The 56,080-nt window shown below is 38.1% G+C and overlaps 1 pseudogene; it reads right to left on the reverse strand.

The window, feature by feature from the left end:
* Window positions 1–17,099: 17,099 nt before the first annotated feature.
* On the reverse strand, window positions 17,100–18,419 carry LOC148049638 (ubiquitin-like FUBI-ribosomal protein eS30 fusion protein pseudogene; annotated as a pseudogene).
* Between the last annotated feature and the right edge of the window lie 37,661 nt (window positions 18,420–56,080).

Below are 56,080 nucleotides of genomic sequence, written 5' to 3' on the forward strand. Positions count from 1 at the left end.
ATATATGAAGACTTTTCTAGTTTATACAAGTAGCCAAAACTGGGCTATGTTTTGGACAGCAATAGAAAAGAATCATTAAAAGTTTCGAGTCTGATGATGAATTCAGTCCTAAATAAGAGGATGCTGTTTTTTCAACAGCCCAAACACAATTGCAGCAGGGGTAGCTAGAATAGCTTTTAAGAATTATGCAATCCACCTTCTATTTAGCTGGGGTTGGATTTAATGAATCAAATATGCCTTTTTTCATTTTTCTTCAGATGGAACATGCCTGCATGGAATGCAAGTGACACATAAACAAGATTAATAAAGCCTCTGGAGGTCTTCCCCTTTGCTTCTTCAGCAGTGGTTAATGCAGCCTGGGGCAGAAACTCTTTTCTCATGTCTCCAGTCCCTTGCTTCTAGCCATTCCCGATGCCAAATACAACCTTTTGTTCTGTAGCTCTCTGTAAACAACATCCTGTCTGGTCTCTTGTTGTTTAATGGCATAATAGCTCATCTGTAATATGCTTGCCAAGCCAATTATCTTAAAACTCCAGCCAGCCAGCTTCTCTATTGGCAACTGGAGCTAATTCAATCTCTTTTCTCCTCCTACAGTACCTCATTCCCAGCCTATGGCTTTTACCTAGAATTATAGACGGCACCCATGAACTTCCATGAATAGCATTCAATGTGTCTGTCTTCAGTTCTATAGATTTTAGTGCAGTCACTTGAGGTCACTTTATCTTTCCAAATTACCAGTGCTGTTACTCTACCTATATTTCCCATAATTCTTGTATAGGTATTCAAAGTAGAATTGAAGTGAACAAAGCCAAGGAAACTGTGTGTAGATTTTGTACAGAAAAAATTGCTATAAGTCAGTGGTGGGATTCAATTTTTTTTAATACCAGTTAGTGGGCATGGCTTTGTGGGTGTGGTGTGGATTTATGGGCATGGCAGAGGAAGGATACTGCAAAATCTCCACTCCATCCCCCCTAACCTGCTTTCCGGCTGTGTTCTCCTGTTGAGGGCAACAAAAGAAGATCAGCTGGGAGGCTGGGAGGCAGCTGGGGTGGGGCCAGCCTATTTGCCGGTTTTCCAAACGACTCAACATTTCTGCTACCGGTTCTCCAGAACCTGTAACAATTGGCTGAATACCACCTTTGCTATAGGTGTAACAAACTCATTTATATTGCTCCCCCACTGTGTTTGAATGTATGCACAGGCAATTTTATGATTTTGGAACATGTAGCATCTCAGAGCATGTATCTAACTTGTACATGAAACTGTAGAGAGGGTTTGTCCATGAATGGTAGCAATAAGATGATGTTCTCAGATTTTTACTTCTGGTGAAGCAGGTGGTTTTCAGGTATTTCTTACGGGTAGATTGGACATAAATGGGTGTCTAGGTCACAATGGTAATTCTGCCTCCTGACCTATGTGCTTCCCTGGAAAAAATGTACCCCTTTGCAGGTAGCATCACTAGTCAAACTAGTGTGGGACAGAGAATATTCCTTGTATTTTCCCTCTACCAGTTGTCATTGATGATATAATGTTTAGTGGTGTCATTGATGATATAATGTTTAGTGGTGAAGAAAATTTCAAATAAATTTTCATGGGCAGACTGTGGTGTTACTGTATGGATTTTCATTCTTGTTCTCATAAGTTAAAACTAGAGCATGAGTGTAAATGCTAGACTTTTATTTTATACTCATTAATGTATCCATAAATCTGCAATTTTCTTTGCTTCCTACAATTTACGTAAATCCCAATGAAAGACATCAGTGGCAGAAGTCTTTCTATTAAAGACCCATGTTGGCGCAGTGATTAGAATGCAGTACTGCAGCCTAACTCATTGCTCATTCCAGGAGTTTGATTCTGAGTGGCTCATGGTTGATTCAGCTTCCATCCTTCTCAGGTTGGTAAAATGAAGACCCAGATTGTTGGAGGGCAATATGCTGGCTCTGTAAACCACTTAGAGAGAGCTGTAAAGCACTGCAAAGTAATATATAAGTCTAAGGGCTACTGTTATTACTATTGCTATTGGACCTTTTCAGTAATGGTGCTAATTGTTTACACTGCCATTGAAAAATGATTAGAGAAACTTATTAATTAATTAATTAATTAATTAGGCTGCCCCTCTCACTATCCACAGTCTTTTTCTTTTTTATGAAAAACTTGAAAAAAAGAATAGCCAGGTTTTTTTGGTTGCACGTGTGGTGCAGAATTCCCAAGGGCTATCTGTGTATAGATTTTGTTCTGCCACTCTGCAGTTATACATGAAGATCAAAAGTAGACCTGTAGACACAGGGATATGAAAAGACCTGGTAGTTATCCGAAAAGTTGGCCAAGCCAAGCTCCTTAGTGCCAAGGAAGAGACATCCTGGATTACCAAACTCTTGTGTCCTTTTCCAGACCTGCTGTTGGGCTTAGAAAAATACAAGAATACACACAACCAACAAGTACTTCTATATTATATTCCAGAGAATTCACATAAGATAATTGACAGTTTTAGAATAGGCAGCCATGATAGTTCAAAATTCGTATCCATCAGATATCAAGTCTTTTATGCTTTGGTGCAGTGCCATACTTTCAAAAGAGGAGGTGTGGATTCCTTTTATCTTTAAATCTCCTAGTGTCTATTGCTGAAGATGGGTGCTTATTTACATTCTCTGTGTTCTTCTCCATTTAGATAAGTCCATCAATTTGACTGGAATCTACCAGCCATTATCTGACCTAGGTTGTCAGTGGAATGTCAGTGAAGACCATATATGGCAGTATCCAGAGTTCACAAGAATAATAGATTTCATACAAATAACAGACAATACATTTCCCTACAGATGTAGATGCAGCCTTAAGTGCTCATAAAAGCAGCTGGAGCTTCATGGGTCCTCCTGAACCTATTGCCAGGTATTTTTGGAACAAGACAAATGGTCCCCAGTGATGAGGTCAGCAGTTTCTATTAAAGAGTCAAAATAAGCTCATATTAAGCAATCTTACATTCAAGGGACATTTTCATCCCAACTCAACAAAGAATGAAGGGAGACTGAGTCATGCCTTCTGCATTCTCACTTTAAAGCTTGGTGCTGTCATTAATTCTGATGCTTACCCATTTGTTCAGCCTAATAATTCTCAGCAAACTGAAGCTGGTAGATTTAAAACTATGTAGTGACTCAGATATGTTCATGCATTTATATTAACATAAGCTACCTCAGTTTATGAAAGAGGGTCTGGCATGGGAGAATTTAAATTATAAAGGTAGCTGGTGTGAAACAAAAATTGAAAGCATTCCAAAAGCACATCTATTTATAATACTGGTGACATAAATATGATTACATAGAAATCTCCTAATTCACAATGCATGTATATCTTTTGGATTCATAAAACCATTGTGTGTTTTGGCACTTTCAGAGTTGAGTTTCTAGATTGACTAAATTTGGAATGTTCAAACATGAGCAGGGGTTTAGTGAATTTTGCTTTTTTGTAAAGCAAACCAATTTGATGCTAGAAAAATCATCCCCATTTTAATCTTATATAAATCTGTTCATATGCCTTCCTTATTAGGCATATGTATGCAGCCCAATGGATACAGTGAATTGGTGCAAGATGGGAAAGGTTAATGTTTTTGCACTAAATAGCTGGATGTGAAGAAATAGGTCCTCAGAAATGGTCAGTGGTGGGAGTCAAATAATCTAACAACTGGTTCTCTGCCCTAATGACTGGTTGGGTAAGTGTGTCTAGGTGGTCATATGACTGGGTGGGCATGGCCAACTCAACATCACTCTCATTGAGGGGTCCAGCCTTTCCTCGCCATGCCCACTCATGCATCACCCCTCCCCTCCCAACCACTCCTTGTTATGCCCAGCTACTGGCCCTGCCACCCAGCCAGGTGAGCAGCCAAGTAGCTGGGTGAGCATCCGGGCAGTGAGGCAAGAAATGTCTGGAGGGGAAGGGCCAGGTGGGGCCAGGTGTGGGGAGGCATGGTATTCAGCCGATTTGCTGAACTGCACAAAAAGTTAGCTATCGGTTCTACCAAACCTGTGCAAACTGGCTCAATCCCACCACTGGAAATGGTAGATAAATAGGCATAACAGTTTTGGAAAAAAGATAATCAGTTCTTCCTAAACTTAGTAACTATAGATTATGGTTTAACTACTCTTGAGTGGGTCGGGTTGTAAAAGAGGGGAATAAGGTGGAAGTGTGTGGGGGGGAGTACTTCGGAGAAAGAAGTAGAAATTTTGCTCAGACACATAAGGTGAACCCCAGCTTGTGGTAAGGCATAAGAGACAAAGAAGAAAAGAAGGTTGTCAGGAACTTAGTGGGAGTATGGTAGGTTACTCAAAACTGGAGACAAGAAGACCCAGGGTACAAAGAATTCCAGAGTATCTATTGGCAGTTTGGACAGTTTGAGACTAGAAGTTGCTCACCCTGTCAACTCAGTAGGCATGAACTGAAGCTTGGAAGCCAAGAGGTCCATCTTTTGAAAGAGGGATCAAATTGCCAACTGGTGAATGATGACACAAGTCTTTATGCAGACATTTGCAAAGAGGAGAGAACTTTCCTTTGATGTAGTACTTACTGGTTATTAGAAATGTGCTTCTCCTCCAAAGAGACTGCTCAGTCTATTGTGTGAGTCAGCACAGCTAACACAGAGACTGCGTCCCTGCTTCATAGCCACTGAAATCAATAGTTTCATGTTGTTGAAAGCTCTTAATGATTGTGAATTGTATTGTTTATATGTACATAGGTTGTTCCCTAATGATACAGGTAAAGATCGAAAAAATGCACAGCTAGAGGCTGGATATTCTTTCTTTCTTTCTTATTGGATGTTCTAAGCAGGAGGGAATTCAACTTAGCCACCAGTGCAGGGGGAAATTTGGTAAATTAAATGCTATAAATGCTCTTGGAGCAGAATGAGAAATCTCTAAAGAGAATCAAATCCTATTCTCAGGGCCAATGTCTATACTAAAGTGGGAGTTGCTTTCTAAACAAACATCATTTATAGCAGTGTTTTCCAAACTTGGAGACTTTAAGATGAGTGGGCTTCAACTCCCAGAAATCCTATCCTATGAAGAATTTTGGGAGTTGAAATCCACATATTTTTAAGCTGCCAAGCTAAAACACAGATTTATAATAAACTGCCATTTTTTTTTATTTTGCCATTTTCCTTTTTTAAAAAAATGCACTTTTTGGCTGTTTGATCTACAAGGAGTTACTGGAAATTTATCCTTCACTAGAGGATGGTAAGGAAATGTTAGTCTTTTGCTTTTCACCATGCCTATTGGATGTTAGCTTATCTTAAGAGAGCAAAGCAGAATCAAACTGGATAGCTAAATGGATGGGACACCCCAAGGAAATCTTCATTAGCCTAGATTGGGAAGTCAAAAAAAATATATAAGGCAGCAATTACAAATCACCAGTGTTGCTTCTGAGAAAACAGTGTGGGTGTCAGACTTGGAAACCATCTTTTACATTGGGCCTTCAGGCCTGCCACATTTTCTACTGTGGGAAAATAGGAGGGGGGATTATACAGAGTGCTATGCTGTATAGCCATAATAACATTCTTTCTCAGAGAATCAAGGACACCTTTCCCTGCAGCTGCAATGGTGTGACTGTGGTGCTTGATTAGACAATATGATGAAAATGTGGGTGCTGGGCAGGGGCTTGAACTTTCTTGTGGGTGGGGAAAACCTGGAAACTTTCAGATTTGGGTTTTCCCAGTTGTGCCAATATGACATCTCTAATAAAATGGAACTTTGAGGAAACGCAAACCTTGGAGTCTTCTCTCATTGGAGGTGTTACTTGGAACCCTGACAGTGGGTGTGTCTACATAGCACCTAGAAGAGCTTGAGAGAGACTTTACCCTTAATTCTGCAAACTGTTTTAGGCACTGCTTTATGCATGATGCTCAAATATAGGTCAATCAGAGAATGGGAACTTTTCATTCTGCTCAGGGCTACATTGTAGGCAGTGGGTGGGACTGGAGATGCAATGGCATTTGTCATTGTCACAATGTTTTCTTGCCTTCCCTCATGTATAATTTGACTAATTTGTTGTCTCATCTTATGATTTAAAGCCAATCATGGCATAGGTTTTTCATAAAGTCAATGCCTGCTGGGCATCATCTTTAATTGTACTTTGTGACTCCTGCTAGAAATAAACTGACCACAATAGACAAACAGGCTGTCAGTCAATAAAGATCCAATCTCAGGCACCATCTTGCTGGGTTACGTCTCCGGCATACAGTTACAGACATCAGGTTTTTACCCAGAGGGTAAGCAGTAGCTTGTCTTAAGCATAAACTACCAATTTTGACAGAAGCATTTGGGTTGCATTTAGCATGTTTACACACTCACACTCATGATGAATCGTCCAGGCATATTATTTCCCAGTCATTGTGCAACAAAGACCTTTCAACATCCACACAGCCATATGCAAAAAGCTTGTGATTAATCTGTTGTGACTCAAATACTATATATTGGATTCACAGCACCCTAATTCAAGCATGAAGCTCTAAACAGAGATGTGTAGATCTCAAAAGAAATCCAGGCCACTTTTTTGCAGTGCATGCCATATCCTGGCTAAGAGGTTCTTTTTATGGATTTAAAAATACGTAGAATATCTTATGATCCTTTATGTCCTCTGCATCTCTATAAATGCAGAAACATGGGGTATATTTATATAGCTGTTACGGTAATTGCCACAAAAACCTATTTCAATCCATAGGAACTTCATTTGGTGTGGGGTATATAAACATGCATATTTCTGCTTGACAGGCTTTTTAAATATAAATGTATAAATTGTTTATGCTTGTTGTTTTGAAGGGACAAATTGTCTCTTCATATATTTCTGTTTATTTTACTACCTTCTTACTTTTTATTTTCTGTACTTTCTATTTTTCCTCTTTTTTTAGTTTGTATTTTATCTTTTTAATTAAAATGTTCAATAAAATTATATAAAATACTTCAGGATATGCCAGGCTGTGGCATATTGTGCCTTCCTTTCAGAAACAGCGTAATGCCAGTTATTTGCAACTATTTGGGAGGAAACGTTGGCAGAGGTTAGTTGGTAGAAATCATAGTTAATGGAATCCTTAGCTGTCTTTTTTACACCCACTAAGTATGAACAGATTTGCTTTTTGTATCTAGGATTTTACACTTTAAGCTTTAATTTTTCCTATTATCTCTCCAAATCCATTACAATGAGTATACATCCCATTGAAAATTGTTGTCATAAATAATAATTTCACTGCATGGTTTTGCAGCAATATCTCTCCATTATAAATTTAATAAATTTAATATAGCAGTAGCAGTTAGATTTATATAACGCTTCATAGGGCTTTCAGCCCTCTCTAAGCGGTTTACAGAGTCAGCATATTGCCCCCAACAACAATCTGGGTCTTCATTTTACCCACCTCAGAAGGATGGAAGGCTGAGTCAACCCTGAGCCAGTGAGATTTGAACAGCCGAACTGCAGAACTGCAGTCAGCTGAAGTAGCCCGCAGTGCTGCATTTAACCACTGCGCCACCTCGCCTCTAATATGAACTTAATAAACAAAGAAGCAACAGTGTTATTTTCCTGAAGTGGTATGTACGGCCTGGAACCTTATCACTGGGTTAAACTACAACTTCAAGATAGGAGTTGAGGGCAGAAGATATGAAAATTATAATTAATCTCAGGACAGTATCAGTTTACCTTTACCTATTATTTTTCTTTATAATACCTTTGGCTACAAAAATCCAGACTTCCACTAGATGGCAACAATGCGCTAGAGTTTTTTGCACCCCTTTCTTATTATCTAGTGGTCAACTGTATTTTCGAAGCCCAGACGATAGTCAAACTCTATAGTGGGTTATTCCTCCTACATTCCTTTCTAGCTCTGTAAGGCAATCCTCCTGCAGTGACCTATGTTTTTTTGTCTGACTTTCTGCCTCATATTTACTGATTTAGCTTTGATTCCAGAGAAATGTTAGAGAGGTCAGAGAAGGTCAGTTAATAATATCCACATTCTTTCAATCAATCATGATTGGGAAAGTGGGAGAGAAAAAGCCATAAAGAAAAGGCATCTGGAGGGGTCTTGAAACTATCTTTTGAGTTTGACAATGCTTGCTAGGGCTTATGTTCAGTAACACAACATAATTGTTTCACAGGAAAGTGAGAAGCCAGTCGAGGAACCCCTAAAGCATCTCCAGATGCTTCTGAAAATATTTTAATTATTTCCTTTTTATTATGTGTGACAGAAGGGAAAGACATTTAAATCACATTCTATGCTAGAGAGGGGACGCTGTGGATCAGTGGCTAAGACACTAAGCTTGTTGATCAGAAAGGTCGGCAGTTCAGCGGTTCAAATCCCTAGTGCCGCATAATGGGTTAAGCTCCCATTACTTGTCCCAGCTTCTGCCAACCTAGCAGTTCAAAAGCACATAAAAATGGTAGTAGAAAAATAGGGACCATCTTTAGTGGGAAGGTAACAGTGTTCCGTGTGCCTTCAGCATTTAGTCATGCCAGCCACATGACCACGGAGACATCTTCAGGCAGCGCTGGCTCTTCGGCTTTGTAACAGAGATGAGCATCGTCCCCTAGAGTCAGGAACTACTAGTACATATGTGCAACCTTTACTGTGAAAATCAATGTCCTTGAGCATACCAACTGTACACAGTCCAGGGCTTTAAAAGAGAATCATACTAATCCAAATATTTATTTTGATTTATTTGTAATCATTTAAAAATAAACTTTCCCTGAAAATAATGATGCTTACTGGGAACATTTGTTGGTACCCTGCTCAGTAACTTTGTTTGTTTATGGAATCTGCATTGCCGCCTATTCGCACATGGAGACTCAAGGCTGCTTACAGAATATAACTTTTGTTCTGAAGGGATACCAGAGGGACAGGACTGAGGCAACACAGATCAAATGCAACTTGTTTATTTAACACAACAATAACAAGCTAACAGCAGCTCTGAACCAGCAACAAATGCGCCACCTGTTTGACAGCTCTTTTATAAGCCGCCTGTCAAACGGACAGCCAATGGGAGATCTTTCTTTTCACACTTCTGCTGACACGCATCCAGCCAATCATCATGTCTTCCGGTGTCGCATCTTCGGAGCCCGGACACAACACCTTTCATGCTTTACATATTTACCTGATCTTGTTTTTGTTTCTGCAATTCTGTTCCCATGAGTTAGACCAGTGTTTCCCAAGGTGAAAAACTTCCCAGTGTAGCCAGCATGACTACTTAGCTTAAGTCCCAAACAAGCAGAAAGTACTTGGAAGCAGCTCAGATAGACACTCCCTAATTCACATAGCCTTAAGGAGGAGCAAGAGGAAGTACAGCACAATCAGATGTGCAAAATTCTGTTATGGTAACCAATCTCAATAAAAGCAGCTTTAGTCTTCCTGTGGAATTAATTCCTCTTCTGGTCTACCTGGCGGGGCTGACTGGTTTGTTATTTGAGGAGATGGAATATAAGTATCATTTGCCAAAAAAGTGTGGAATCTTCAGTAAAAAAAAAAATTGAACAGCTAAACATGTACTGGAATGTTAAGTATTTTCAAATGCCCCTACATGGAAAAAAAACTATATAAAACTATACATACACACACACAGACACACACACACACACACAGAGACACACACACACATTACATAAAGACCTGCTAATTCTAAATTGAAAAGACCTGTTCTTCATCAATTACATTATATAATGGCCAAGGAACTCTTCTCTCATTCAACATTTGAACAATCATTTCACTCTTGGGAGCCTCACTAGGAGAACTCTTTAGCTATTAGGATGGATATACCAGTTCATATGCTTAATTTCTGATTTTTCATTGTTAAGAAAACCAAGTTAGATATTAATAATTTAACTGAATAATATTATATGAAGAGATGTATAACATTCATTTGATTTAGTACATTAGTCTTTGGCGGAGTGTTTCCTTTTTACATACCATTAAAATATTAAATAAACAGTATAGCCCCACCAGTCTGTTTGTTCTTCTACCTTATTGTTTTCTTTGATTCATTTCAGCTTATAGCCTGGCTTGCAACTAGAATTGTAACAAAAACCACATGTTGTTTTATTCCCAAAAGACTTGCATTCGAGGTAATGTAGTAATTGCAGTGTTTAGGGAATAATTTGAAGTGAAAAACTAATGATAATGATGCAGTAATAAAAAATGCTTTTTGGACTCAAAACAAATCAATCCATTCTTAATTTGCTTAAACTTTAGCCTTTTGCAATGTGGATATAAGATCTTAAGAGCTGTGTTGGATAGACAACAAAACCCTATTAGTTCATTCTTCTGTTTCCTCAGTGACCAGCAAGATGCCAATGAGATACTCCCAACCAAGACATGAGAATAATAGCACCTTCCCCTGATTTTTTCCTGAAATTGCTGAGAAATCTCATACTTTTCATCCTTCCTTATCTATCAATAGTGACAAAATCATCATGACTAATAGCCGCAATTATCTTACCGTCCATAACATTGTCATCATTTAGAGATGTCTACCTGTTGTTATGCTTTAATATAGGAAATATTAAATATATTTACTATAGGAAATTAATATAGGACTAAGACACACTCTGTTCTCCAGTAAGTGTATATAGTATAAAGTGTATGTCTAGAATTGCCATCTGTTGTTCATTTTTATGAAGCATTAAGATGGCTTTGTTTCATTGAACTAATCTATGTCTTACAAGGACTGGCATTTCATTTCAGTAGTCAGGGAAGAAGAATAGATGGATGTTGATGAACAAGTCAATGGGGGATGAACAAGTCAAATAATTAAAAATCTAGCTTGAAAAAAAAGAGGAAAGGAGGAAAATACTAGCTTAGGGAATAAAAGCCAGAAGGTGTACAACATCTGAGCAAAAATAGAGCATGACCTGTAGATATGGATAGATTTTTTAAGTGATACACATACAAATTGGATGTGGAACCACCATTTTACTGCTACACATACTCACTCTTCAGACATGCATATTTTGTGCTCTTAAGTAATTAGAATGTCCCCATTGGAAATGCAGCAGTGGCCACAAGCAAGAGGAACATTCTTGTTTTCCTAAGCAGCAGTAATCAAATTTAGCAAATCTCATCGACTCCGTTCCCTCACACAGACTCAAAGCTGGATTGAAACCAGATGAAAAAGGAAATTTCACACACATTCATCACAAGTTCTGTTCCCATGACACAAACAAACCAGCTATCCCTTCTCCCAGTCAGTAAATTCTCCATTGTTTGTCGTAAGGACATGATCAGAGGCAGATGGATTTCTGATGAGTTGCCATATTTACAGACTGTTGGAAAGGAGTTTGGAAGACTATCTCTTCCTGTCCTATTTCCCCCTCTTCCCCCCCCCCCCAAGCCAGTGGTGCAGATGATCAAAATGTATATGATCATAGAAAAGGTTTCTGCAAAGGGGTGGGGTATCTTAATAACCTTTGATCGGTTTCTATTTATTTTTTATTCTGCATGAAAACTCAAGCAACTATAGAGATGGACCATCTAAAAAAGTTCTGGGAAAGAAACTTCCCTTAATTTCAGGCAAAAGAAGATTACTTAACTTCAGAACATGACTCCCCATTGAAATAAATCTTATCCTATGCAAAATATGGATGTATTTAGCATTAAAACTAACCTCTAAATATATTTGACAAAAAACATGCAGAGTATAGAAGATGGCCTTGATGGAAAGACACAAGATCCATTACAAGGCAATGAATAGATAAACGTGATTCAAGCCCATACAAAGAAAGAGATGGACTAAAATGCTGAAAACATACTCCCTTTTACTTCTCATGAAGATAAAGAGGGAGGAGGGGAAGCACACTCTGGCTTTACATTAGCCATTCTAATAAAAGTAGGTTTATGTCTATGCAGTGTCTGTTTCTTGATTTGATCTATCTTGTAGGGTTGACCTCTACCACACCCTGTGAATACTCCTGTTGATTGGCCTCTTTGTATCTTTCATAAATTGGGAAATACATAGGTAAAATACATAGGTAGAAATAGATAAAGTTGGATTGTTTTAACATAGAATCAGCACAACCAACATCTTTTCACAAAATATAGCTCAACAAAGTAGCAGCTAATGTGTTGGCTGCAATTTGGCATGGAATGTGAAAAGGGAAGGAAGGAAATATTCTTTTTATGTCCCTCTGCTAATGAACCAAAAAACTGCTCTGACACTTTCAATGGCTAAGCCATAGTCAGTATTACTTGCAGAAAACAATCCTTACAATACAGATCTGCAAAGCCACTATTCCAGAAAATATCAATCCATTGAATACCAAGATATCTGTGCTGCATTGTCAGCTAATTATACTAACTACGTAAGTTGAAGAAAGATGGTAAGGATGAAGAGGCTGCAACACATAATAAGTGAATAAGTTTTGTGAATAAGTTCACAAAATAATTCCTCATTTCTAGGAAGACATAATTTCTTTAACACATGCCATTTCTGTTCATAAAATCCAATTCCATTCCAGCCATACAGCCTACTTGGCAGACAGGTGAAACTATATTGTCATGACTACCCTTCCTGGAAAAAAAATATGAGTCACCACTAGATGGAAACAAAGAGTGTGATTGTTTTTGTTTCATACAGCCACTCCCACTTTGATATCATCCAGATTTTGCAACCCACTTCCATAGGCTCAATGGATGGGTATATACCAGAGGTAAAATATTACTGATTCAGGCCAGTTCACCTGAACCAGTAGTAAAAATGCTACCGGTTCACCTGAACTGGTAGTAAAAAAAAGTTTTTAAAAAGTTCCGATGATCAGCTGTGTGACAATCAGTTGTGCCGCGCGGTTTATATTCGCTAGAATATAAATCCTGCTTTCTAGTGAATCCAAATCGCGTGGCTCAGCTGTTCCCACCCCGCACTGTTCTACTTACCTTTGCAGACTCAGAAAAGGCTCATTAGTGCCTGTGGTGCATAAGTATCCCATGCTTTACAGGGATGCTGCAATGATTGTAAGTGTGAAAAACAGTCATAAGTCACTTTTTTCAGTGCCATTGTAACTTCAAATGGTCACTAAATGAATGGTTGTAGATCAAGGACTACCTGTATATGGTCACAAGGAATCAAAAACACCTTGATGGCACATAATTCACTGAAGGTTACTGGGAGATATCCTAATTTGGCTCAGTTTGCTATTTCTACTCCCTCTCTTTCCCGCCATTGTATTTAAATAAATATCAATAGCTTTTGAACAGCCCTTTGCAGTGCACGGGACTCATGGAAAATAGATAATGATTAGATTTTTGTGAAGGCCCAAACCAGAACAGGTTTGCTTGCTTGATTCTAGAGAAAAGACCATCTGTTCTGCATTACATCATGACCCAAACTTTGGCTGGATCTGATACTCACTAGTACTCTTTCTCTGTATTTCACAGAGTGACTATAAAAACAGATTTGTACGCCAGGCTGATATAAAATGCTAAGCTGCATAGAGCCCTTCCCCATTTAACAAATAAGTAAATGCAGCTTTTTGAGGCCCTGATGTGATTGAGTGTGTTGTGTACAATTTCATAATTCTGTTGCAATTTTGCAGTGCTTGCTGATTGAATTCAGCTTCACTTGGTGCTTTGGTTTGACCTTGCAGGAAGCTCAGCGAAGACAGCAAAATGTTGATGGATAACAAACAAAATGCACAGCTAGTCAAATGTAACAAAAATATTTATTTCACCAGGCAACTATGAAAAACAAGAACTCGAGCTTGAGACTGATAAAGGCATAGTCTAGCTGTATCAGTTTGAATGAATGTAAATTCCTATGGACAGTTGAATTTTATCCAAGAGCATTAAGGGAACTTGCTGATGGTTTGGCCATAGCATTATGCATCATCTTTGAGAAATCCCAAGGAACTAATGAAGAACCGGATAACTGGACAAGAACAAATGTGTTCACAATGGTAGAAAAGGACTGGAAGCAGTGGTGAAATTTCATTTTTTTTTACTACCGGTTCTGTAGGCGTGGCTTAGTGGATGTGGCAGGGGAAGGATACTGCAAAAACCCCATTCCTGGGAGAAGGATTTTGCAAAATCTCCATTCCATCCCCACTCCAGGAGAAGGATACTGCAAAACCTCTTTTCCCACCCCAATCCAGGAGAAGGATACTGCAAAATCTCCATTCCCACCCCACTCCAGGAGAAGGATACTGCAAAACCTCTTTTCCTACCCCACTCCAGGGGAAGGATACTGCAAAACCTCTTTTCCTACCCCACTCCAGGGGAAGGATACTGCAAAATCTCCATTCCCACCCCACTCCAGGAGAAGGATACTGCAAAACCTCTTTTCCTACCCCACTCCAGGGGAAGGATACTGCAAAATCTCCATTCCATCCCCACTCCAGGAGAAGGATACTGCAAAACCTCTTTTCCTACCCCACTCTAGGGGAAGGATACTGCAAAATCTCCATTCCCACCCCAATCCAGGAGAAGGATACTGCAAAATCTCCATTCCCACCCCACTCCAGGAGAAGGATACTGCAAAACCTCTTTTCCTACCCCACTCCAGGGGAAAGATACTACAAATCTCCATTCCGCCCACTCTGGGACCAGCCAGAGGTGGTATTTTCTTTTCTCTTAGTGCTACTCAAAATTTCCCCTACTGGTTCTCCAGAACCTGTCAGAACCTGCTGAATTTCACCCCTGACTGCAAGCACTACAGATCTCAAAGCATATTCTAAAGATATGGAGCTTGAAAACAATGTGATGATTAATAGAAATAAATGTCGATTTGTCACGAAGAATTCTTGCCAGACTGACCTTATCTCATATTTTTGACTGGGCAACTTCCTTAACAGATTGCACAATTGCTGTGGACTTTTTTATTTGACAAACTAAATCATGATGTTTTGATTAGTAAATTAGTTAAATGTGGCCAAATGGCTTTTGCAGTGTGGGTACATCTCTGGTTCAAAACATCATAGTCAAATTTTGCTCATCACTAGTTCTTCAGCAGAGACAGATTGATTGCGTTACCACAATATTTGGTTCTCGGCCCTTGGATGAATATGGAGAGGAAGTGGTATTCAGATTTGTAAGTGACATGTAATTGATGTGGATGCTAATGTCCTGAAAGATAGAAAAAAGAAAACCAAATAGTTCATCAGTAGAACCAGTTATCCAGAGAACTCAACACATTCACATTCATTCATTCAAATGCATCCCCATTTGATTAAAGGCTAGGCATCCATCTGTCAGGGATGCTTCAGAGTTGGGTTCCTGCCTTAAGTAGGAGGTTGGATTCAGTGGCCTAAGTGCTCTTTACCAACTCTATGATTTTTTAGGTACTTCTAAACAGAAAATCCAAAACTTCTATCTGATTCTCAATCAGGGCAGCCAGAAAATCTGCAAGCAATAATCCTTCCCTGCAATTAGTTGCTGACATCTGACATCTGATACTCAGTGAAGAAACAAATAATCTCCAAAATGGAAATGTTTTATACATTTTCTTTGGCCACGATTGTTGCCTTTTTAAGTGGGGGAGAGGAAGGCTGTGCTTTTTTCAGGATTTTTAAAAGTGTATCATTTTTAATACAATTCGGTTTGCTAAATTCCATTCTCCTTTTCTTTCTGTGAGATGAATTACATCTCATAAATGATGTCTTTACAACAGAGAAAAGTTTATAGGAAGAGAAGCTTCATTAGTTGCAGTTGCCATACCATGAAAATTATGGGATGAGAGAGGGAATAACAAGATATGTGTATAGGAAAATAAATACAATTTGTGTATTTAATGATGGTTGAATATGAACATGGAACAACATCTCAAAGTATGCAAAGGAGTTAGATTGTGTGGGCATTCATTTGAATGCACAATAGCAAAATCTGTATACCATCTCCATATCTCCTAAGATTTCTAAGAAAAGAGCTGCACAATTTAGAACTTAGAATAACTTCATTGTCACTTTGAATGTATAGTAATTGTCATACATTAAAATGAAATTTCATTGCATACAGCTCTTAAAGAGTCACCACCTCCAATGTATACTAAATAAACATGACAAACTAAATAAACATAAGATTATGTATATACCCACACATATATTATATGACACAGAGAAACAACACAGTCTAGTTCGTATGTATACATGTGTCAATTAATTAGGGCATTTTTTTGGAAACCTGACAACATGTATATGGCACAGGGGTGGGTTCCAGCAGGCACTTCTGCTGGTTCACTCGTGGGCGTGCTACGTGCACATGCACAGTGCAATTAAAATTATTCTGTGCATGCGAAGAAGCCAAAAACAAGATGGAGGCACCTATGATGCCACCCAGAAAACCGGTTCGGGGGTGTAGCAGGCCTGGGTCACTTCCAGAGATCAGTTCCAGTGACCCAGGCCGTTAAACCACTACCGGTTCAGCTGAACCGGTCTGAACTGGTAAGAACCCACCACTGATATGGCGAGAAAAACAAATCTTGCATGTTTACCAAATGGATGGCATAGGGAACCAAAGCTGTTACAGAATCTGGTAGTCCTGCTAGAAATAGTCTCCTCTCAGATGGGAGCAACAGAAACATTCAAGTGTGTGTGGGGGGGTCTCTAAAAATGCTTTGAGCTCTAAGCACATAGCACTTACAAGCAGTTTCCTGAATAACAGGAAGCCAGGAGGACTCCAGTCCATAGCTTCACTCAAGCATGGAGGGCCAAACATGATCTTGTAGTACAAACTATTTCACAAGGTTGTTGTTTGAAGACAGAATGAGAGGGCACCCTCTTTGAGTTCCTAGGAGAAAGGTTGCTATAATAAATAGCAGGAAAGATCAAACAAGTTCCTTGCTAGGTAGGTAGGGAAGGTATGTTATGAACCCCATCAGTTAAGGAATTTTGATTAGCGCTAGGGATTCGAACCACTGAACTGCCGACCATTCTGATCAACAAGCTCAGCGTCTTAGCCACTGAACCACTGCGTCCCTCTCATGTATAATAGAAAACTTATAATTCAAACAGAAAAACAACCAACGGTTGCATATGATGGAGCTGGGGAAAAGTAATGCTTTGGAAACTGACCACCACATTTTTGAGCTGAGAAACTGGGTGCTCCAATTCCCCCCCCCCCAGAAACATATATGATTTATTATATGACTCAGTGCTGTTTAGGAGTTGGCATTTGGCCCCTTCTTTTTACCAAAACCAGGCACAATATTGACAAATCGGCAATTGTATTGCATGAGCTTCTTGCCCCACCTAGTTTTCTTCTGCTTCTTTTCTTGCTTAGCAACCTTTGTGGTCTGGCCTTTAACTTTGCCAGCACGAGTCATGGAACTGTGGACCTTCTGACCAAGCATGTGTGCAGTAACGTTGTAAGTTGTAAAGTCACTGATGTCACATTGACCAATGACAGAATCATTTTCCCAGGGTCTATGGATATTCTCAGGCATCCAGGTCATGGCTGTCCCAAAGGTGCTATTTCAAGAGGCAGCTGGGGTTTTTCAAGGGGATTCCACCCAAAAGAATCTCTTGATCTTCAAGGGTGATGTCCTCAGGGATTCGATCTGAGCCTTAAGATGAGCTACTGTTTCATGTCGAGACACCTCAAGAGTGTGCAGATTCTGAGCACAAATGAAAAGCTCATGGTTTCACTCCCCTCATGCCGAGTCAAGATGGAGGCCGGAGGGAAGAGAAACCACTGCTGCCTCATGCTGATTAGGAAAAGTGGGGGGGGGGGTGCTCCAATTTCTAAAGAGGAAGGAGACATTCCCCAAGAATTTCATGAATAAGATTCTTAGTATCACTACTGGAGAAGTCAAATGGAAGAAATTCTTGGTTGATGCCTTTGGGATTTAATAAAAACAAAGCATGAGGTCACTTGACATATTGCACAGAGAAAAGCTAGATATTTACATACATTGGCATCTTGCAGCTAAATAAATGCAAGAGTACTGTCCTTCTCTCATGAAAACTTCTTTGGAATGTTCTTCTCCTTTGAGAGAATTTCTAAAGCAAATCCTCTTTTAGCAAATTGAATGAGAAAACACAAAGATTTTCTACTATTGATAGAAGAGAATATTTTTACATTAGTGCATTGATGTGCACAGAATAACAATGCACTGATGATGTTACCTAGTTTGATGATGAAATGTGTGCAAGAAAATAACCAAGCTCCAAGAGCACCAAAGATCCCACAGAATTTCTAGAGCTTACAGTCACTTTAAGCATTACAAAGATAACAGAACATAGCAAGTGATCCTATTGGGAATAGAATGGGAAATTCAGAATGTGGGCTCAAAACTCATCATTCCTTATGAAGCAATTTTGGTTATGAAGGTCTACAGATGTTTAATAGGAGTCAGGTTTGGCCAGCTGCCAAACTGTTTTAGAGATGAGTGTAAGGCAGAACCAACCCTTGTCTTGAATCTCTTAACAGAAACAGCCACAGTGAAATGTGTCATCCCATTTGGCATGCTTTTATACATTCTGCCGGATTATGGGGGCCTTCTTAGAAAAAACTTTATGCTGCAGTGTGCATGCTGACTTTGGCCTTATAAGTACATTTGTTGAAGTTGAATGCTTGTAATCCTAGCATCAGTAAAAGAATCACCGAAAGCTAGAAAAATGAGCTCTGTATTGTGATTATTTCAAATCAGAAGACAAGAATTGTCTTGGTAAACAGGAGTTTTTAATATGACGTGAGTTGTCATAAGCAACAGTATATTTTACTACTAGAGCATGTCCCTAAAATGTTTAGCATCACCTCATTTATTTCGTCAGCTTTCAATCATCTGCTATTTATATTTAATGTTTATACCCTAGCTCTCATTGTCATGGTCTTTGTACCACCAATTATTTTTTTCCTCAAGCTGCCCTTGTTATGCAAATAGCAAAAAACCCTCACAACAACAGAAGGATAACATGGCACCCCTCTAAATTAGGACAGAAAGACTGGCCTTTTAGTTAAGAAATGCTTTGTGCAAAGATTCGGGGTTTTTTTCCATCAAGAAATGAGAATTTAAAAAAAATAGTGTTGGGTGTTTCAGGCTTGGCATCACAATATTTCATCAAGAATCTCCACCTTTTTATTGGAAGAAATATATTTAAGGCTGTAATTTTCTAAAATATTGCTACCTGGGTTCATCTCACTGTTGTTAAGAATTCAACCACAATCTCATTGAATTCATTGTATATCTCACTATATATTCTTCCACATGCCCCATTCTATTCATCTAGAGGCTGTTTTGCAGTGGCAGCATTTCCATTCTGGGGTCAACATCTGTCATGACTGACTTGCGTCACAGGCCTTGACCACTACTGGTGGTTCAAAAGAGTTAAATTAAATGGAAGAAGATGCAGAAGTTATTAATATACAATCTCAAAGCTGAACTGGAGGAGCTTCAGTTGTTGCTTTTCTATTTGTGTGGTTTATACCCTGGCAATATCATTGAACGTAGCAGAATATAAGCATTAGGCCTAACTTTATCCTTCACAGCAGTCCAGACATGAGGGTGGGTTAGGAAATGGTTGGGGGATCAGTGATTACAATCCTAATATCCTGTAGCACTGAAAGATTTAGACACCGCCCTGCTCTGGACCAGGCAATCCCTAATGTCGGCCTCTTTGTCATGTGGACAGTCTCCCATTCTCTGAAGGAAGCCAGTCCTTTACATTCCATTGTGTGTATGTTTCCATATGTTTAACAGTTTTGGACATTTCAGCAATCACAAAGACACAAAGAGGTTTCCGGATTCCACCCCCACCCCCGCCCCTCAACTTTAAGTCCTGGCAGGACATGCAGTGGACAGAAAGATAACAGCAAGTTTGGGAGGGAGAGGGCAAAAGAGACTTGCCTCAACTAAGGCTTCTGTGCCTTGATTTTAAACAGTAGAAGAATGGGAGGAAGTGGTCTCTGAAAGACCAAAGAAGGTAATTTTCTATTAATAGCATCATTTACAAGTGCTGCTGAAAGAAATTAGACAGAGCTGAATCTCCAAGTCTTGCCATTTTCAGATTGTATCAGTGCTGTCTGGGGCGCATAATATCTTGTTCCAGAATTCCTTATTCCTTGGGTCTAACAGTTTTCTAAATGTTCTCGCATGGAATGGACACATTTTTAATGCTATGAGATCATTCTGATGCTGGACTGTGCTGAGAATTGATTTAAGAAATAGACATCTAGAGGAATGGTAGCCTTTGGAAACCTGCCTTTTGATTTAGATCAACCTGTGGAGATTTTTCCTGAGTGCCTCCACTAGGTAGGCCCGATATTGAGGAGACTAGAGTTTTTTAAGCATGGGAAGAAATGTGAATTTGTCTTCTTTACACCTATAAACGTAACAGAGGTCCTAGTTTCTTTTGCATCTGCCTCTCCCATTTTTATCAGAACAAGAACTTCATTATGGGATGATCTTTCCAGAGAGCTTGATATGCTACAAAATGCTATCATTCTTAGTCATTGGACAAGTCCTTATGTGATTTGTATAAAACAATTTTCAACTAGATCAAGTAGATGAATGTGTGTAACTTGGCAGAATGTTTATTAAAGATGGGAAAACAGATGGAGAAATGCTAGTAGAAATCTAATGGTAGTATGTAGTCTAACAGAAGGAAGGAATGTTTGTATAAAGAAATAAAACTGATTATGTATAAGAGCATTGTTATCATTTAATAAGAAAATTAGCATTCGGCATATCAGAAAAAATAACAAAAAGTGGGAATGGGATACTTAAGAATCCAAATTAAGTACAGAAATAAATGGCAACTATATGAGTGAAGTATATAAAAGGGAGATTATTAACTAAGAATGAATAGTTAAACAAATCAGCTGAAGAAGAACGAGTGGGTTTAGAAAATTGAAAAGATTACAGTTAGAAGTAATAGATGAGATCCTCCATAAGAGGCAAATAGTAATGCATGAAGTGATGGATGGATGGAAACATCCATAAAGGTAAATGAATGGAAGCAAAAGTTCTTGGCAAAAGTATGAAGAGGCTTTATGAATGGTGCTGATGTAAATTAGATCTTTCTTTTTCTTCCCTTCAATCATGTCTCATTCTCAGAGACTCCATGAACAAGTCCCTGCAATTTCACCAACAAGGTTTTCCAGAAATGTCTTCTTCCTAGGACTGAGATCAAGTGATGAGCACAAGATCACCTAGCTAGTTTTGTGGCTAAGGATGGTCTAAAACTGCCATGTTTTAGGATTACATGTACCGTATTTTCCGGACAACTTTTTAACCCCCAAAAATTATTTTAAAAATCGGGGGTCGTCTTATACGCCAAGTACACCAAAAAACCAAAACAAAAGAAAAAGCAACGCCACCAAAGCAAAAACCAGCGCCGCCACCAGCACAGACACCAGCCTTTCAATTGATAACCTTGGCGCTCCTTGCCTGAGCATGTGAATGGATGAGCACTGGGATGGCTTAGTAAGGTCTGGCTGGAGGTCTGGAGGAGGAAAGCATTGAGCTCAAACTACAAAAGCCTGGCAGTGTGGAGGCTTCAGCCGGCTTGCGGGTGCCTGAAAGTAGGGGGGCGTCGTACACCCAGTCGCCTTATATGGCGGAATATACAGTACTTAAAAATGGCTTGTTGGAGTGATGAAAGCTAAATTTCACTAGAGGCAAGGAAGGAGCCTCTTGCTCTGACCCTGCTAGACAGGCTTCTAATGAAAAGAATAGGAAGGAAGTAGAATCAGGGGCATCTAGGGATAACAGTCTTGACATGACAGATTCCAGAAGTGGTGGAACCAGTGATTCCAATGATTCCAGTTCGGCTGAAGCATATTCACCAGGCCCCCAGGACTCCTTGCTTCTACCCATTGAACTCCGAAATTCATCCATCCACTCCTAAGCAGAGGTATGATAAAGATCCAACAGTAAGGAGCTGAGCTTTGCAGCTTGAGATTTGCCAAAAAACAAGCCAAGGAAAGAACAGACTCTAATGAGTAACATGCTTCAGCTGCACATTTGGGTGGAGGCTCAGTCTGGCCAATTTATTGGCCTCACTCCCTGGGAGAAAACACTGAAAACAACTTCTGTGTATATCATGCTTAGGACTCCAGATTCCACCTCACCTATCTTTTCACATGGATTCTTTGCTTATTGCCAGGGTTGACCTGTGCCAAATCTTAAACCATGTTTACAGTTGTCATCTTAAAATATAAGTAATAAATAGTATTTTTTCTAAAACTTCTTCCTGTACTATACGTATTGAAAGACTGTAATCAGGATCCAGCTTTCTCTCTTGTGACTAGCAGTTACTAGACCTGGCATAGAATATTTTACATAGGAATGAAGCCACATCTTTTTTCATTGTACAATATATGACAATCAGTTTCCTATCTTACCCATTGCCCTCTCCCCAGGTCCACAAATCTTCCCACTTGAAGGATTTCTGCTCTTCAATGTCTTTGGCTCTAATTATCAATTCTTATGAGACTGATCAATAGTGATGTGCCAACATGGGCTTTCTTCCTGCTTTCTCACTTGCCTGGGAAACGTCATGCCTCTGGAGTTGAGCTGAGTTTAGTGTTTTATTTAGCCCTATATTGGTACAAAATACAGTACATTTCCCAAATCATAATATTGTTTCCCTGACAATAACACCCAACTGGAAAATAAGCCATAGCATGATTTTTCAGGATTCTCATAATATAAGCTCTACCCCAAAAATAAACCCCAGTTAAGATTGTCAGCCAGACGGACACATTTAATAAATACACTATTTCCCTGAAAATAAGACCTAACAAGAAAATAAGCCCTAATGCGTATTTTGGTGCAAAATTTAATATAAGACCTGGTCTTATTTTGGGGGAAACATGGTAGCCAGCAATAAAAGCAGTAATTTGGGATACTCAGTTACCAGTAAGTCAGCAATGTTTTTTTGGGGGGGTAATGTGTATGCTGAATGCCACATAAGACTTATATTGTAAATGTTACATTGTAATCCAGTATTGTAACAACAAGACATTTTCTAGGTTGGCACTGCAGAATGATTTATTTGTTTAGATTTACATAGCTTCCCACTTGACCTAAAATTCTGAGTGCTGAATGAATAAAGGTAACAATTAAAACATTAACAAAACATATCACAGTAGGAAAAACTCACCTATCTGCATATATATTCTACATTCTTGAAAAACAGACTCATTACATGTTCTAGCTCAGGGCAAGTAAAATAAATAGAGCAGAAGACCTAGCTATTGTATCTGGTAGATCTGATCAGCATGGCCTCTGGTGTCAGCAGCTGCAATGGCACCGGCTACCCTATGAAAATCATTCAGAAGGAGTCCTGAGAACAATGCATTGTGTGTATGGACAGCTAAATGGACAGACAACATAGTCACATCACTAATAGTGATTTGAGGATTTGATCAGAGAAGCAATTTTATAGGGTAACCTCTGGCTGACTTTGCTCTGTGAATGGATAGATGGATAAATGGATAGATAGATATGCCAGCTTGCAAGCCAAGATGTCACATTGATTTTTTCCCATTGTGTTTTGTTCATTAAAATCCAAAGCACAGTAAATGGGAGCCTGAGGGAAATCCCAAATACTGACTAATTCTTGGGAAATTATTGTAGCTTTATAGCCATGCATGAAAATGACCAATCCATCCAATCATTTCAGATACTGAACCATGGTGAGCTCCTTCCTTCTACATGTGGGATTGTCCCTGTCAAAGAACTTTATCCTGGGTTTCTCAAACTTCAAGCTGGATTTAAAGATTCTTATAAATGATATCTGCTATAAGGTCCTACTTCTGCTCTTTATAGGATTGTTCAGTGATATGTTTTGTCATCCGATAGGGTCAACCAAACAGATATTAATTTCCATTAATAGACCCTTTTATCCCCTCCAAATATAGTATGGTAAAAACAATATTGAGTCTGAGGAGAATATATAATCTGTAAGTAAAATAGTCGATGAAAGCTGTGTGTTTCTCTTGAAAATAAGTAACATTAATTGGGTCATAATAATTTTTAGTTCTGTAAATATTATATGGTGCATTAACAGCCTGAAAGTAATAAAGAACACATTCTCTCCTCAGTGTTTTGGGCTGGTTAGCCGGAGACAGTACCTACTTATCACAAGTAAGAAAGCTGTTGGCTATTAAATAGTCAGTGTAGCATTAAATGGCCGAATTTCCAATTAATCAAATGTCCTGGTTGTAAACTAGAACTGACAACCATCTAACCATAAATAATGTTCTGATTTATGCACACAGGTTTAAAGGGGTCATGGTATCCCACACTGACACACACTGCCAGAGACAGTCATTACTCGGCTAGCTATGCATTGCTTTTAGCTTGTTGTAATCATTTTCTTTCAGACAGTGCTGCTTCCTAGGCTTTGGCATAATGCCATGCTGTTTTCCAGAAACCATTGTGCAGATAAAAAGAGAGTCAGAATTACTGGCCAAGTGTTGAAGAAGAAGAGAAATCAGCAGGCCTATTGCTCATGTTATTTATATTGTTTTATAGCAGTGTTTCTCAACCTTGGCAATGTTAAGATGGAAGGACTTCAACTCCCAGAATTCCCCCGCCAGCAAGCTAGGTATAGACATTGTAATCAATCCTATAATTCTTGGCAGACAAAACAATCATTAAGTCTTCCTAAAGTTGAGTACACTACATTCTGTACTGTACAGATTTACAGATAGTAATTCCATTTCTCCTTCCAGTTAATTCTAAATATAATAACTGGAAGAAATCACTGAGGAGGTGGAGGGCTTTCTCTCTTATACAGTGTCCTCCAGAGAAAATATTGCTGAGGTTTTCATTTATTAAGCTATTGCAGCTTTACAGAGTTTTATACTTACTTTTTTTAAAGCATAAACAAAGTAAATACAGTAACAGGGATTGGCTCTGAGCCTAAATCCACCATAATAGTTTGCACAATTTCCGGTACTAAATTATTATCCTGCCAATCAGAAAGTTACCAATCCCAAGCATTCTCCATATTTTTTTAGATTCAAATAAGAAATTGTATGTTTTTGTGATAGCCACAAGTAAATATATTTTTATTGGGCATACTGGTAGTACAATTATTATTGTTTTTTAACTAAAAAAATGAATGCAATGTAGATTTCTCAGCCTGATTAGGTCAGGATTCACTTTTATATTACATACATTATTGCAATAGTTTTGAAGCCAAGAAGATTCTCTGATTCATCCCAGGAGTAGCAGACCGTAATTATTTTCTTAGATGTTTAGAATGCTTTATGGGTTTCCTTAATCCTTTAGTTGATCTCACCAAAATTACTTCTGTCTGCCGTTTACCTTAAATTAGCAACCGAGAAATAGTCAACGGGGTAAACATTGTATTGAAGTCTACTGCCTTTTACAACATTACTTTTTTTTAAGTTGGCAGTTCATTCTTTTGCATGTTTTAGAACATATTTCTTGAAGTTTGATATCAAGATTTAGTTTACTTACACTGTAGAAATGGTTGGAAGGTAGACTGTTGTGGTATCACAAGGGATTTCCTGTCAGGACTGGAGGAAGGGAATTTATACCACTAAGCTGGATTGTCTTTCTGAGGATACTTGCCCCCTGCCTTCAGGTAATTCTAATGATTTTGCTTTCATGGACTGTCTTCACCTAGAAAAATGTTTAAAATTATTTCCAGATTTGTTAATATAAAGCTTGTGTAGCTTTGTCTCTTTTCTGTTTTCCTCCTATCAAGAAACTTACATGCTTAGCCTAAGGATGGAAATAGGTTTGACTTAACAGCTGGTGTTTATGTTTCTAAAAATGTGGAACCAACAATTATTTGCTTCTTTCTTCATTCCAGCAACCTTTGGCAGAGTTCACAGTTGCAACTTAACACCACTTCTACACCTGATAGGACCCAACTGGCAGGTCGACAAATCTCTCCCCCATTCAATCTAAACATGTTACAGAATGAGGTCTTGGCTTGAACATCAGCCATATTTTCCCCTCTTTTTTTCTTTTTTCTTTTTTAAATATTTCTAGAAGAAAAATCCTTTGAAAATTCAAGGGCCTGACCCATCTTTTATTTCCAGCTATTTGGGGAAATGGGTGGCCATGATTCTGTGGGCTCTTCCCCAAGCACTGGGTTCAGTGGTGCGATTCGGCTGGTTCGGGGAAACTGGAAGTTAAATTGCTGGCTGGCCCCTCCCCACTTTGCCCCTTCCAGGAGTCCACACACACCCCATTTTGGCTCACAGGTAAGTGCAGGAGGCCTACTAGGCCCAAAACGGCATGGGGTGTGGCATTCCCCTTCTGTAGCCCCTGCAGCTCCCAGGAGGCTCCAGGAAGGCTTCCTAGGCCAAAATGGGGTGCAGGGGTACAGGCCCCGATGGCCCATTTTCACTCCCAGAAGGCTTCAAGGAAGCCTCATAGGCACAAAATGCGGCACGGGGGGTGCAGCATGCCTCCCCATGACCCATTTTTGCTTGCAGGAGGCTACAGGGAGGCCTAGTAGCCCCAAACCAGATGCACGGGGACATGCATCCCCTAGCGGTCCAGTTTTGCAGCCAGGGGAGGTGCAGGAGGGCACGTGCTGCCTGTCACATCTTCTGGTCACGGCCACCATGGCCATGCCCACTCAGCTAGTCATTAGGGCAAAGAACCGGTTGTTAAATGATTTGAATCTCACCACTGACTGGGTTGAGACGTTGACTGGGCCCAACAGCAATGCAGCTGTGCTGTAGGTTTATTATGGCACCTTGACTATTGTATTATGGTTATTGTTTAACTTGTCTGGATGTTCCCCCAAAAGATTGTGCTTGAAAACATATCAGGTTATTCATTTTGAGACCTATGGAAATTTTGAGAGCCTGCATTCTCCCAGAGATCTGCCATTTAGGAAAGCCTTAAAGACCTGATTCTTCTAGCATGTAATGGGTCAAAGAGATTGTTCAACCTGCTGGTATATTACGTGACTAAATATTTTGTCTTTCTCTCCTGTCCTCGTTTTGCCATTGATTCTTCTTTTGTTAGTTTTTAGAGATCAAATATATGCATTCCTCAATAAAAAAAGTTTAAATCATAGACTCATTCTCTCTTCTGCTGCTGTTTTACTTCTTCCTTGATGATTCATAAAAAATAAAACATTAGGTCTCCACTCAAATGATTTAACATCTAAATATACAATGAACCACTCTTCCACTTTTCTTTTAGGCTTCTCAGGAATGCTGGCTTTAGGGCACAAAATACATTTGTGTATGCATATAAGGTTAACTTATCACTGTATTTACCACCTTACTGAATGAGGATAAGTTTGTCAATTTTAAAAATCTCCTCCTCCCACAACTTGGCTCTTTTAACTAAATTGGAGATTTAACATCTATTTCCCAAGAAAATCTGTTAAGGGTTAAGGATGGGGAAGCGTGAAGGCAATGTTCACCTATGCTTGGCATTGTCCAGTGCCCAGCGGCCCTTTGTGTCATTTTCAAATTTGATGAGCAGTCCTTCTAGCACTTTGTCTAGGAAATATATGAAATTGATACTATGCATTCACTCTGGATAATGTTGACAGTTATAAGGATATCAAGCATCTCTGTCCCTCTGTCTCTTCTGTACCGGAAAACTTTGCTTGGCGAAGCCATGCTCAATACATTTTAGAATAACCATCTCAAATTGATGCTGTCCAGATGTGTTGGAACTTTATTTTTCAGAGGGAATGCCATCACAACACATCTGGCGAGTACCACATAGGGAAAGCAGCCCTTAAGCGTGTTCATCATGCAGGAATTTTATTTTCCATCTCCTTTCATTGGCTCCTATTGTTACCCCCACCCCCCTTTACATGCAATTGTTTGTATAAACTTTTCAATGTTCAATATCCATTTTTTATAGAGTCATGAATTAATTAAATATATTCTTGGGGCATAACCAGTGAGTTAAGGCATGTGGCTACTTTGAGTGTCTACTTCTGCCCTTGTTTATTCAGTATGTTTTTGTTGATTAGATGATACAAGTACTGTAATTTTGAAATATATACAGATGCTAAATATATATGGGGTGAACACCAGCTGCAGAACAAACTGAAGAGAATACAAAAATATTAGATAATTTTTCTGAAAGAGCAGATGGCCCAAGCACAATAGTGCTGCTTTGGATTGATGTATGATAAACCGAGTATCATAAAGGGGATAATTAAATAGAAAAGAAACATTGCTGCTCTTCTGGTAGTATTTTTTAAAAAGTCAGTATTATAGTAAACTAAAGCAAACAGCTGCTGATACAAGCATTCGCCCTATGAGAACATTTAAAACACTTCAATAAAGTAATATTTTGAAAATAAAGTATCTCGTATTGTTTCACAATAAACTTAACAGGTAGCCCCATTAAATTACTTGAGAAATTGCCTTAAAAGCTAGTACAAGAACATATGTTTATGATTCACTAGCTGAAGCAAGAAAGCTTCCTGCAAAGAAAAATGACAGTGGTTTTTTTTAAAAAGACAGCATCAAAAGAACAGTGCAGAAGAATATGAAATAGTATAAAATAACATGATAATATAGGTAGTTTTTGACTTACAACAGTTCATTTAATGACAGTTCAAAGTTACAACGGCATTGAAAAAAGTGACTTATGACCATTTTTCACACTTACGACTGTTGTGGCCTCCCCATGGTCATGTGAATAAAGAAAGAAAGGAAGGAGGGAAGGAGGGAAGGAAGGAGGGAATGTATGAGAGAAAGAAGGGGGGAAGGAGAGAGGAAAGGGAGGGGGAAGGGAAGGAGAAAAGGAGAAAAGAAAGGAGGGAAGGAAGGAGGGAAGGAGAGAAGGAGGGAGGGAAGGAAGGGGAGTGGCAGAGAAGAAACGAGGGAAGGAAAGAGGGAGGGAGGGAAGAAGATGCCTAACTTTTGATGTCTATAACGATTTTGTTATTATGGAAATGTCTCGAAAAGTAGTCAATTGTAAAGCAAAACAGTGGCGGATGTTGTATTGTCTTTTGCAATCTATTGGCTGTTGTATTTTTCTTTTACTAATAAAAAATAAAAAAAATAAAAAAAATTCACATGCTTGGCAACTGGTTCATATTTATGACGGTTGCAGGTCCCCCGGTGATGAGATCATCTTTTGCAAAGCAAAGTCAATAGGGAAGCCAGTTTCACTTAACACGTTACTAACTTAACAACTGCAAGGATTCACTTAACAACTGTGGCAACAAAGGTGGTAATATGGGGCAAAACTCACTTTACAAATGTCTCACTTACCAACAGCAATTTTGGGCTCAATTGTGATCATAAGTCGAGGACTACCTATACATAAATTAACAACATAGCCTGGAGACAAAAGGAAAGTAATAGTCAGAGAAATTACTTGAATCAAACAAGTGGGGATGTTCATGGAGATGCATCCTTCTTTATCCTGATTATACACCAGTTGGTGTATTCAGTATAGCTAATATTGCCAAACTGAAATTCAAACAACCTAATGCATCTGTTTTGAATTAGTTTGAATGAGTGAAAATTTCAATAATTCTTCCAGGATACAAAATTGATTCCAGGATGGATCAAGCCTGAATTCTTTTTAGTCCATCATTTTGTAACTCACAGCAGCCAATCAGATCTATTCATTTATTTGTATCCAAAATCCCACCATGAAATGAAACTCTAAATCCTAAAGAGACTTCTATACATAGAGATCAATCTTGAGGTCACAGTCAGGGGGTAGCATTTATTTACACTCATTGAACAACTTTTCTGATAATTGGGAAATATTTTTGGTGTGAGATCTATAAGATTGTAACAGCAAGCCTTCAAATATGCTTACTATGCTTTTTTTTTTAAATGAAGGACTTTCAATCTTTCCCCTAAATAGGAAAAAGAACTCATAAAATTCTGGTATTGCCCATATGTACGATATAGCCTATTTATTTGACATCACTGCTTTGCCTGCAGTGATTCTTAGTCTCCCCAAAATGTTAAATGCTAGCCCTGCTTTGGAGTCTGTGATAATGCAGCAAACTTTGAAAGAGATTAATATTTGTAGCCTCTCCTATTTATAGTTAGGAGCAACAATAAACAATTTATGAGCAAAGAAGAATTAACTGCAGGTCAAGTCAATTCATTATGCCAAAGTAGTGAGCTAATCCAGCTATACAAGGACAGCATCAAATAGGCTTTATGTGTGACTGAGCAAAGAACAATTGTTGCTGGTAACATTCAGCTATTAAGCACAAGTTTTTAAAATGCTGCAGTAAGGACATTTCCCGGAGGGCCTAGATATTGTTGTCTGAAAAGCAAGCAGATGCCTCACTCTGAAAAATGCTCTCAGTTGCTCAATTCCATCGCGCTTCTATCTCTTTCATTGCCCAGGACAGGAAAGCAGTAATACTGCATCATCCACTGTTTTGTTTTTGGTAGCATTGATTAATCCAATTATTTCTCTGTTTCCCAGCTGTAAGCCCACTGGTTTGTCAGGATCCTGTCTGTACAGTATAATTGTTCTCCTATAAGAATTCTTCTGAGGTGTACATGGCATTAACAAGCAAAATTCTTCCTGCAAATATAATGGGTTCATATCAGAGGTGGTATTCAGAAGATTCTGACCAGTTCTGGAGAACTGGTAGTGGAAAATCTGAGTAGTTCAGACAACCAGTAAATACCATCTCTGACTGGCCCTGGCCCCATCTATTCTCTGCCTCCTGAGTCCTAGCTAATCGGGAGATTTTGCAGTAACCTTCCCCTGCCACGCCCAGAAAGCCACGTCCACCAAGCCCCACTCACAGAACTGGTGGTAAAAATTTTTGAATCCCACCACTGGTTTATATATGTTCCAAATTTTGGATATTTATCCAAATTTCCAAATGACTATATACTGGCTCGATATCTGATTTTTAAAATATAAATAATGCTGTGCTTCAATGGTTACCTAGCCTAGCATTTTAACTTAACTCTTTTGCACATTTACATTTTATTGGATTGTACTAATCTAGTTGAAATTTAATTTATATTGCTAGTCCATGTATGATATGCCATCATATCACAAACAAACAATGAACTAAATAAATACATTGGCAACCAGGGAACCTTTCTAAGAAATGTGGCATGTTCCTAGCAAATATATGTTCCTTTACATTTTAGGAAATATCTAGCTGTAATTGGAGATATAGGAAATTACTAATTTATTTAAACTCACAAACAATGGTTTGGGACGGGGTGGGGGTGGGAAGATAATCTGTTAAATGTGAAGGCACTATTCAATGCAAGCATTGTATGATTTATTTGTATTATCTGTGGTGTGACAACCCAACAAGATACTCTGTGTATGAAATATATCATGCACACTTGTATTTAATCCTATTCATGACATCATTTATTTGTGGGATCTCTTGACTTCTGATTCAGAATGTTCTTGTGAATTTTGAAGATAAAATTTGTTATTAATAATAATCTTGGCCTGGAATTGCAACCACAAATCCATTAACCCTTCTGCTTGCTAATGGTACAAATCTATCTTTCTATTTGGTAATACAATTTTGGCATGATTGGGAAAAGTTGAAGTATTGAATGGTGAAGGGGTTACTCAGGTTATCCTTGGATTTTGTTGCTAAGAAAGTTCTGACTTCAGTATTAGTATAACTAGTTGAAAACTCTTACTTTCTTCTGATGGGTAAATGAACAATATAACACTAAGCAGCCCTTCCTTCCAAGTTGTGTGGAAATGATCAGAGATTAGAAAATGAAAGTAGTAACAAGAAGAGAACATGGAAGCAATTAATTTCTCCTCTTTTCCAGAAAGTTTCATTTGAATGTTTTGTATTGTAAAAAAAAAACTATCCAACTTTGATTTGAAGAAAAATATATAATCTTCAGAGCACAACCAAGCATAGTTTGTTCTTCAATTCTGTCTTTGGCATTAGAAAGAAGTGAAAGTTACGTATATTCTGTAGAAGCAGTCTGCCTGTCATGAATGTGCATAATTTATGCAAAAACTCTACAGCACTTGCCAATAAATCTTATGTTGTGTATTGTGTTCTCTGGCTACATTATCATTTCTCCCGTCCTTGAAAAAAGTCTCTAATTTTTACCAGGAAAAGTCACTTTGGTAGTTGGAGAAAACAAGCAAAAAGGAGAGAGGAAGGGTGAAAAGCTTATTTTGCTAATGTTGGTGTTTTTTGAGTTGCCGTTGACATGAATGTATAATAATGATGAGATGAACTTAAGTCAACAGAAAATGAAAACATCCAATTTCAGATGCCGGAATGGAGATGAAAAAAAAACTATCAAAGTTGCTGCTAAAGGAACTGAATCAATGTAATAATATCTTGTCTATGTTGAAGGAAGCCAGCCAACCAATAATTTCTCAGTAACTGTAAACTCCTCTTCATTTTCCTTGTACTAAAGGAGAAAGGTTAAGATTTGTCAGTAATCATTCCCATATCTTAGTAGACTAGAAAGTGCTAATCTTGACAGACAGGAAAACAATAGTGTCCACTATATGAATTAGAGTCAGAATATTAGACTTTTCTTTGACCTCCTCCACCTTAGCTAAGCATCTCTGCATTTGGAAGTTCAGTATGCAAACATTAGCATGCTAAATACAGCAAGACTCCTCAAGTAGTGAGATATATACAGGTTTATATAGATACAGGTTTTTTTTAATTGTCTTTCTTTTTTAATCGAAGAGTTTTGACTTTGCTGCTTATAATATCCAGTCCAAAATTCAAGAATAAATTGTATGGTATTTTTACAAGTTTCCAGAGCCAGGTTTGACTGTTTTTTCACATACATGTTTATATGAAGTTCTATATGAAACTGTTGTGAGATCACCCACTGGTTCCAGGAGAGACGCTATGAGTAGACACTTTAGAATAGGTCTGCTCAGAAAACACTGTTTCTTAAAATTCGGCTAAGCCTATCTTATATATAAAACTTACAGGTCCCTTCTGTCAAACCAAGCTATCTTCTTGGACTCTGCAGTAGTGAATTTTCAATCACAGCAATTGTCCTGTGGAGCTGTATTCCCCCCCTCCAAACACTTGGTTTGTTCTAATTCTATTAGCCTTGGCAAGGCATTGAGGAGACGGCTACTTCCCCAGGCATTTGGGTCAGGCGAGTAGGTGAACTTTGCTGCTATTGGTGTAGTTTTTGCTGAGTGATGGTTTTGTTTATCCTAGTGTACCAGGAGGCTATATAGCAGTGATGGCTAACCTTTTTGTCGTCGTGTGCCAAAAGCGCATGCACACACCCATAATGCAATGCATGTGTGATACCCCCATGCACACACCTGCCCGCGATACGCACACAATCCCCCTATGCTCCCCTTTCCCCCCGATATGAATAGGTGGCCCCCCTAGATGTATCCTAACCCCACTCATGCATGTGCGACCCCCCCACATCTCCTGCATGTGCCCTGCTCGCTCCCGCACATGCGTGGCAGAGACCCGAAAACCAGCTGTCCGGTGGGAGGCACAAATGTATGCGTGGTGGAGCTGAGCTGGGGCAATGCATGCCAAAGGTTCGCCATCATGGCTATATAGGGTACAGTTTCTGATTTTTAATATTTATAAGCTATCCAAAATTACTTATGTGATGTAGATGGCTATAAAAACATGTTAATAAACTTAAGTAAATAAATAAATAAGCTACATTTTCTACCCATAGATTAAAAATATAATTTTTTTATCATCAATTTTACTTGGTCAATCTTTGTAAGAGGGATCCCCAATCCCTGCGCCACAGACTCCTACCACTCCGTGGCTTATTGGGAACCAGGCTGTGCAAGTGGCAGGTGAATGTGCAAAGCTTCATTTGCGCATGCACGGGAGTCAGGTTGCACATGTGAAAAATCATTGCCTCCAATCCCTGCCACCATTGCTGCCGCCGCCACTGCTGGTCCTTGGAGCCAGAAAAGTTGGGAACCACTGTTCCATAAGAAGCTAGTAGAAGAAAATATGTCTCGACTAGGAAATTTCACAAGAGACTGCAAAATATATTCATACATAAAATTGTTGAATCAAAATCATTGCAACTGTTATACCCAACATTGCCAAACTAAATAGTAATTGTGGCATTATTAACTGAATTGTATGAAGATAATGAGGGCAGAGGAAACAGGGGCACTTTGATAATCCAAACTCTCATTCTTTAATTTTTTTAACTAGGTAGTCCTCGACTTACAACAGTTTGCTTAGTAACCATCCAAAGTTACAGCGGCACTGAAAAAAAGTGACTCATGGCCGTTTTTCACAGTTACCACCTTTCCAGCATCCCCATGATCATGTGATCAAAATTAAGGTGGTTGGCAACTGGTTCATATTTATGACTGTTACTGTGTCCCAAGGTCATGTGATTTCCTTTCTGACAAGCAAAGGTAATGGGGAAGCCAGATTCACTTAACAACTGGGTTACTAACTTATCAACTGCAGTGGTTCACTTAAACAACTGAGGCAAGAACGGTTGTAAAATGGGGCAAAGTCGACTTAAGAAATGTCTCACTTAACAACTTGATTTTATTTCTTCTTATTTTATTTGTGGTGATGTTTGGGTGTCCTTTTGGGGGGTTTTGTTTTAGAAATTATTTTTAGGGATTGTACTATTGTTTTTGTTTTGCATTCAAAATGAAAAGATACCATGACACTCATTTTGGACAGCTTTGATCAGAAATGGCTCTGAGGGCCACACAAAGGTTTTATTTATTTATTTATTTTTCAAATATCTGGGCTGCTCAGCTTCAGAGTAAATGAAGCTTTACATTTTTTTTAAAAAGTACAGTATATACCCTGTTTCCCCAAAATAAAACCCCCCCAGATAATAAGCCCAATCAGACTTTTGAGCATATGCGCTAAAATAAGCCCTCCCTGAAAATAAGCCATCTCTGAAAATATTGCAACACAGCAGCAGCTATGAGGTGACCATGCTCGCTGCCTCCTGTACCTCAAAAATAATAAGACCTCCCCGAAAATAAGGCCAAGCGCTTATTTCAGGGGTCAAAAGAATAAGACCTGTCTTATTTTCAGGAAAACACAGTAATATATAAATGAATACACTGACTCTAGTAATATTTTAAATTACCCATTCCTGCTTTATGATTGTGGCCCAATTAATGATGGTTTATTCAACAAACAATGGCTCAATGCAAGGTGTGGAAGCAATTGATTCTTGGGACAGAGGGGTTAATACCAAAAGGCAGCCCTAGTAAGAATGGACAAATGTGTCAGTTTTAATTTCTTTTTAGTTTCTCATTATTCCAGCTGTGAAGTTCAAAGGATAATTGGAGTGTCAGTTTTGGATGGATGTGACTTGCTGATTAGAATTCTGCTGCAATTGCAGGTGTCTCATTTAATTGGGAGAACTTCTGTGCTAGATATGATAGAAATGAATAACTAATCTACTACATGAATTAGATCTCACACCAGTAAATTAATACATACGTGGGTGTCACATCTTTTGCAACAGATAGTGAAATGGTTGGGCTGTTGACTTTTGATACTCACATTGCTCCAAATCAGGTCAGATTCCTTTTGAATGATATTACGCCATTCTATCCTTTTTTTTTCTAGTGGGCCAATTATTTTCTAAAGGTCCAATTTTTTTTTTCTAAGGTCCATTCAAAAGCGCTGGTCTGATGTTTGAACCCCAAGAGTGACAATGATTGCATGGAGCCTTTTCCATTAAACTGCATACTTAAATGTAGATTTTTCAAACACTACATACATATATCGAAAAGATTGTCCAATAGCACAGCTGTAACACATTTATAGAATGGCCCAAATTGGACACACACACACACACACACACATTTTTGAGGAATGAAAAATAAATGTTAATTATTGCTCAGAGTGCAAAAACCTAATCAAATTTGAGCATGGCCTTGGCATAGTCCACTACTAAATGGGAAGAAAATGGCTTGAATTCATCCCAGAACATGGAATAAGCACTACAGTTTATTGCCAATGCCATTAATTCTTTGGATTCTTTCTCACTAGTGAAGAAATTAGTGTTCCCCAACCTGGTGCCATCCAGATGGATTGGATGCAACTCACATTGTTTCTAGCCATAAATGATGGGAATTATTATCTAACACATCTGGAGGGCAATAGCTGAAAGAAGGCTAGTTTCAGCTAAAGTAGTGTTTACTGCATATTTAAGTGCTTATGTTGAGAACTCTGAATTAATATATTCTATTGAAAAACTCTACCCTGCCTATGTGTCAAAGAAATTTGCAATGCCATAACAGTTTTTGTCTGCAGTCCAAGGCTGCATACAATCAGAAGAAATTAAATATCATTTACACTGTTGGGCTTCTTTCTTCATAAACTTTCAGAAACCACACCTACTGAATTAAGGAGGTCAATAGACTTTTGAAAACTGCTAAAGCAGCTGTGAAGGCAATTCTTTCGTGGACCCAAATTCCCGACCTTTTCTCAAATTCTTATCCCCATAAAGCAATTACCTATTAGCTAAGAGGAAGCAATGAATCACCAATCCTTGTTTGTACTGCACATTGAATTGCTGTTGCAGCAAACAACTCATTGGAATCTTCTGGTCAGCTGGAAGGATTGATGCAGTGGTCCTGAGGGGCTCCTGCTTCAATTCCCAGCCCCAACATCTCCATAATTTCTTCCATATGTGTTTGTGCAAGGCTGCATGTCAGCTCAGGCTGGCAGGTGGCATCGTGACCTCTTGGCCTGAGGCAGGCTTACCACATGGTACAGGAATGGACTAAGGAGGCAGACAGCCATAGGGTGAATGTAAACATTCCAGAACCTGGAGAAAGTGACATTGTGTTGCAAATGAAGGATATAGTTTGTTCATCAGTCTCTCTCATTCTTTTTAATGTTATGTAAATTGTGATGGCTTGACAGTACAATATCTCAAAGATGATTCAAGTTGTTTTTTTATTAAAAAGTTTTAATAAATTTTACAATTGTATACCCTTCCACTTTCCTCCCTTCACCCCAATCCCACATCCCCTCCCCCCCAACCTCCCAGAGCAAAATACAGGGTATAAACATTTAACAATCATACACTAAAATAAACTAACTAACTTTAGCATTGTACCTTCACTTATACTTTAACTTCCCTTTTGTAAAGCTAACTTTAGATAAATTGTAACATTCCTTGTTCATTCATTCATAGGCTAACTAAAATTTCTTAGTCCCATATTTATTTTGAATATAATCAGTCCATCTTCTCCATTCCATCTTATATTTCTCATCTGAATGGTCCTTCAAGTATGCTGATACTTTAGCCATCTCTGCTAAATTTGTTACTTTTAAAGTCCATTCTTGAATAGTAGGCAATTCTTCCTTCTTCCAGTACTGCGCCACCAACAATCTTGCTGCCGTTGTTAAGTTCAGAATCAAATTAGTCTCTTTAGCTGTACAATCTGTAATTATACCTAACAAGAATAACTGAGGAGCAAACTTTATCCTCTTTTTAAGAATATTTTGAATAATCCACCATATTTTTATCCAAAATGCTTTGACTTTTTTACAAGTCCACCATATATGATAATCTCCAGCATTTAGATTGTAAATTCGGATACATACAAGCTAATTTTTGGCGATCTAAATGCCATCTATAAAACATCTTATAAAAATTCTCTCTCAAGTTTTGAGCTTGCATAAATTTTACATTTCTTACCCAAATCTTTTCCCATGTTTCCATCATTATTGGTTCTTCAAAGTTTTGTGCCCATTTTATCATACAGTCCTTAACTAGCTCTGTTTCAGAATCTGTTTCTATCAATATATTATATAATCTTTTTATATGCATTTGACTCTGGTCCGTAATTTGTTTTACCAAATTATCCTCATTTTGCATAATACCAATTTTCTGGTCTTTTTTCAATCTAGCCTGTAACTGTCCATACTGAAACCAGGTTTGGATTACCCTTTCCTCTTTTAGTACATTCAAAGGCTTTAACTGTAGTACACCTCCTTCTATATTAAGAAGCTCTCTGTATGTGGTTACATCCTGTTTTTGTTCTATGCTTATATTTTCTATCGTGTGTCAGGGAACTGCCCACATCGGTACCTTATCATTTAATTTATATTGATATTTTTTCCAGACACGCAATAGAGCATTCCTTAAAATATGGCTTTTAAAAAATCTTGTCCACCTTCTTATCATATATTAAATAAGCATGCCAACCATATACTACATCATATCCCTCAATGTTCAATATTCTATCCTCTGTTAAATTGATCCAATCACTGATTGTTGATAAAACTACTGCTTCATAGTATAATTTTAAGTTGGGCATTTTCAAACCTCCTCTTTCACGTATGTCTTGCATTATTTTAAGTTTTATTCTCGATTTCTTCCCTGCCCAAACAAATTTATTAATACCTTTCTGCCATTCTTCCAAATTTGCATCTTTTTTGAGTATTGGTATCATTTGAAATAGAAATAGAAATTTAGGCAAAACATTCATTTTTACTGCTGCTATCCTTCCCAGCAAAGACAATTGTAATTTTTCCCATTTGTTCATCTCTATCTGTATTTTGTGCCATAATGGTTCATAATTATACTTACATAATTTTCCATTTGAAGTTGTGATATTAACTCCTAAATATTTAACCTTTTTTACTATCTCGCATCCTGTTACTCTTTCTAGTTCTTCTCTTTGATTTGTAGTCATATTTTTAACTATCATCTTTGTTTTCCCTAGATTTATTTTAAACCCAGATACTTGACCATATTGATTGATTATATTCATTAAGCCCATAGCTGATTTCCCCGGTTGGGTTAAAGTTACAACCAAGTCGTCCGCAAATGCTCGTACTCTGTATTCGTAATGCCTAATCTTAATTCCCTGTAAATCATCTGACCCACGTATTTTATTCAGCAATAACTCCAAGGTTAAGATAAACAATAATGGAGATAGGGGGCACCCCTGTCTTGTTCCTTTTTCAATTTTAAAGGATTCTGTTAGGTTCAAGTTGTTTTTATATGCCTTTAGAAACTGATAACTTTTATCCTAGCATTGTCAAATCAGGACTTAGAACTGTACTTCACCTTAGGGTTGTTTACTGATACTTGAATCAAAATATTTTGGATTTTGTAAGTCAATATTTGGACATAACTGATGATATCTGAGACTGAGCAACAATTGCAGATCAAATGATAAAGCTTGGTTTGAGTTGCAGAAGAGGATGAGAACGTCCCCTGCTCCCTTGGGCCACAATATACTCTCCTCTTCCAGATGATTGGCCAGAGCATACATTATCTGGTGATAGCTAGAGTCCTCGAAATACCAATTATTGTGTTTTACAAATTTGGTTTGCCCATATTCTATTTGTCCCAGAAGAAATGCATTTCTTATAAGGAATTACAGCTTGCTTCTGGATTTGGAGACTGTAAGGTCTCCACTATAGTTCTTTGTTTGGCCTCAAGATCAAGTGCCTATAAAAAACAGAGCAGTTTTTCATTCCTAAGAAATGTTCATGGACCATTCTCTGCATTGACAAGAGAGATTATGTTTGCAGCAGCGGAAAATGAATGAAATATATACCACAAATGATAAATAGCTTTAAAGACCTCCCAAAGAAATCCAATGAATGTCAGTAGTAGACTCTGATTATATAAATAAGACCACTCATATCAAACTGTTTCCTTTATAGCCTTACTTGTGACTATTATCAGGAATCTGGGGGACACAAAAATCTGAAATGCTGCATTGTAGCATTCATGCAAACTAATCTTGAAGAGGACCATATGCATGTGATATGTGTGTTTTGCACCACTATGCTTGCCCAGTGTCTCAGCTGTTCTGGGGCTCCTTTGTCAGTCCAGTCCTATGTGTATCTTGGAAGATGCCATCACCATTGTCTACTTGAAGGCCAATGTATGCAAGCTTATCCCTTACTTAATGCAGAACAACACATTCCATGTTGCAACTGTCACAACCTCTTACTATAGATGTCTATGAGGAACCCTGACAGCTTAGAATAAAAACTCTATGCAAAGGCAGTTACAACTATTTTTCAAATGCTGGAGACAAAAGAAGAAACAGTCATCTTCATTATAAGCCGATTGTGAGTTCCCTGGGAGCATCTGGCTATCATTGGCTAGAAGAGTGTTAGATTGGGGAGACCTTTAGACTCATCCAACAGGGCAGCTTGTACATTTTTAAATGAATTATGTGAAACGCTAGCACAGATGGGGAAACCCATGAGTAGAAGGCACAACAGGCAGGATACACCAAGGAGCAACAGCATGTGCCAGGCAAGGAAACAAATTATATACTCAGTAGCTGAAAAATAAAAATAAGGAAATCTTTCACAGAAAGACACAGAAACGTAAATTCTTAGCAGAAGAAAAATATAACACATAATTATATATCTATAATGTGCCCCAGAAAAAAAGGCTATCTTTATCTTGCACATAGAACAACTAAAAGAGATGGAATTGCTTAGAAGTCTTTTTTATCCCCTTTTTAGGTGTGTGTGTGTGTGTGTGTGTGTGTGCGTTTAATTCAAATGTTAACAAATACCAAATATCAACATTTATTTTCTGTAGCTTAAGCCTTTTACTTGTCTTCTGGAAATGGGCTAAAATGTATTGTTGTGTGGCTCTTTGGGAGAAGGTTTCATCTGCCCCATTAACTTTGCTTTTAATTTAAATAATCTCAGTTGTCTTCAAGCAAGGCCCGCTTTGCCTGCCTGGGAAGCAGAGAAAATGTTTAATGACTTATCTTACAAAAAAGACAGAGTGGTAAGAGCAGGATCAATGGTGAGGCTTACAAATCTGCCCATAATTTTAATATTTAATTTGGATACTTCTGGGTTATGATTTCATTCTCTCTCCTTGCTGGTCTAGCAGGTGATGGATATAACAAGCCTTCCAAGGTCTTAGCATAGCCTCTGCCTATTTTTGCTTGTACGTTTCAAACAGCATCTTCTATTTTTCCTAGCATGGGAATTTTTTGATTGATTTATGTGCTGCCAAGTAACTTGTCAACTCTTAATAACCATAACACAGATTCTTTCCCCCCACAAGTTCCTAAACTGATCCTTCAGGTAGTAGGGGAATAGTTCCTCAAAAGGTTTTTGGTTTTACTTTTAATTTTGTCATAGCAGTTGTGTTACCCTTTTGCCATTTTGTAAAATAATAGCTATAATAGTTACTGCAATTCAGGAGAAAGATTTATAGCAGTAGTTTAGCATACTGGAGTTCTTTCTTCCATAGGACTAAGTAGATAACGTTTCTTGTTTTTCCTGAACAAAAGTATTTGCTTTCTCTCCCTAGGTAGGAGGAAAATTTTCCAAAATTTTTCCTTTTGCAGCTCTCTAAAATGATAAATGGTTTCTTTCGAATGTCCCCCCCCCCCCACGTCGAGAACATAATGTAGTTATTATTGTTACATATTGAGACTGGAGCATTAGGCTCCACCAAGGTCCTCCATTCTGGTGGGAAAATACTCAAAGCTGATTGGATGAGCCATCTGACAGCTCCCTATAAAGGTTAGGCAGGCCAACGCTGGATTTGTACATAGTTACTGAAAAAAGAGCTGTTTGTTGTCACTAAACCTGAGTCCTGTCTCATCTGTTCACCATATCTAACAATTATGTTATGTTCTGGGGGTGGGGGATTAGGGTCGGTCCAAAAATAAATTCATGTTGCTTTGGGTTAGGGCTTTGTTTTGCTTTACATCCTGTTATCGATTTTAATTCACTTGTAAAATGCCTGGAGATGTTTGAAGCAGGGCAGCATATAAATGTTTGCATAAATAAATAAATGTGCTACTTAGGTTTAATAATTAAATTGTAATCTATATAATACACTGGTTCTCAAACGCAACTGTCATCTTTTAGGCTTGCTCAGACAAAGTGGGATGCAAATCCTATCAGGACTTTTGTCAGTGCTCCCACTTTGCCCTTATCATGATCAGGTTTTTTTTTTCCCTCCAATGTTTTGACCTGCTCTCAGTTGCTGATGCTCCTTGGATAAATAATGGGATCATTGGGTTGGAAGGGATTTCAAGGACCTAGTCTAAACCAGAGCAGGATTCCTCAGATCATCCCAACCAAATGTCTATCCAACCTATTTACTTGAAAGTCTCCAGTGATCAAGGATGTACCGCTCCAGGAGGCAGGCTGTTCCACCGTTTAATATTTTCACTTGAAAATTTATTTCACATTTGAATCTCCCTCTGTAAAAGCCACTGGTGGCCCTGGTGGCACAGTAGCTAGACTGCAGTACTGCAGGCAAACTCTACCGACTGCTTGGAGTTCGATCCTGACAGGCTCATGGTTGACTCAGCCTTCCATGCTTTCAAAGTCAGAAAAAATGAGGACTCTACATTGTTGGGAGCAAGATGCTGACATTGTAAAATGAACTGAGAGTGTTGTAAAGTATGGTGAATGGTATATGAGTCTAAGAGCTATTGCTATTTTCAACTGGTGGCTCTTGTCCAATCTTCAGGAACTATGGGAAATAAATTCACAATATCTCCCATGTGACTCCCCTCCAAATATGCAAAGAGTGTTATCATGTCTCTCCTTAGCCTTCTTTTCTTTAGGCTATCAACAACCTATCTTTGTTGGTCTTTCTTTTGGTCTTCCCAGATGGTCAGCATGAATGGCCTGACCTAAAGTTTGGGAAACTCTGCCCTTATGGCCTCTTGTCTGCAGGGATTATTTCTAGTTATGCAGTTTCCCCCCAGCAATTATTTTTCTACTTTCCAAATATCACTGTGAACCTGGAAGTCACACAACATATCTTCCCCATTAACAGTCATCTCATTTTCATTCCCAGCCCCTTGTAGTGTTTAACAAAATAGTTTTATGCAGCCATTCAGTGGGGCAACATTTAGCCAGCTTCATTTCAAAGGCTTCAGTTATTGAGCAGCCTTTTGGAAGCCTTCACATAACGTGAGTCCTACCAAGGCTAGAGTGGTATGAAAGTTTCAGTATTGTTTTACAGTTATTTAGTTAAGCTCATCCCAGTGTATAGCAATTTATTAAAGATAAGATTAAACATGTACAATCTAAATCAGCTTGAACAGTTCAAGACAAAACAGCTTCTCTGTCCAAGTATTTTGCTTTTAGCATTACGGTCAGTCAGGTCAAATGCTTTTTTGGCTCTTCAAAATGGGGAGGGAGGCCTCAATTCCAGACAACAGAGTCATGATAGCAGAGAACGTAGGAACTGCAGCTTGACAAAAATCTGAGATAATTCTGTGAATTAATTTTTTTAAAAAAGAAAAAAGACAATACGAGAACACAGAAAACTTATCCATCTCCTTACAATTTAGCCATTAGCATTATTAATTCAATTTATCATACTCAAGATGAAAAAAGACTATGTTTATTATACAAGGTCCTAGCCAAGTACTGCAATATTGTCAACCCAACCATCACCTAACAAGTGATTCCAACCTTGTGGGACTAAATCAAGCAGGTCATGGGGATTACGTTATCTCAATGTAAAGTGACTTTGCTTTGCCTGCTGATTTAATTCAGAATTGCTTTTCCCAACATATATTTCTAAATATGGAATCAGCTAGAGCAAATCATAATTTGGAAAAGGAAGATGGATAAATACCGCTTAAGTTCTATAGAGATTCTCGATCATCCAGGTCACAGTTGTCCCAAAGATGCTTTTTTAAGAGGCAACTGAACTTTCTTGTTTTTCTTTGAAGATATTTCACATCTCATGCAAGAAGCTTCTTCAGCTCTTTCTTAGTTGCCTCTTTAAAAAGCACTTTTGGGACACCCCTTAATCCTTTATCCTTGTCTTTTTTTTTCAACTATAACAACACTGCCTTTTGTTTTCTCTGCTTCTCTGGAAGAAAATAAAGATGCAAACTGACGGGGGGGGGCATTTGCCCAGGTTCGCCTGGTGCACCAGTTGTGACCCTATCTGGACCTGTAGGCCCTTTGGATGGTCACTCATGCCCTCGTCACCTCAAGACTGGATTACTGTAACGCGCTCTACATGGGGCTGCCCCTGAAGAGTGTTCGAAGACTGCAGTTGGTCAAGAATGCAGCCGCACGAGCGATAATGGGTGTACCTAGATACACCCACGTTACACCTATTCTCCGCGAGCTGCACTGGCTCCCCATTGGTCTCTGGACACGCTTCAAGGTGCTAGTCATTATTTTTAAAGCCCTACATGGTTTAGGACCTGGTTACCTGAGAGACCGCCTCCTGCCATTTACCTCCCAAAGACCGATAAGATCACACAGATTGGGCCTCCTCCAGGTGCCATCAGCCGGTCAATGTCGGTTGGCGGCACCCCGGGGGAGGGCCTTCTCTGTTGCTGCCCTGGCCCTATGGAACGATCTCCCCATAGAGATCCGGACCGTTACTACTCTTACGGCCTTCCGTAAAGCTACTAAGACCTGGCTATTCCGGCAGGCCTGGGGCTGTTGATTAGTATCCAGCCCCACTCTAAGCAGTATGCATGTTGTGTAATTTTAAAAATTTGTATTTATTTTAATGTTTATATATGTCCCTTGTCTTGTCTGTAAGCCGCCCAGAGTCCCTAGGGAGTGGGCGGCATACAAATGTCAATAAACCTAAACCTAAACCATCTGAAAATATTTTCTGATAAGTAGAATAAAGCAGATGTTGCAGGAATGTGTTTTAGCTTTATATAGATTTATCTATTTGACTGTTTTTTTAACTGATGTGCCTTAGAAGTTTTGCTGATAAAAATAGCTCAATTAAAAAAAAACCAAATCAGTCCAGAAGGAACTCTAAAATCATCTGAGTGCCAATTCTTCCTTCTTACCTACTTTAAAAATAACCCAAAATTTTAAAAAAAATTAATTAAAAAAAAAACCCAAAGGGAGGAAAATTGTCTCTACTATAATGACATTATAAATTGTCAATAATTGTACTTAGATATATTGGATATATTTAAACTTGGGGAAGTAGGAGTAAAAAAGAGATTTATGGAGCTCCCCAGGTTTTGCGCTGTGCAGATGCTTGAAAAATATTATCTATTCTATTATCTTCTACCATGTTTTTCTGACCAGAACACATCTCTCATCCATTGCTTCTTACCCCCATCCACCCTTCAGATATTCATGGAAATCTGGGGTGATTTTATTGTTTGCTAAATGTCTATGGAGATTTTCAGTCATTCAGCTATGGTTGTCCCAAATATGCTTTACAAAAGGCAACTAGAGTTTCTTTGTTTTTTCCTTGAAGATGTTTCATTCTCATCCAAGAAGCTTCTTCAGTTCTGACTGAATGGTGAAAAAAGGTTTGTATTCCTGGCAGTCATCTGGTTGTTAGCACTTTATTGTTTGCTGTGGAAAGCTGACACATCAAGTATACAAAGAAGGGGGAGGGGGACCTCCTATTGGAGGAGAAATGCAATCATTTACTATAAAAATACACAGAATAGAGTTCTGCCCAGAAATTAGAAATAAAAGATCAGGAAGAAGCATAGAAATCCTACATTTTAGTCTCAAGGTTCTGAGTTCTGGATATGTTTTAGAATCCAGTGGATCTACCCAATGGGGGATTGTGAATTTCTGTATGATCGCTGCAGCTAAAAATTAAGCTTCAGTAATGTTGCAATAAGATTTATCTTGGGAGACAGCTGTGGATAGGTAACTTGAATAACACTTAAATACATTTCTGAGCCCGTTTCTGTATTCTTTACCAACACTTCTTATTGCCTGGAGTGCAATGTTTCTGAAATCTGGTGAGAGAATATGCTTTTACACAAAGTTAATCTTGTGTAGCAAAGCAGCTGTGTAATGTTTCATATTAAATCTCATGTAGTCCCCCGGGAAAGATTAAAATTCAGGTGTGTGTATGTGAATGTGTATGTGCGTGATTAGTACCTCTCTTTGTTTTTTCTTTTCCTCCCCCATCATTCCATCCCTGCTGCTCCTGCTCTCAGGGGGGGTTTCTAGACTTTACTCTTAATAGCCTTTCTCCATTCTTTACAAGCTTCACTGGACAGATAGAAAACTCTGCTTTCCCTGACCAATGAAGAAGAGGGAATGGTTTTGAGTGAGCTTTAAAAAGTAGGCTGATTTCATACAGCTCAGAATAAAGGTTTCTCCTTGAATTGTTTTGCTTGGATCTTATTGTAGCAAACCACTGTGCTCTTCAGAATTATTTTATGTATTCATTTATCAAATTTATATAACTGGACACCTCCCTAAAGGCAACACTTTGATGTACATCAAATAGTTGAAATCATACACAAAAAAGAATATGTGTGTGTGTGTGTGTGTATGTGCACGTGCGTGTGCATGCGTGGGTGGTGTGTTATAACACACACACACACACACACACACACACACCACTTTACACCACTTTATGTAGATATGATAAGACTAACCAACTCAGCAATGGAGCTACCTAAGCCAGTCCCACGCCTAATACTATAATGAGGTTTGAGGGTCTTCTGGAATGTCAAAAGCTAATCACCCCTTGCTTTGGATAGAACCTCCAAGAGATTACAGACAATTAATCACCATATGGTGGGTGCCACAGCAGAGAAGGCATTGTCACCTGGAACCCATCAAAAGCAGGTCCCTAGCTTTTGCTATCTGTGGTATGCTTTCTGTGACAGAATCAATGGGACAGGCTGATATCACTAGGATAATTTATAATTATCCACATACTCAGGACAATCACTCTGAGGAAGCACTGATGTGCATGTTTTGAAGCAACTTGGAATGTATATTTTGGAATGCATGAGTATGCCTGTGTGGGAGACAGTACAGCATTATTTTAAGCAAATGAGTTTTTTCAAGGCTTAGGTTCTTCTCTATATCATCAGTAGGAGATTTTTCATCTAGGTCTATCAGATTGGGTTGCAAAAGTCTGGACAGCCTCTGGATGATAACACAAAGATCCACAAACCTCTATGCTACAACTCAGTCTTGACAAGATTTTTGCAACCCATAAATCATAACCATATATTCCATTTTACTTCGTTTATTGGAAAATAAATTGGTTCACTCCTGTGCTTAGTATTTATCATTTCTATACTGTGGAATAGAGATTCACATTATGCACTGTACTTCAAACAGGGACATATATTTGCTTAAATAATTTTTATTAAGAAGATGAGTGCATTTCTATCACATTTCTATCACATATGATAGACATGAATAGAGAAGAAGCATCCACAGCCCCAAAAGAATTTCTTTTTTGAAAGAGATCTTTACTAGCCAGATGTTTATCCATAACAATTGCCATGAGCACGATAGTCTGATATCCTGTTATTTCCCCTTAAGCACAAAGAGATAAGTGCAGTGTGTGAATGAGACTGCTAGGCACATAGGAAGGGACAGATCTCTGTTGTGATTGTCTGCAATTCACTCCTCATCCCTTAAACCTCAATTTATATTTATTAAAAGAAAATGGACAAAATAAAAAGTGAAACAGATACTTGAAAATGCTGAATTCATTTATGCTGAATAATCCTTCTCACATAGAGTCCCACTGGGGATTGCAGAAGATATAGCACCTTTGGATGGTCATATTTTGGGTGGAGCATCCAAGAGTTTGGAGAAAATTAAGAATCAGGAGATGTCCATTTTTTTGTGTTTTGCTAGTAGGAAGTGGGGGTGGGTGCAGGCAAAGAAAGGTAGATCAACCTGCTTCAAAATGAGATTTTTGCTGAGAAAGCCCTATTTTTGTCTTGTGGATATAGAAAAGGGATGCAGGGGTGTGGCGAGGATATGCTTTTCAGTTTTGAGCTAGGAAATACAAAATTGGTTTCAGCTATCTCTGACTAATTTGTCCTACTAAAACACATTTCTAAGGTGTCAGGAGCTTTAACCCCTATGCTCAGTGATTGTGGCAATCTTGATTAAGGATGTATTTTTAAAGAAATAGGCAGGTGAAGGAAAGTGTTGCCTTATACCTTTAAAGTAAAATAAACAAAGTAGTGTTACTTTCCCAGAGACATGTAGGTGTGAAACTGATGTGGTTTTTAATAGATCTGCTGATGTTTGGCTCAAGTCTCCCTATTGCTGCATCTTTTCAACTTTGCTGCCACCCATGGAGCTCAGCTAGTCTTGAATCTCCAGAAGACGCAGGAGTTGCTCTGGTTGACAAAGGAGAGTTAAAAGTAACCATAGCAACCTGGCAATGGTGTGAATGAAACACATCAAAGGTAGTGAGTGACAAGATCCCCAGAGATGTAGTTTGCCAAATACCAAAACTGATATATGTTCTCTTAATTTTTTTCTATCTTAAAACATTGAAACTTTCAATATTCCATTTTTAAAAATATTTAGTTTCATTATGTATAAGAAAGGAAGATTATGGCCACTATTAGGGTTTAGATCTTCAGGCCAGGAGGAAAACAAAGAAACCAAGATAGGAAATATATACCAAAGCAAAACAATATGATCCTGTAATTAAAGAATCAGTTGATAATGTCCCCAATTCCTCTCTTATGAACCTTATTCTCTCCAGTCTGCTTCCTCAGCTGGCTTCTATAAATTCAGAAGCTGTGAAAAAATAGGATTGGTTCTGAACAAAAAACTGAAAATTACATTGTTGGCCTATTTTAGATTCTTCAAAAGCTATTATGGCTAATTTTAATACTAAAGAAACACCTTGAGTTAGAACAGTGGCCCATCATGCCTGTGTTGACTGACAGAACTTCTCTGGAATGTAAACAAATGATTTCCTCAAAACTACTTCTTGATCCTTTAAGTAGAAATTCAGGATACTGAGCGCCTAGAATGTTCTAAGGGTACAGAATGTGCTCTGTTACTGACAGGCTTATTTTGAGGCTAATTATCCAAGAGTTTCAATCCAATTCATGTAAACTGACTTTTAAATTTTCACAGGCATTAGATTTTAGCCAGACACATTTTTCTGCTGTGCCTAAACTGGCCAACAATCTGCGTGTACAGACAAAGGAAGAAGAAAAGTCAGCCGTGTGGTCTCAGTATACACTTCCAGTGAGCTGTAATGATGAGCTGATGTTCCTCTAAAGTCTAAAATGTTGGACATGTGACTGAAATGGCAACCCAGTTGCAGGTACAGAGTGACTGAAATCTCCCTGAAGTTGAAGAGAGATCGTCAGATTATCCACAGCTAAAATGTTTTTGCAATCAGCTTCTGATAAAATGGGAGTTATATGATTCCATGGTGCTTATAGCATCAGTGTTACCTACATGGACTCCAGGTTTAATGGGCTCATATCTTGACCACTTTTAAATAAAGCAACACAGTTTAAGTTTTAGGATTTGTTTTTTTTTTTAAATTTACAGCAAGAGGATGATTATTGTTGGCTTTGGAAAGTTTCACACAGATTAAGGACTCAGATTTACTTGATTTCTGATTTTGATGTTGATTGAAACTATTCTTTCCCATAATAACAGTCTCTGTTTATATTCTGAATTGATAAAAAGACTTTGAAAATTAGACATTAGAGGTCACCACAGGGATACTTTAAAAAACATGTAAGTTATTGCAACATTAGGTTTTTAAACTATTTAACTATTTACTAGCATCTATTGGTGCAACTGTGGGGGATAAAGCTCCATTGAATAAAACTGAAGCTGCTTTACAGATGGAATTAAAAAGTACAAGAAGATGGAATTTATGGATTTACAATTGAAAGATGGTGTCCTAAACATTTTAAAAGAAATAAAAAAATAAACCAGATGAGTGATTTTGATTATTTCCTAATATAATTTACAAGAAGGATTTTCTGGAGTTGCTACGTTGGCAGCATGAAGAGGCTTGATAAAGATGAATAGAATTATTTTGAGAGAAGAGAAATTAAATGTTAGGGTTTTTTTAAAGGACTTTAAATACTATTGCAAAATAAAGAAAAATACAAAATTGATTTTTTTGATCAAAGTAAAAATAATGCATTGCTATTTTGGGAGTGTTTAAAGGCTTCTTAATTAGGCCTGGATGAAAATGATGTTTGTTAATATTAGTATTAAATTTATATGTATAAATATGAATAATTATAAATATATAAATATCTTCCTTCAGCTAGAGTTTTGCAGTACGGATCCAATAGCCCTAGATGTATTATTTAAAGGACTAACAATTCCTTCCTTGCTCCCTCCCTCCCTCCCTCCCTCCCTCCCTCCTTCCTTCCTAGGATTTTTGCTATCCTAACATTTTCATGTGTATCCTTTTTATTGGGGATACAACATTATTCCTTACACAGATCTCCATGATATGATGCAAATGCCTGAATAAATAAAAATATTGTTACCAGCCAACTGTTCCTCTGCGTAAGACTAGTCCCTATAATCTGCCCTATATTCTGTTAATGATCAGGTACTGGATACTGTACTGAATCACCCATGTTGAATTTGCTCTGATATGTAAGTTTTCTATCTCATTATATTTTGCTGATGCTTCTAGTTGCTACAAGGAAATTTTGGGTATCACACATTGTAGGAAGAAAAAAAAATAAAGCATCTTATGATTGAATGAAACGGGGTACTGAAATGCTTTCTATTAATGATTTTTCTTATATTGTTTTTAGAAGACGAGGAGATTTACATTTTAGGAATTGAAGATTAGGGAGAAAAGCATTGTGACATTAGATTTGGAATGGTATCCAAAGCTGGTTCTTGGGCTTCCCTTCTTTCATCATTGGATGGTCTGTCAAATCTTAATTTACATGGAAACAGCCTGAGTGCTCCATGTGTTGTTCACCAGGAAGCATGAAAAGGGGACGTATATAGAATTTGTATTTTTATTACTTCTTCTGGAAACATATCACTTGATGTCCATGTTGCCATATTGTGATTCACAAGCCTGATGTGGAAGAAATATAATGCTTTCCTTTGGAAGTCTCTGTTTCTTAGTAGGTTCCAATGGTCTGACACCAGCTCAAATAGTCACAGTGACACACAGAATAATTTTGCTGCACTTATCAGAGAAATAGTTTTTTTTCCCCAATTGCTTATTTTATTGTTCCCTTTAGGAGACAGAGAGTACTTTGAGCTTTTATTTAATGTAGTTTACTGTCAGAAACACCTGTGAAAAATAATTTAGGCAATTTAAACTTGAATACCTGAAATGAAAGAAAGATCTGCAACCATAAAAAGTCAACATACATTTTTTTTTATTGAAAGCATAATAATTTTAACATTTTAAAAGACCAGATGAACAATATCCACTAAGCACAAAATATTAAAGTATGAGTGTGCCAGAAACTACTACTAATTGTCCCTTATGCCAAACCATCCAACTTTATTTTGCTGGAACTGCAGATGTGTCCTAGTTCTATCTACTTCTGTTAACCATTGTCTATATGAGCATTACATGAAAAGAAGGCTGAGCAAGATTCAAATGGGAAATTTGAGACTTTTTAAAAAGTTTGATTCAAGTTTGTACCTTGAGATACATTAAAAAATATAATCCAATTTAACCACTTAAGTGATTTGTAGTTTTTAAAAATAAAAGAAAAACTTGGATTCTATACTTGCATGAGATGCTGAATTAGGGAATGGGACAACCATGGCCAACTTGCTGCAGGATAACTCACCATGGCCAACTTGTTGTGGGACAACTCTACATAGGACAATTCAATAATTCAGTTTAATTATTTAAAATAATTAAAATTATTTTGATTTTTGTCATTCACCTTGTCCCTCCTTTGGCATCTGTTCCTTTAATGATTCTATTCCATAATTTCTTTGATATTAGCATAGCTCTTGCGCTGTGGCTAAAGAGCTGTTGTCCCCGTCTCGAATGGTATGACTGTTGTGTGTTTTAAATTATGCATTGTTATATGTCGTTTTTAATTTTTGTCTGTATCCCCCCTTCCCTGGTTTGAATTGTGAGCCGCCCTGAGTCCCCTTCGGGGGAGGAGAGCGGCATATAAATATAATAAACAAACAAACAAACAAACAAACAAACATTGTCCTATGGTGAGTTGGTTTCAGTGAGTTAGTCATGGTGAGTTGGCTGTTGTGAGTTGACCATGGCAAGTTGGCCATAGCAAGTTGTCCTAGGACCCCTGCAGTATGCCTATAATTGCTTCAAGTTTTAGCACCATAAGATTAAAATATCAGAGAAGGTAGCAGAGAAAATGACAGACTTTCATCCAAAAGCTTCAAAAATGTCACCACCTTTTTGTTTTGTTTTTTAAAAAACCCACATCCCCCTATGCTTCTTTTAATATGGAGGTATCAAGAATAAGGGGGGGGGGCACAACAGATTGCCTCCAAATGGGCCAAATGATCTATAAACAAATTATACTGAAACAACAGAGAGCATCCTAATCCAATTTAAAAGTAAAATCTCTTCTTTAAAAAATGATTTTGGGCTGGCATGCTCAGTGGCAAAGAGATCATCTGAGAAAAATGAGAAAGAATGCCAGTTGGCAAGTCTTTGTATGAATAATTTCCAAGATTTCCAAAAAGAAGATACCGTACTAAAAATACAAGAGTCTGTTCTTCCATTCCTTTAATCATTTGTTACCAGGTTTGGTTACTTTAGACTTGGCAAGTGTACTTTCTTATAAAAGTGCTGTGGAAGGACACCCAATGACAAATCCTAGTACAACATAAAGTGCCTTGCTGGCAATGCTTTGTGTTTGAGATTAGAAAAGTTTGTCTCCTGACAAAACTCCCTCTGACTTTACTGCAGAGGTGCCAGATTGTTGAGAATCCAGCCAGCTGGCAGACTTACAACCATTTGCCCAAGATGATATAAGGATTCCTACCTTGGGCAGGGGCCTGGACTAAAAGACCTTTAAGATCCATTCCAAACATGTGATTCTATGAATTCCAACAACTATGTTTTAATAGAAATCAACCCTAGAAAACATTACAATATGCTCTAGATGGGGCTGCCTTGGACCACCCAGAAGCTACAGTTGGTTCAAAATTCAGTGAGCAGGAACAGGGGCTTTTCAGTGCATTCATGTGTCACACTACTATGCAAGCTGTACTGACTGCCATTGCTTCTGAGTGCAATTCAAGGTGCTGGTTATTACTTCTAAAGCCCCATATCAGTGGCCCTCAACCTTTTGGGCACCAGGGACCAATTCTATGGGAGAGGTTTTTCAGTGAAGGGGTGTGGTTTCACATGCTGCTTGCACCCCATGGTTTCACTTGTTTGCATGGCCCGGTTTCTGGCATGCTGCAGACCGGTACCAGTCCACGAACTGGGGATTGGGGACCTGTGCCCTATATGATTATCTGGATATCCGAGGGACTAGTTATCTCCAATCATTTCTACCAGCCAGTATATTTGAGCACACTGGATATGTTCTAGGTTCCCTCTATTAAATGTAATCTTGTTGCAGCTTCCCCATGCTTTTGACTTGCATCTCTCCAGAGATAAGGTCAATGCTCTCCTTCCTAAGGTTCTGGCAAGCTTTGAAAACCTGGATTTGGTCCCAGGCCTGGGATTGATATTTATTATTTGTTTAAGGACTTCTTTTGTTTTGAGGATTCTGTAGTTTATTAGGTTATTTTGATTTTAGATGTCTGTTTAATTTAGTGTTTAATTTACTATGCCATCCAGACTCCACTGGCGTGGGTGGCCAATAAATGTAAATGAATTAATAAATTAATAAATAATGTCCAAAGGAAAGACTTTGTGAAAGAAAACAGCTGGAGAAAACAGGTTGCTTACAGTATCACTATTTTGCATTCTGAAGGTAATTTCTGCTAAAGAATTCCTAATAAACTTGAATGGTGAAAAGCCAACATTGAATATCTGAATAGCATGTTATTCATGTAGAGGGAATAGTTTTCTAGTTAACAAGAACAATCCCGTGTTCACATTATTTCATGACTGGAAGTATTCCACTGAAATGCAGCAGAACCATTCAGCCACTATCAAATCCAATTCATACTCCGCCAGAGAGAGCAGAAATGTAGAGCAAATGCACAAATGATTCCCCCAAAATGGCAGACATGTTTACAGACTGTGATTAAGATGAACATGGACAAAATGGTATTAGTGAATGTAATGTACTGTAACTTGCATACAATGGTATGAGGAAGAGCCAGAGAACATCACGGCTTAATTATAATAGAATCAGATATAACAGCCTCCCTGCAATTTGTACATTATGTACAATTCATTCTGATCTTCCCCAAGTCTCTGATCATCCTGCCAGAATCTGGATAAACTGCAGATTACTAATCAATGTAACCTCAGACAAAGTGGAGAGTACTTTAAAAAAATAGGTCACTTAAGGGTTACTTTTTCATATAATTTTATTAAAGATAATTATTAATCAAGCAGAGAAGCAACCTAGAACGAAGGAGAAATTTCTGACAGTTAGAACAATTAATCAGTGGAACAACTTGTCTCCATAAATTGTGAATGCTTAAGGTGACCAGATTTTCAGATTGGTAAAGAGGGACACCTTTGACGGGGGGGGGGGGGCTTGATTAAAAATTTTATACAGAGGAACAAAAATTTTCATACAATGCAAACATAGTATTGTATTTTTTTAATTTCAACATAACTACAATTTACAAATATAAATTGTAACTGTTGCCAAACATCAAAATTTTGATCATGTGACCATGAAGATGCTGCAACGGTCGCTAAGTGTGAAAATGGTTGCTAAGTGTGAAAAATGGTCATCAGTCACTTTTTTCAATGCCATTGTAACTTTGGTCACTATACCACCTTTCTTGCCACAGTTCTTAAGTGAATAAGTGCAGCTGGTATTTTGTATTTTGGATAGAATCTTTTTTAAAATAGTCTAAGACAATTTAAAAAAAGATTCTATCCAAAATACAAAATACCAGCTGCAGTTATTCACTTAAGAACTGTGGCAAGAAAGGTGGTATAATGGGCTTAGTGACCAAAGTTACAATGGCATTGAAAAAAGTGACTGATGGCCATTTTTCACACTTAGCGGCCATTTTCACACTTAGCGACCGTTGCAGCATCTTCATGGTCACGTGATCAAAATTTTGATGTTTGGCAACAGTTACAATTTATATTTGTAAATTGTAGTTATGTTGAAATAAAAAAAATATTACAATACTATTTTTGCGTTGTATGAAAATTTTTGTTGCTCCATATAAAATTTTTAATCAAGCCCCCACCCCCAGTCAAAGGTGTCTCTCTTTACTGAAAATCTGGTCACCTTGCTTTTTAGGATGCTGTCTAGATTTTCCATAGCTTTCCTCCCCAGGAGCAAGCGTCTTTTAATTTCTTGGAATTGGGTATGTCTAGTTTAATGAAAAGAAGGACCGAGGTATTGTATTGTGGTTGCTACAATTAATATACTTAATAACTCCATTTTTATTCTTTATTTTTTAATAATAATTTTCATAACAGTTGCTCCTGTTTTTGTAATTACTGTTTTATATTATTATTTTAGTGGATTGTTGTCACCCCTGAGAGTCATTTCTATTGAGGTATACACATTTGAACAATAAATGTATTTATTTTTATATTTAAGGAAAGGCATCATCTATAAACTAAGCAAAGGTGTAGCTTCCAAGATGTGCCCTTGGGATCTTGAAGTTGGTGGGAATCTACTCAGAGATTAATTGAGGAAAGCTTAATAACAGGGAGTTCTTAACTTAAATCCACACAGAATAATACTATTTTAATAAATCCTATGCACAATAAATAAAATATTATTTTAAAATACTTTAAAAAAAGAAAAGAAAAAAACCCACTTACCAGCAGGCTTGCACTCCAAGGAAACCCAGAATGATGTAGATGTTAATACAAAGAACTGAGCAAATTGAAATGGGGAAATTAGTCAGGGAAAAATGCCACCATCTTTCGGAGCAGACCTCCAACCTCCGTGCCCCTCCCCTCCGGAAAATCCAGGAAGTAACCTCTCTAGCCATTTCCTGCAGCTCTATGGTACTAGATCATTTTTTCTTATAAAAGTAAGTAAAATGGGGGGGGGGTTCCGTTTTGTTGGTTTAAAGTTTTAATATCTTCAATGAAAGTACTGAGACAGAGAGAGAGGTTAGTTAGACAGGGTGTCTTTTGTCTTGCCCCGGTTAGGATTTCTTAAGCAAATCCACTGGGCTTTCAACATGAAGCCAGAAAATCGGGACTTTTTAAAAACGCAGCGGGAAGCGGGAAAAATTGTTATAAAGCGTGATTGTCACGCTGAAATCAGTACGTCTGGTCACCTTATGAATGCTCCAACACTGGAAGTTCTTAAGAAGAGATTGGACAACCATTTGTCTGAAATGGTATTGGGTTTCCTGCCTGAGCAGGCGGCTGGACTAGAAGATCTCCAAGGTTCCAACTATTCTGTTCTGTTATTGTATTCTATTGTATTCTATTGTCTTT

The sequence above is a fragment of the Thamnophis sirtalis genome, unplaced genomic scaffold (genome assembly GCF_051295495.1).
Source record: "Thamnophis sirtalis isolate CommonGarterSnake01/CBP01778 unplaced genomic scaffold, rThaSir2_p1.2 scaffold_1, whole genome shotgun sequence".
Lineage (NCBI taxonomy): Eukaryota > Metazoa > Chordata > Lepidosauria > Squamata > Natricidae > Thamnophis > Thamnophis sirtalis.